This window comes from Camellia sinensis, chromosome 14, assembly GCF_055761805.1.
Source record: "Camellia sinensis isolate YWXY chromosome 14, ASM5576180v1, whole genome shotgun sequence".
In the NCBI taxonomy this organism is placed as follows: domain Eukaryota; kingdom Viridiplantae; phylum Streptophyta; class Magnoliopsida; order Ericales; family Theaceae; genus Camellia; species Camellia sinensis.
In genome coordinates this window covers 60,410,404-60,471,351 of record NC_138974.1, presented here as the reverse complement: position 1 = coordinate 60,471,351, position 60,948 = coordinate 60,410,404, and the positions used below count along the sequence as shown (strand labels likewise).

At 41.8% G+C, this 60,948-nt stretch overlaps 3 protein-coding genes and 1 long non-coding RNA gene across 6 annotated transcripts; all 4 read right to left on the bottom strand.

Moving 5' to 3' along the window:
• Nucleotides 1-4,096: 4,096 nt before the first annotated feature.
• Nucleotides 4,097-7,271, bottom strand: LOC114256467 (putative WRKY transcription factor 26). Its single transcript, XM_028196117.2, has 5 exons — nt 6,747-7,271; nt 6,127-6,306; nt 5,454-6,034; nt 5,182-5,343; nt 4,097-4,890 (listed from the first exon to the last, which is right to left on the bottom strand). Exons 1-5 carry the CDS (start codon nt 7,050-7,052, stop codon nt 4,446-4,448), a joined length of 1,674 nt encoding a protein of 557 aa, XP_028051918.2. The 5' UTR covers nt 7,053-7,271; the 3' UTR covers nt 4,097-4,445.
• Nucleotides 7,272-9,730: 2,459 nt separating this feature from the next.
• On the bottom strand, nt 9,731-17,034 carry LOC114256466 (F-box/LRR-repeat protein 3). 3 transcript variants are annotated; one of them, XM_082905474.1, is made up of 9 exons: nt 15,419-17,034; nt 14,054-14,179; nt 13,397-13,501; nt 12,909-13,302; nt 12,703-12,832; nt 11,734-12,028; nt 11,400-11,651; nt 10,336-10,450; nt 9,731-10,226 (listed from the first exon to the last, which is right to left on the bottom strand). In XM_082905474.1, the coding sequence occupies exons 1-8, from the start codon at nt 16,073-16,075 to the stop codon at nt 10,406-10,408; spliced, it is 2,004 nt and encodes a 667-aa protein (XP_082761600.1). In that variant the 5' UTR covers nt 16,076-17,034; the 3' UTR covers nt 9,731-10,226; nt 10,336-10,405. The 3 variants fall into 3 exon arrangements, with proteins under 3 accessions (XP_082761600.1, XP_082761599.1, XP_028051917.2); XM_082905473.1 differs by having other exon boundaries at nt 9,731-10,247; nt 15,419-16,329; XM_028196116.2 differs by lacking the exon at nt 9,731-10,226 and having other exon boundaries at nt 10,377-10,532; nt 15,419-16,329.
• Nucleotides 17,035-20,790: 3,756 nt separating this feature from the next.
• Nucleotides 20,791-23,566, bottom strand: LOC145807392 (uncharacterized). The gene is made up of 2 exons (XR_014350453.1): nt 22,395-23,566; nt 20,791-21,639 (listed from the first exon to the last, which is right to left on the bottom strand). It is a non-coding gene; the product is annotated as an uncharacterized LOC145807392 (long non-coding RNA).
• A 23,281-nt stretch (nt 23,567-46,847) lies between these two features.
• LOC145807020 (uncharacterized) lies at nt 46,848-48,357 on the bottom strand. The gene is made up of 4 exons (XM_082904918.1): nt 47,770-48,357; nt 47,589-47,687; nt 47,092-47,380; nt 46,848-46,852 (listed from the first exon to the last, which is right to left on the bottom strand). Exons 1-4 carry the CDS (start codon nt 48,172-48,174, stop codon nt 46,848-46,850), a joined length of 798 nt encoding a protein of 265 aa, XP_082761044.1. The 5' UTR covers nt 48,175-48,357.
• Between the last annotated feature and the right edge of the window lie 12,591 nt (nt 48,358-60,948).

Below are 60,948 nucleotides of genomic sequence, written 5' to 3'. Positions count from 1 at the left end.
AATCCTTATTATCATATTTAAAATATTTTATAGATAATTTTATTTTTATAAATATTTTTTGAAGGCTTAGCAACTTGATGTTGTGAACATTTATATTTTAAAGTGTGAAAGTGCACATTGACATATGAATGTTCACATTGATAGTGTGAATATTCACATCACGAAACATTCACACTGTCAATGTGAATATTATTATTAGAAGTATTTTGATAATTATGTCATTCATAAAACTTATTGAAAAGTTAAAAAATAATTTAAATTAAATATAATATAAGGCATCGTTTGGGAACGTGTTATTTTAATAATTTTTTGACTTTTTATGAAAAGATATCCAGAAAAATAGAGAAAGTGATGCGATAATTTATAATGACTTTTTAACTTTTTAATTAAAATGTATAGTTGACAAATGAAACCTAAGTAAGTAAAAAAGAAAAAGAAAAAGAAAAAGAAAAAGAAAAAAGTTTTTTTGATAAATCTCCTTTCTAAGAGTTTTATTCCATCTAACCCATATCCTTTTTGACTATTTCATTAGGTCCTATTTGAGGTAAGAAAACTAAAATACCCTAAATTTTTCATGCCCCCACTAATGTTGATATTTAATATTGATTGTCATTATATCTTCACACTAAAAAAATGCATTAACTACACAGTACTATATAATGTTGATATATATTACACAAAAAAAATTAAACATAATTCTTTATTGATTGTCATTATGTTTTGGTAGTTTCCATGCATCATTGATTGTCATTATGTTTTGGTAGTTCATATACATCCAAATATTGACTGTACATGATGATGTGAATGTTCACATTAGATGACATGAATGTGAATGTTCACATCAGATGATGTTGTGCTAAAAGTGATGTTAAAATTTACATCAGAATTGCATCATATTATACAACCACAATCCTCAACTTGTGATATGTTTTAGTGTGAACATTCATGTCATCTGATATTAACATTATGAACATAAACATTTGTATTCACATTCATATGTTTTGACGTGAACATTCACGTCATCTGATATAAATATTCACATTCACGTCAGCTGATGTGAACATTCACGTTATCAGGTACAGTTAACATTTGGATGCATGTGAACTATTAAAACATAATGACAATCAATAAAGAATCATATTTAATTTTTGTGTGTAATGTATATCAACATTAAGGCCAAGTTTGGCATGAGACAAAAAAGACAAAAAGTCAAAAAGTCACTATCCTATTTAAGTCACATCATCTTATTTAAGTCATATCACCTCTCTAACACATCACTTCAAACCCAACCCAAACTCAACCCATATTTTATAAAAAGTCAAAAAGTGCACTTATTTAGTCTTCCCAAACTAGGCCTAAATAGTGGTGTGTAATAAAAGGGTATAAGAGTGTAAAAAAATAATGTAAATAAAAAAAAATAACGTTATAAAATAAAGACATAAATACATAAGATTAAGGCCTCGTTTGGGAACAGGCTAATTTAGTAACTTTTTGGCTATTTGGCTAAAATGTGATGTAAAAAAAACTAGTATGTTTGGGATGACTTTTTGGCTTTTTACGAAAAGATATGCAAAAAGTAGAGAGAAAAGGGAATCTTTGACTTTTTGGTATGAGTTGTTGGCTTTTTGATTTTTTGACTAAAATAGCCTCTTGTCAAACGAGGCCTAAGTAAATTATAAATTTCCTTTATCAACTTCTTAGGGTTGAGCACTCCTAAATAATATTTATTAATAAAAACCCAAAAAAAAAAAGAAAAGAATAAATGTCCCTAAAATTTATGGGTCGACGACATTTGACCAACGTGCGCTTGAATATATACTCCCGTCCTCTCCTCGGCCACAATTATTTGACCCGTTCAAACTTACAATACATACGATGTATTAGTGACGATTGCACAATGTAATAGTGACGATTGCTTATGTTACTAATAAATGAATCCTAAAAAATATCTCGTGTCATCTTTTCACACTTCATGCGTTTGCGGCAAAGTTCATTGTTGTCAGTAAAGGTTATTACGAATTTTTTTAACAAAACATTCACATTACCTTGCTCATTATTAATTATTTTTAAATTAGGATTTGGCTTTTTTGAAATTACCATCTCAACTTAAGAGTGCGTTTGAATTTGGTAGTCCTATTTTGAAATCAATTTCAGTAAATTCAAACCGTTCATTTTTTTAAACTCGTTGAGTAGAATATTCATTCAAAGAATAAGATAATTATACATCGATAATTATATGTTTGAATCATATTTGTTTTAAAAAAAATGGACGACAAAAATAATTTCAAGAATAACCTTCTATTTTTACAATACAAATTTGATTCAAACATATAGGTACCAATATTTAATTATCTTAATTTTTTACATGAATATTCTACTCAACAAGTCTTAAAAAATGAACAGTTTAAATCATTAAAATGGAATTGTGGTGGCTCTACGGGTCCCTTAAGTTATCTCATGTTAAAATGTGAACATAAGAGAAGCCTAATCCTTAAACTATGAGCCTTGCTAACAAGTGCTCCTATAACACAAATAAAGAACAACAAAATTGAAGAATACTTTTTATTAAATTCAATGCGCTTTTATTGAAATCAATACATTTTTAAGACAAATATTAACAAATGCCCCCTTAGAGCATCCGCATCAGCCTCTTTAACTAGTCACTTTTTTAGTATTCACTGCATCAAACTCTCTATTCTAAACTCAATCTTATTAAAATATTAATTTCTTATTGTACTTGTTATTCTTCTTTTTTTATTAAATTGATGAGGTGCCACCAAACAATTCTTAAAAAATGAAAAAAAAATAAAAAAAAGGAAAATGCGTGAGAGCTCGAATGCGTAGAGTTCGAATGGTATGGAAAATATTATCTTACCAGTAAGAGAATAAAAAAAAAATCCTAAAACGACGTCGTTTTGGGATTTCGAGCCATTCGAGCTGTTGATATTTCGAGCTATGTAGCGGAGTTGAAAAAAAAAATTGCTGTTGACCGATCAACCGGTTAGGCTAATTTTAGACATTTTTCTTCTTCTGCTACAAGCACTCACAGGACATCCGGTAGGATATCCGAATGGAAGACCGGTTTAAAGATTTTGGCCCAATTTTGCTCCAAAAAATATAATAAAAAATAATGTAACTAATGAATAGTGCCTCTTTATTTTTGTTGAGTGTAGCAAATTTAACAAAAAGTTAATTTACAAAATATTTGTTAAGGCTGATGGATGAAGGATTTGATGCTGATACTCTTTACAATAGCGTCAAAGCTATTGTAAAGAGTTTGATGCGGATGTTCTTATGTACTTTTTACAAAATTTTCAACATCAAACAAAGTCTAGTGTACCCTTGTTAACATTTGCCTTAAGCTATTAGTATCATTTTACATTTGTATTTATAAATTTGTACATAACCCTTTTAATTTTTCTTATTTTTGCAAAACAATTTTTATGACGATGGCATATTAAATATTATTTAATGTTTATTCTATTTTATTTTAAAATAATAAATCTCTATACAGTTGTGCATTATTGTCGCGATGCCTGTCCTCTCAAGGACCGTCAATATTGTCCGCTTTGCCTAGAACCTCACGGTGTTGTTCCTCATCAGGAAAAAAGGCTTATTGATAGGTGGGGGTAACCAGTACACTTATATGGTGAACGTGGAAATCTCTCGCTGGTTGATGTGGGATTGACCTAACACCAATAGTTAAATGTCATTTTAATAGATATTCAATTTTAGAAGGAAAAATCTCAAGACTAATATTGCACCAGACATTGTTATTGGCCCTGTTTGGTAGGGCTTATTTTCGACTTATTTCAGCTTTTAGCTTAATTTAAGCTATTTTGATGTGTTTGATTCAGCTTAATAATACAGCTTATAACTTTTTGTAAGTCAAAAATCAACTTATTCTTTGAGTGAGGGAGGAGAATCTTAATTTATAAGTAAAAAATCAGCTTATGTTCACAGTTATAAGCTATAAGCTGTTAGGTTATAAGTTATAACCACTTTCCCATAACTCTACCAAACGGGGCCATTGTATGTTCAAGATTAGTTTAAATGAACTCTCATGTTAGCTTCATGAACATAATAGACGATTAGATGGAAATAAAGCAACTTTTAGCTATAAAAATCACTAAATACTTTTTTGATACATCCAAAAGGAAAATAAAAAAAATTCAATAGTGTGGTTGCCAAAAATGAATTGAGGCTACGAATGATGGCCTCAAAACAATTGGGACAAAAAAAAAACAAACAAAAAGTCATGGCGCTTCTACAACCATATAATTCCTTTGAATGTACAAAACCAAATCCCTGTAAAAATATACACCAAAAAAACTAACAAAATGACAAATAAACAAATAAATCTGACCTTCTTAACCTTGCTTTTTATTGTATTGAAACCTTAATCCCTTTATAGTAAATCAATCTTCAAAAAACTATTGCAAAATTTAGTATTGCAATGACTCAAAGAACATGTCATCCCTAGGTTCTTCCTTGGTTCTCGAAGAGAACAAATTGTCTCCGAGTTGGGGCTGATTCATGTAAGAGCCCAATGAGTTCCCAAATCCTGGGAATCCAAAGCTCCCGGGACTCTGCAACATCTCTAGTGTGAAGGGTGCTTGGCCTTCAGATGCTTGGAGCCTCGAATTGCGAATTGGATTGGTGGATGAATAGTGGTGGGACATTGCCGAAGGCCTAATGGCTGCGGTTGCATTGTTGGTGGTGGTGTTCGGCAGAGGTCGGTTCGCCGAGTGGCCACCGCTGCCACGTGCTGCGGGAACGTCGTGGTTGTGCTTGCCTTCGTAGGTTGTAATCACCGCTCTTAGGTCGTTGGAAGCTCGCTCAACGTGTTTTCTCACCGGGCATCCTGGAAATGTGCACTTGTAGTAGCTCCTACAAGTTATAAAATGAATCGTAATATTATACAACAATGTAATGTCATGCAAATGGAAAAATTGTACAAGAAATTTATAGGGAATGATGTGAACGATTTTGACGACCTTCATTTCAAGTTAAAATAATTATATTGCAAAAATACAATCAAAGTTTGGCATATAATTTCATATGTGTCAATATTACATTATTTGGATCGAAAAATTTCACATTTTTTCAAGATTGGGCCAAAAAATTACAACCCTAATCATTAAAATATTGCAAAAATACAATCAAAGTTTATATATATACCTTGGATTAGGGTTTCCCTTAACCACCTTCTGTCCATATTTCCTCCATCTATACCCATCATCAAGAATATCAATATCACTTGTTGTTTGAACTACAACTCTAGGTTCTCTCACCGTCCTATTGCCCGGGGCCGATATGCCCTCACTTTCTGCCCCTATTTTCCTGGAAAATGAAAGAGAAAATGAATCAGATCCATACAAAATTACCCAGGAACCAAACAAAACCATAACAAAATCATAACTTTCTGAAACAAATTATGCAATCAAATTTACCATCTTTTGGGATCACGTTCATCTTCATCAATCTCATCTCCTCCTGATCTACTCCTCTGAGAGCTTCGATCAATCTCATCATCTCCGATGGATATTGAAGAATTCTCTGGCGTCGCAACCGAATCCAATTGCCCAGAGCCATGTGAAGCATAGGACTGATCTGGGATTTCGGGATTGTAGTGTTGAATTACTTGAGAAGAAGCTGCTGATGATGATCTCCTAGTAGATTGAGGCTTTGGATGATTATGACTACCCTTATAGACGATCTCAGTGATTTGCCCTTCTATAGACCTCTCAACTTTCTTCTTTGTTGGGCAATTAGGGAATGTGCACTTGTAATAGCTTCGCGGGTTTTCGCTCCCTTTCACTTGTTTCTGCCCATATTTTCGCCAATTGTATCCATCTTCTGATCTTCTCTGCTCTCTCACCGATGATGATTGGTTATATTGATTATACTCGGATTGAAACCCAGGGTTGGTTTGAGAATTGCTTTGAATTGTGGAAATCTCAGGGGAAAAGCTCTGCATCGAAGCGATTTCGGATTTGGTGGCGGGTTCTGGGAAAGCCCATGACTGGTTTTCCTGATCATTTGAACAAAGTTAAGGGTTTTAGAGCGAATTATGATTAAAAAACAAAAGAAAAAAGAAATGGGATTGAATTTATATAAACTTACAGCTGGAATTTGAGACTGAAAACTTGTAGTGGATGATGTTGGAGGCCTTGTTTGGGTCTGGAAAGAGAAATCGTAGTAGTTCTTTTGTTCTTGCTTGATACTCTGTTGGTGGTTGTTGGAATTGCTCTTCCAGTTGAAGCCCTGAGCTGGGAAAGTTCCAGTAGTTGGAGATGGTAGAATCTGCATATACATATGCAAGAAAGAAAAGAAAATAAGATAAAATTCAGTTACACCAAACACAAAGAGAACAGAGAATAAATTCAAACACATAGGCAGAAGATATGGGTTATGGATTCATCCAGATGCCCTGTTTGGTTAGCAAAAAAACAGGGAAAAATAATAGTAAAGAGTAAAATATCAAAGTGGATAAAAAAAATTTCTTTTTTCTTTTTTTGGGTTTCCGGGTTGTGTTTGAATATTGGATTTGAGTCGAATTTTGTGGAGGGAAAAGAAAAAGGAAGTGTCTTTTTTCGCTCACTCAAATCAAGATACAAACACAGGCAGAAACTAAAGCAGAAGAAATCAAAAGACTTGATGCTCTTTCCCCTGTTTTCTTAACAAGCAAACAGAACCCAGAAAATGAAAAGCAAAGAGAAATGATTTTGAAAAGGTGTACATACGTTGGAAGTGGAGAGGAGAACTGGGGAGTCCAAGAGCTCGGCGAGGCTCAAGCCAGGAGGGATGGCGAAGTAGGAAGAAGGAGAGAAAGCAGGGGGAGAGATGGGGAGAGAAGGCGGTGGAATTGACTTGAATTTGGGGACACCAGACCCATTTCGATCAGCAATTCGATCGGAGAGACCGCGATTGACGGTGGCAGTGGAGGACATGAATGGGTTAGAGAAAGAGAAGTTGGAAGTGGGTGTTATAGGTGGTAGTTTGGGGTAGGAGTTAGCGGAGGTGTCTAAACTCCCAGAAGAAGATGCCATTTCAAAGAAAAGAGAGATGGGGTTCAGAGGTAATATATATGGTGCTGGTGGGGGTGTAGGAAGAGAAAGAGAGAAGTGAAAATGTAACAAGTATTGAACAAGGATCTCTCTCTCTCTCTCTCTCTCTCCTTCTCCTTCTCTTTCTCTTTCTCTTTCTCTACTTGTTTTGTGTGGGAAAAGGGGGGGGTTCTGAGAAGGTGAAGAGATGTTTGACCATTGGGGTGGGATTGGAAAATTGTATAAACATGTTTGTTTCGTAGTGTGATTGGTCAAAGTTCATGGGTTTGACTGGCTGGCTTGACACATGGAGGAGATGCCGGCTTCTATTGGGACTACGCGTTATCTCACTCTCCTGGGCCCCTCTCCCACCGTATTGTCATTTTTTTTTCACCTTTTTCTATTCATTTGATTTTAATTTTCAATAATTTTAATGTATTTTATTAGGTAAATGTAAATGTTTTGATGAAATGATTAATTTAATTAATCCTCATCCTAACTCATCGAACACTATTTCCAATATAAGTTGAATTGAGTGTATTAATTGTTGAAGTGTAATTTCCATTTGGATGTCACTTATTATTATTATTTTAAATAGATAATTGAAACAGTTAAACTAAATCTTAAATTAATATCAGATTGAACAATAAATACTAGATGTGATGGTATTTTTTCTATCTAAACCTGTCGGTTCAAACTTTTGTGAGCCAATTGAGTTAATCCACAGATTAACTCATTCTCCCGCCAATTCACATGAGTTACTTTGAATCGTTAAAAATATCCATGGAAGATTGATTATACATGTATTTTGAAGATTGGTTATACAATATTTGAAAAAAAATAACATATAAGATTTCATTTTACCTTTTTCGAAAAAAAAAAACTTTCAATTATAATATTTTTTTTATATCGTTTAATCAAATCTGACTCGATGCCATACCACTAGATAAGCTATCTTAGTTTTAAACAAGAAGATCATAAACACAACAACAATGATTTCGAACTATAAATAAGGAATTCTAAATTAACTACTAATGAGGTGAAAATTGACAAAAAAAAAAAAAAAAAAAAACAAGAGATAATATATACTGTTCCACTGCCATATCATTAATAATGACTCTGATTAAAACTCCAAGCGTTTTTGTAAACAAAATCTCAGGCAATGAGAATTTTATATTATAAAAAAGAAATAAATTAAACTAGGGTTGGTACGATTTGTACGGCATTATTATTATTTTTTATGTGTTTGATAAGTGGTTGCCTGCCTAACACGTGCCTGCTTCTCCCTCCCAATATCTCAGAGGCTCAGCCGCCGCCAGCTCCACGCCACCCACCGATAACGTTCTGCCAGGCTCCCCTCCCTCAGGGCAAATTCTTTCATGAATTTTAATTCAAAATTATTTGAGAGTGCTAATTTAAGAATTCTGACCAGTGGATTCTATCTATTAATGTGATATTTTGGTTTGATTTGATTTGATTTTTTTTTTTTTTTTTTTTTTTTCTTCTTTACTACTACTTCAGTAGAGTTAAAGTTCATTGTTTAGAGCGCTCTATCATGGTCCATTTTAATTATGTTGCATGTCTTTTTAATTTCATTAATTATTTTGTATAATATATGAAAAAAATAAAATTTAGTGGGCAATAAAATTATATATAATAATTTATTTTAATTCACACATGTATTATTATGAAAGTCCCAAGCACACGTAACATTAAAAACTCCAAAACTAATCAAATTATTTAAACTCAATTCAATTTGGATTCGGTTGTTGAAAATTTATTTAAGTTTAATTTATTATGAAAGTAAATTAAATTTTAACATATTTTAAAAGTTGTTAATTTTATTTGATTTTTAGAAACCTTTTTTTAATTTTTTTTTTAAAAAATACTGAAAACTAATATAATGAAAAATAATAATAAATAAAAAATACTCATCATTTTTGTATAATTTTACTCTTTTTTTTATAATAAAAATAAATTTTCCAAATTTCTTTTATGGTATTTTATTTTTGTCAAATCAATTTTTATTTTTTCACAAAAAAATTTAAGAAAATTGATTCTAAAATTAAAACCAAATAGAGCCATTACAGTTTAGAAATGAAATTTGAACAACCTACTTGAGTTGATATGTGTTTAACTCATTAAAATTTCATTTGCAATTGTCTTATTATGTAAACAAGTTAAACTGAATATATTTTGAAACTCATTTTAAGTTTTCAAACCAAACTTCAATAATATATTACTTGGCTTAATTTCATTCGTTTACAACCCTATATAAGATAAAAGGGTTACCTGATACACAAAATATCTATAATTTTACTAGGAGCTTCATGAGTTGTAATCACTAGAATAAGAGGGTTGGTCGGATTAATTTGTCCAAAATTCGTATCAAATTTAACCCCAAAGATTTGAACTTGTTCATTTGAGTTATTTTAAATGCCCAACTCATTTTAACCCATCAGAACTCATACATTTGGCACCTCTAATCTGTCAAACTTACTAATTTCAAACTACACACTTCATCTTACCAATGCTTCGTCATGTTCACACAGAAAATGAACTGATAAACTAATAATAAGGAATGAGCTGATAAAAAAACAGGCATGACCCTGAATACCAAATTAATTCCTTCATCATAAAAGATAAAACAATGAAAAAACACATGGAACAAGACGAAATCATGTCCGTCAATTACACAATAATCATAGAAAATAGAAATTTCTACAAAGTTTTAACAGACTTTGGCATTAAAAAATCTTTCAGAAACTAAAAATTATGGAAAATTTTAAATCAAGATGCACTCAGTTTGACTATCAAGATTTTGCCACATAATATGCAGGAGGTTTTCTTTTGCTTCCCCTCCAAGAAGAGGCTTAAATACAAATGGAAAGTCTTTTTCAATTCTTTTGTTTTCTATGTCATACTACTTTTTTTATTCCAACAGATATATCCATGAAGATTGCAAGCAGTCAAGGTCAAACTTTGAACAGACTCACTAGGCTTATCACATAGTATGCAAATCCTTCAATGAGCTTGGGAGAGGCCTTGATGCTATCACCATATCAGGAAGTCCAAATGTAACTCTTCCCCTGCTTGGGCTCGAATGAGGATTGGATCCACTACGCCCAGTCAGCTGTGGAGCCCAAGCCCATACTCTTTCCACTAACATATTTTTGACTGTCAATGCAAAACAGAAAACTGGGTAGCTGATAAAAATGTCAATTGTAGTCCAATGAAACAACAACTAAAGGCACCAAACACAGTTTCTTTACCATCCATTCCTCACCTTGTCATGGCCATGAGTCCATACTCTCTCATCTATGGTGCTTTGGGAATAGGAATAAGGGGTTCACAATTTATCGTCTGAAATACAAATTCCATCCCTTTGGATCTATTTCAAACTGTCAACCACAACAATCATCTGATAACTTCAGTATCTTTAAAATCACAAGGTGAGGAAGAAAATTCACTACACTAGAACACCTGAAAACAAATTTTAATGGGACGTGTTGTAAGTGGTCGATTGGGGTTGGCTTTTTTGTGGCTTTAGAGTTAAAAAATAATGCGTCTAGGAAATTGCGAAGAAAGTTGCTTTTTTGTGAGGAAGAAAGTTGGTGACATTTAACTTTTTTAGCTGATGGCAAGCCAGCTTAGTGACTTTTAGGCTTTTTTACCCCACAATTGACTTTTTTGGAAGTTGCCAAACAGCCCCTAAATTGTATGCATTTACTGCTTTATTTTTGTCACAAGATTCCAGTAAGCCACAAGCTCACTTTGTTTTAGTTTACGATCCAACAGGATGGGGAGTACGTCTAGTTCTTTGGGATTATAATTCAGTAGCTATAAGAAGTGCACGTCATATGATCCATGTTTGGTCATGATGGAACTAATAAGCAAGTACTCTAATGAAAAATTTAATTTCTAGTAGGGTCAGATTTAAGTCTGATCATTTTAAAATTTTGCAATGTTTGGAGGGAAAAATATCAATTTAACCTGGAAGCATAACTACATTGATCACAAAGAAATACATAATTGTGATTATGAATGGTTGAAAGGTGTTGAAAGATAACGTGCTCAAGAAGAAGGCTACCAGTTTCAGTTAACCCTAGTGCCCTCCTTCCTAATTCATAGGAAATTAGGAACGAAGAACAAAAATAAAAAACACACGGAATCTTGCAACAGCATATCAATGTTACAACTGCCATAAGAATAAAAGTTAGAAGTGTGTGTATGTATATATCCCATGTCTTCCCAGAAAGAAGAGGGAAGCATGTTTGTGTCATGAGACATCAAATTATATGAACAGCAAGCAACCCATAATTTGAGGTACAAGAAATCGAAAATAACTACCTGAAATGCTTTGTCCCTCCACTGAAACACACAACCACGAGCTTCCATGTGATCAAGGAGAGATTGAGGAAGTGATGCTTTGAAGGATGTGTGGAGCTTCACTTTTGTTAGTGTTCCACACGCCAACATGGCAGCTGCAAGGCCATTTGGAGTCAAACCAGCTACATGCAATATAGTCATGTTCTGTAAGCTGCTGATGCTGGCTAGCGCTAGAAGCCCGACATCTGTTACTGAACAATATGACAAGTTTATCTGCAAAGATACCATAAATTCTTGTGGTTAGTTTGCATCATTCTGCAATGATCCAAATGAGAAGAAAAGAAAGTAAGAGTACCTGTTTAAGATTTTGGGAATATTGATTAAGTGGAAGCATGCCAGCATCATTTATATGGAAGCACTTTTTTATGTCTAGCACGGTAAGCTGCCTACATCCCACAGCTATGGCTGATAAACCCTCGGAAGATACACAAGGACATCCTCGAATTTCAACTGCCTTCAACTTTGAACATTTTGACACAGAAATTAACGAAATGTCTGTAACTTTGTCGCAGTAGGCCATGTTAATCATCTCCAGGGCAGGACAACCATGACCAATTGCGGTCATGCCCACATCGGTTATTCTCATAGACCTAGATAGGAGGACGACAATCAGAAACTTGTGGCAATTAGGTCAGACTTGAGCTAGGGTTATGATGAAAACCATTCAACAAGTCACACTACCCATTTTATTACAAGTTCTTTAACAATAACATAATCTACTGAAAGTCTTGGAAGGTTGGAATGAGAGATTAAATGTGCTTTTTTTGTTGTTTTGTGAGTCTACGGTCCTTTCTAGATACTATGGGGAACTCCCTCCCTTGATGAAGCATTACTAACGCAATACCCTGTCCATGTACTAGTCAGCTCCTACAGTTTCACACTTTCAATCCAGGAATCTTACCGCGGCCTAATTATGTTCCTAGCATAAAATCTGTACAACTAGTATTGGGTGGCATGACAAAGAGGGAAATTAATCCATAAATATGTAAATGCCACATCACATTAATTTGCATATGTTAATGTTGTAGGTATTATAATCCATTTGTGTACAACAAGAACTTGAGTGCATAAAATAGAAAGACCATGGAAAAGAGGTATTGTCTTTATAGCTTCAAAAAGTAACATGAATCCATCTTCTTTTTCCACTTCTAATACAAAGATTGTGGGGCAGTGCTCCTCAAATCAAAGGAAAAAGGCAGAAGTTTGCACTTCCAAATGAAAATTATAAAATACAAGTATGTAAATCATGTTAACATTCACAAACCTGTACAAATCAAGCTCTCTAAGCTTTGGACAACACATTCCAACATGTGAAAGTCCATCATCAGTTATATTTAGACAAATTCCTAGTTTTAAGGTAGACAGTTTGGAAGATCTTGAGAGTGACTTCAGACCTGCAGAAATGGAGAAGCATAAATCATGTAAAAAGCTTTGTTGTTTATACAATGCAGCATAGGTTCAAGGTAAAACCTTCATCATCGATTTCGTTATCTGTGACGTCCAGTTCCTCCAACAATTGGCAACGCTGTCCAATTAGCACAAAAGCATCTTTTGAAACCATGGTACATGACTCCATTCTGAGAGATGTGAGGGAGGAGCATGAATTTGTTATACTGTCTATAGAGACACGAGTTATCTTGCGACAACATGTGATATCTAACTTATGCAATTCTCTGTGTTTTTGCACAATGGAGGAGAGACCTTCATCTGTCACTCCCGAGCACTTACATAATCTCAGCTCCTTCAAGGATGCACACCAATTTGCCATGGCTTTCATGCCAGCACATGTGACCAGGCAACCATCTAATTTGATAGATTGCAAGGCTGAAAAATTTTGCAGACCTTTCGCCAGATCAACAGTGACCTAAACCACAAGGTCCCCCACTAAAAATGTCAAAAATGGACCAATAAAAGATGTTTCAAATTACCAAGTGATTACCATAGAATTTTACACTTACAGCAGAGCCATATGCTATGATAAGCTGGCGTAGGCTTCCAGCACCATTTGTTAGAGAAGACAAACCCACGTGACTGACATTCTGACAGTTCGATGTATTAATAACCTGGAAAAGATAAGAGTGGGAAAACTATCAATTGGAAAGCAAGACTAATACAAGTAGGTGAACCATTTTATTGTTTTAGTAAAAGAAACTCAGAAACTATTGCCAACTTCTATTGATTGGAGTAACCATAGTAGTATAAAATGTTTATTCGATGTACATCCCCTGCAAATGCATTTGTGCATGTGAGATAGAGAAAGACAGAGGTGTATTTTTAGTTTGGCCCCGTTGGGCAATGGGATGTGTTTAGTTTGAAACTGCCTATGTGGCCCTTGAAATGATTTAAGGTGTGTTTGGCTACATCTAACATCTTTAAAGCAGTTTGATGTGCTAGAGTTTATTTATTTACTAAAAGAACTTTCAAACAAAGCAGTAACTATGGCTCTTCAACATAAAAGATGATAAAGAAGTCCTTATCAAGTTTACCAACCAAGCAGTAACAAAACATTTTACAACAATCTCGTCTCCACAAAACTTTTAACTCAAAAGCACTTCATTAGAAGCCACCACACCAATTGGGGTCTTATTCATTTTCACAAAAAGGAAAAGAAGTACCTCTAGCGACTTGCAACTTTGCTTTAGGGTTGCAAGGACCTCATCATCAATACCAGGGCATCCCATGAGAACCAATTCTTGGAGATATTGTAACTGCATAATAGGTGGAAGACACTTCTCTGTGATCTGCAGGTGTAAACAGGCAACTTTCAGTTTGACAAGTTCCCCAAGAGTACACATACCAGAACAATAAGTAAACAGAGCTTGCTCTGATTGTCAGATTTAATATGTTTATGGTTAGCAACTAAGATAATTATTGACATAATAAATCAACAGGGAGATAAAACATAATAGACTTCCCTATACAAATAGAGAAACAAATTGATTGATTTATATCAATAAGATATCTATGCCTCAACTCATCAATTTGATTTATAATTTTATTTACTTCTACGGAACCAGGAAACTATGATCGAATGAACATGCACCGGTCTTTTGGATGTCACTATTGTATTATTCAATTATGCACGTGTTGCTAATGTAACCGCAACATTTAAGTTTAGCACTCAATTAGTCAAATCCATATTGAAGTAAAGGCATGCATTAGATAGCTTAAATTGAAAAACTAAATAACAAAAAAGTTTACTTAGCTCTTTTTTTGCCACCAGTGGAATTACAAGAAGATAAAAATAAAAATTACTGTTGGTTTTCCAGGGCCCGTTTTTTTTTTTATTGATGAGCCAACTGTCACCTACCCAAACATGACCTACCCATCAATGATCAAATAACATTGAAGAAATAGGTTCAGAATATGTCCCTTTGTTTTTTTCTTTACTGTTTTTGTGATTCCATCTCATCAACAATTTACCAAAAATTGGAAAATGCAACATAATTTATAACTTGATCAACCTAAATTAGACATAGAAATCTAATACAAGCTGCAGACATAACTTGATCTGACTATCAATCATACAGAAAACTGATAACATCAATCAATTTCAAGGATGGCATTACCCAACTCATCTAAAGGATCCCATGTTTCAATTTCAACATCTAAAATAGCCCAATTTTCGATTTGTACTTCACTCCAAACAATTCACAGACAAATCAACTTTGACATGTGAAACCTCCAATCAGATTGCAACAGATTGTTTATCAAAAAATAAATTAAAAAAACCCAAAACAACATAATGCTGAAATTAATAATTTGGCCTCTACATTATGGTGTGAATCCAACAAATCAAACAGAAAACTACCAGCCTCATTGACAAAAATAGAAAAGGACAAAACTTTGCTGAAAAATGTAGGAAATGAAACAAAACTAAATTACAAATTTAAGATTTCAAGACAACATAAAGTTTTCCTTTTATATTTCATTTGCCTCCGTTTACTCAGCAACCAAACACGGGAGAGAGGGAAAATTACCGGTAAATAAGAGAGATCTAAACAACGAATCTCCTTACACTTGATAGCAATCAAACCCACACCCAAATCACTAACACGCAAACACCACTTCAAGCAGATCAACCTCAGCTTCTTACACCCAACAGCAATACACCCAATCCCTATATCCGATATCAATTTACACCTCGCCAACCGCAACCTCTCCAAGTTCTTCGCCTCCGCAATCGCCGCCGCCGCCGAATCACTCAACTCCGTCCCGTTCGACAAATCAATCTCAATCAAAGCCGAGCAATTCGCAGCCAAACTCGACAACCCGACATTCGTGAAAAATCTGGATCTCGAAAGGTCGATAGATCCCAAAGTCGATCTATAAACAGTCGATATAGAAACGAGCAAATTGTCCTCAACTCGAGGACAGCGAGTGAGGTCAAGATGAGTTATAGACGGGTATCGATTCAGTGTCCTCAAGAGGAGCTCAGTGCGAAGGGGTTTCAGGGTCTTGCGGTGCCGAGATTCGATGGAGTGGAACGATTTGCGGACTAGTGAGAAGGATTTTTTGTCGAGTGGGTCGTCGTTGAGGTGGTCGAGGATTAAGAATATGATTTCTTCAGTTAGGGTTTCAAAGGGGTTGGAGAGAGCTTGTTGTTGCTGATTCTGCATGGTCTTATGGTCTTTCATGGATGTTCTGGTGTATACATATAAATGTATGTATTTATCAGGTTAGGGGATGCCAAGAAAGAAAGGGAATGCAGCAGAAATTAGGGTTTTGTTTGAGAGTTGATGTGGTGAAGAAGAAGAAGAAGAAGATGAAGATGACGAAGAATGTGAAAAGAGTGCTCTGAAGATTCGGTTTAACAGAAAACAGAAAAGGGTGGCGCAAAAGTTTCCGGTGTAGAAGATCAGAATGGGATATTATGGTACTACCTCAAGGAAGATATTTTGGAAGAAATTAACCTAATATAAAAGGCAAGGTAGTTAAAAATAATTTTTTAATTTTTAATTCATTTTAAATTATATTATTTGTTATATTTTTTATATATTTTTTTAAAAAATAAAAAAATAAATTTTTAATTATCTTTTTAAAATAATTCAAAATTGCTCACATAAAATAATAAAAAACTATATTCAAACATAAAACAATGCTATGTTTGAAAATAAAAATTATTTTTTTTTGAATGTTTTGTTTTAAAGTAAAAATGTTAGTATTAGTGAGTCATATTATTTTGTACAAAATATATACACATAAATTTTATGAATAGAAGAAAAATATGTATAAGAGAGGAGAATATATATTCATATCTCATATAATATATAATGTTGAGATTAGAATATAAGTATGTGTGAGTGTATTTTTTTCACTTTTCCACGAAAACACATGTTAACACCAAGTATTGCCGGTTCACCGTTCGTCATCGACGACTAATCTTGCCAAACCCCTTGCTTCGTTTGGAAAGTTGAATTAATTTTAAAGTTTTTTGATTTTTTAATTATTTTAGTATAGATTAAAAAATTTGTTTGAGTTGTTTTTTAAAATTTTTATGAGAAAAAAAGATTATGATTTAAATATGATATTTTTTTATTATTAATTTTTAATTTATTTTATTTTTTTATAACTAATTTAATCAAAAAAAAAAAAATTCTCAACCCAACCCAACCCAATTATCAAAAAATCATCCCAAGACCGCCACCTCCTCTCTTTCTCTCACTACCACCATTCTCACCATCCTTTATTTTCAAAACAGTACAAACAAATACATGTATGTATATATATAATAAATAGAATAAGGGAGGAGCAGAGAGATAAATGAAGGAACCCCCTAGATATATATACATTCGAGTCCCCCTCTTTCTTCTTTTTCTTCTTCACTTTTTTACCTTAGCAAATGGGCAATGCTTGAGATCATCAATCTGCATTTTTAAAATAGAAAATTCAACTCTAACCAATAATGTTTAACCAAATATAAAAACTCATCTCACAATTTGAACACACATACTCTATACTAACTATTGATAAAAAAAATTAGCTTATACATCTATATATAAAATTGGTTTTAAATCAATCAATAAAAATTAAAACCCAAAAAACAAATAATCAAAATGAGAAACAATCTTGCGAGTTCGGCAGATTGTGATTCGTATCTTGGTAATGTATAAAATGTATGGAAACAAATAATCATCGTTCTCTTCAAACCCTTTGCACATAATAAAACATCATTTGACAAATTTTAAAAAAAAAATTCAAGACTTTATACACACTTGAAAACGACAGTACAATTGAAGGGTCTTCCATTAGATCCGACAGTGCAAGTGCGGCGGAGAGGTGGTGAGCAAGACTTCCTTGTCGTCTTGAACTCTTTGTGTGGCTTCACATCATTGAGGTGATGAAGAGTAAAGTCGATCTGGACAGCAGAGGATGAGTGTGTAAAGTAAGGCCGAGAGAGAGAGAGAGAGAGAGAGACACTTTAGAGAGAGAGTTCGATTAGCGTAGATCTCTTTTCTGTAGAGAGTGGGTGGGTGTGTTTTGAAGTGAGGTGAGACAGATCAGGATGGCCGGGAAGTTGAGGTAGAGTGAAAAAGAAGGGTATCATCTCTACCATCCATCTTTAAGCAGAAATGAATCTTAACCATTCAAATGTCCTAGTAGAACAATTGTTTCTAGGATAAATTCAAAAACATTCTTCCCTTATTATATATATATATATATATATATATAGATATAAATAAATTAGTTCTTGGATGATCATCTTGATTAGAAGATTTGAGGGGGGGGAATAATAATCAGTGTGTTTGGTTTCAGTTTTTAAAAGTTAAGTTTTTATTTTTCGTATTTTTTTGTTTTTAGTAAATATTTTTAAAATTTTAAGCACTTTTTTTTTTTTTTTACTTTTTAAGATACACTTTACTTAGATGTATCTAAAAAATAAAATATTTGTGAAAAAAAATTTCAAAAAAATAATAAATATGCAAAATACAAAAAATATACTGAATTTTTATTTATTTATTTATTTTTGTATTTTTAACATTTAGTGAATTTTGTAATTTTTTTTTCACGAAAATTATACTTTTTTAAGTGTATTTATATTAAATGTGTCTAAAATTTTTAAAAATTACTTCAAATATTTAAAAATTTTAGTAAAAATAAAAAAATATAAAAATAAGAAAGTATAATTTTCTAAAAAGTATTTTTAGAAAATCCAAACCAAGCAAAGTGAATAATTTTTAATTATGATAGGGAGGAGGAGTTAAATGATAATAAGAGGTGAAAAAGAAAATAAGGGGTGAGTGGCAACCTGGTAAGGGCATGGGGTTTAAGCCCCTAGGTCCTGGGTTCAACAATGTGGGTTTAATTCTTTCCCGTTGTGCAATAATAATCAAATGCAGTTATGGCAGGTAGCGTATTAGATGGTGGCGTCAATGAACTAAGATTTGAAAAATGTAGAATGAATGGGATTTTTAAATTAGAATGAATGTACATTTTAAAAATAATAATATTAATTTTAAAGTGTACTTAATATATAAGATTTTTTTTTTTATTTTCTCGTCAAAATGTTAAGGGTGTGTTTGGTAACGTTTACGTTTTCAGTTTATATTTACAAAAATTTTATAAACTGGTTTTTGTTTATTTTTTGTTTATTTTTTGAAAAACATAAACTACAAACGCGTTTGGTAATTGACAAAATGTTTACAAAATTTAAAAAATATAAAAAAGAGTGAAAAATGGCAAGTGGCGGCGAAAGACGGTAGGTGGTGGGTAGATGTTGGTGGTGGGTGGTGGTTGGTGGTGGGTGGGTGGGTGGGTGACGGTGGCGGGTGGTGGGTGATAGTGAGTGGGCGGTGGCGGTGGCGGTGGCGGGTGGTGGAAAGTGGTGACGGTGGGTGGTGGGTACCTGGTGGTAGTGGGTGACGGTGGCGGGTGGTAGCGAGTGGGTGGTGGTGGTGGCAGGTGGTGGGTGGTGGTGGCAGGTGGGTGGCGGATGGCGGGTGGTAGTGGGTGGGGGCAGGTAGGTGGCGGGTGTTGGTAGTGGGTGTGTGGGTGGGTGACGGTGGTGGGTGGTGGCGAGTGGGTGGTGGGTGGTGGTGGGTGGTGGCGGGTGGGTGGTGGGTGGTGGGTGGTGATGGTGGTTGGGTGGGTGACGGTGGCGGGTAGTGGGTGGTGGATGGTAGCGAGTGGGTAGTGGTGGGGGTGGTGGCAGTGGCGGCGGTGGGTGGTAGATGGTGGTGGCAAGTGGGTGGCGGATGGCGGGTGGTGGCGGGTAGGTGGTGAGTGGTGGTGGTGGTGGGTGGGTGAGTGGGTGACGGTGGCGGGTGGTAGGTGGTAGCGAGTGGGTGGTGGTGGTGGGTGGGTGGGTGGGTGCCAGGTGGCTGGTAGTGGCAGGTGGTGGATGGTGGTGACAGGTGGGTAGTGAGTGGTGATGGCAAGTAGGTGGCGGGTGGTGGTGGCGGCGGACGGTGGATGGTAGTGGCGGGTGGTGGGTGGTGGATGGCAGGTGGGTGGTGGTGGTGGTGGTGGTGGTGGTAGTGGTAGTGGCAAGGGGTGGGTGGTGGTGGCGGGTGGTGGGTGCTGGTGGCAAGTGGGTGGTGAGTGGTGGTGGCAGGTGGCAGGTGGTGGTGGTGGTGGTGGTGGAGAGTGGATGGTGGTGGCGGAAGACGGTAGTGGAAAATGGTGGCGGGTGGTGGCTAGTGTTGGGTGGTTAAAAAAAAAAAACTGAAAACTCAAAATGGAAACACATTTTTTGTGTTTTCATTTTTTGACCAAATTTATAAACTGAGACCACTGATTTATAAATCAAAAATTTTACCAAACAAGTTTTTATTTGAGTTTTTTAAATTTTTATAAATATAAACAGAAAACTGAAAACGTAAGTGTTACCAAACGACACCTAAATGTTAAATAATAAAAAATTAAATTACAACAAAATGTGTTCATCGTGCAAATTCTGAATCACACGGCACCCTAAGGCTGACCAAGACCAAGCCAGGGTGGCAGTCTCAAATGGGGACAGACAGGCGACACATGGGACAGACAACAGAGAAATTCTTAAAGTGCGTGCGTCCACTCTTTTCTTTTTGTCCAACCTCTCACATTCACCCCACCCTCCATGGATGTGGAAAACAATGCCCCAATGAAATATTTAAACGACTTTAAGACCCTTCAATTACACTCACTGGCTAACCCTCGGATTAAGACTTTTTAAATATTAACACCTATCACTGAGTTCAAGTGGTACTCGGAGCACATTTTTCTGATATTGTATAGGGTGAAATTACACTTTACCCCTTAACTATGAGTAATTGTCACTTTCTCTTCTCAATTAAAACTTATTACATTTAGCACCCTAATTTTCTTATTTCATTCTCAATCTTTTATTAACATTTTAATATAAAAAGAGAAAAGACAAATGACATGTAAACTATATACATCAATCTCAATCTTCTATTAACATGCAAAAAAACACAAGTGACATATATTATGTTTTATTCTGATAACAAAAGTGACATTTATGGTATTAAAGGGTGCCTCTCTCTAGTGAGGATCAATCTGTTGATTTTCCTTGTTTTCGTCCTTCGATCTTGCTGTTTTGAGGGAAGGGGGACCTGTTGTAGGTCATTTCTCTGCCGGCTGTGCCTTTAACCAGTTTCGATCTTAATTTTACTCTCTGGAGGTTTCTGATTGACTTTTTCCTTCCCCTCACTCACTGACTCATTATCTCCTCTGGTTGTTCTGTCGACTTGGTCTGTTTTTTGTCATTTCTTGGTTTTTTTCTGGCAGGTTTGTGAGGTTAGGAGCTTCTTGAAAAGGCAATTTTCGGCGTTAGGGGTGATTTCTGGTGCCTTTCTACGGTATTTCTCTAGCTGATCTGTAGATCTGTGGGGTTCTACATTTTTTCTTTTTGGGTTTTGGTGGTTTTTCCTGGTGTTGGAGTTAAGTGCTTTTCTGGCACTAGGTTAGGAGGTGCTGGTGGTGTCTTTTTGGTGATCCTTTGGTTATTTCTTTCTTGGTTTCTGGTGGGTTTGTCTGGTTCGTATTGTTTCCTCACTCCTCTGCCATTACGTTTTTTGGTGTTTTTGTGGTGATTATTTTGCTCCTCATATTGAAGAAGGGGTTTCTTTTCAAACCCAAGAGGGCCTCAAAAAATCGCATTTCTTGGAAGAAGAACGGTAAAGGTATTATTATGGAGGAGGAAGATAGGCAAGATGACTTGAAAAACTCTCTGCCATTTGATAAATTCCCACATTTGAACCTGAGAGGCTAATTTTTGGTAAAAATTGGGCCGAGCTATGAGATGGGCTTTGTGGCCCAAAGTGCCAAAAACTTGGTGAAAATGCCGCAATATTACTCCGGCCCAGGGAAGGTCGCAATGTTACTCCGGCCCAGGGAAGGCCGCAGTGTTACTCCGGCCCAGGAGAGGCAAGACTACTTCGGCCTAAGGGAGATAAAGTTACTTCGGCACAGTGACTGTAAAAGATACTTCGGTCCGAAAGCAACTTGGAGTTATACCGGTATTGGGGTTAGACCGGCCGAAAGTCGTTGGTTCGGTCCAAGATCGTACCATGGGTTCTACATGGAAAGCTGAGATAAGAAAGGGAAAACACAAGGACCGAACTAAGGATGAGTTCGGTTTATTCAGTGGCTGTGCATAGCCAAGCTTATTTCGGTCATATAGTAGTTCGGCCAAAGTAAAAACCATCCCACTTGGTTTAAGCAGTGGGGGAGGGTGTAAAAGGATAAGCATTATCCTTTGGAGTATGAATCCTAGGAGGACTCTGCATGGAGAAGTACAAGTCCTACTAGGATTGTGCCACGGGAAACTTATAAAAGCATAAAACTTTGTCTATTTGTCAAGCTTACTGACTTAGGCATCGGAGAGGTTTCCGGCACACACCCGCCGGCTAGCTCACGTTTGTGTTTTCAGGTGATAAAGCGACGTCGTACGGAGGAGCGTGGACTTGGTCAACAGGATTATACGAGGAGAATTATTTCCTCCCCGTACAGAACCCATTGAAGATTGCTCTCATTAAGGATATTATGGATGATGAGGATTTTCAATTTGTTTGTGGTTCAGCTTTGCCACATTGGAAGAGTTCCGTGGGTATGGATGATGAAGTTGGACCACTAGACATCCTACCAATGGTGGGTCGCAACATGTCTGACTCCTTTCTATTTAGTGTCGTTTTTGGCCCGAGTGGTCCATCCGTTCGTCTAGGTCAGATTGTTGTGATAGTGGGACAGATGGAGGTGGTGAAAGCAAGCCTGCGGTAGGCTATATTAACAAATCATGAGGACGTCAGTTTCAAGGGGGTAAGGTGTATGGTGGTACTTTCAAAAGGGAGATTTAGCGTCGCCACAAGGTGCGTCTTGGCAAGAATTTTCTCCTCAATTGTACATTGCGGCAAAATCTACAATCAGTTGGTTCTTTTCACTTTCTACACCGACCAAGTTTTTCGATTGTTGAACTCCTGCCACAAGGACATTCCAACCCAGATATGCAAGTTGAGGTTGAGGATGAGGAGGCTTCATTTCCTGAAGTTCAGATGCCAACACCCGTTTCACTCGTTTTAGATGAAGTTTTGCCACCAATTTAGTCTTTTCCTCTTTCTCAAGATTATGAAAAGCAACTACCACCACTAGGTCTTGACTCACCTTTGCTTCCTAATCCTTTACTTGATTCCATTATGGTTTTTCATGTAGGAGGTTCTAAACGAATCAGAGCTCCAAGAACGGGTAGCTTGAAGTCTGATGCAACCAACTCTGTCCATTTCTGTAGAATTGGAAAAGTTAAGGTTTTGAGACTTGGCAGATCAAGTTGGGCTCCTAGATCCTGTAGCACACATTCAAGAGAATTGCACTGGGGCTTATTGCTGGGAAACGTAAGAGAGAGTTGAGAATTGAAGCCTGCTTCAACGACCCCAATCTTTTTAGACCACCTCAACGCCGAGCAATCTGATCCAGGAGCTGGGGGCTTGTCTTTGGGCTTTGTTGGTTGCCTATCTCATTTGGTTCTGTTTTTGTTTGTTACGTCTGATTGTCTATTGAATAGTGTTGGTTTGTAATCCTTGTTCTATTTTCTTATTTTAATATATATGCTGGTTTTACCATTTTCTCAACAAAAGTGACATTTATATATGTACAGTTTGAGTCATTCTTTCGTTATCTGTTTTTATAAAGAATGTTAGTAAGAAGTTAACAAAAAAAGTTGAGACTAAGGGGTTGTTTGTTTGTCATAACTTAAAAAAATTAAAAATTCACTATCCTATTTAAGTCATATCATCTTATTTAAGTCACATCACCTTTCTATCATATCACCTTTTTATCACATCACTTCAAATCTAACCCATATCCAACTAATATTTCATGAAAAGTTAAAAAGTACACTTATTTAGATCATCCCAAACCCAACCCATCTCATACTTTTTGACCTTTTACGAAAAAATGTGAAACATGAGTTGGGTTTGAAGTGATATGGTAGAAAGGTGATGTGATTTAAATAAGATGATTGTAACCTAAATAGGATAATGTGTGCTATTTTAGCACATGCCAAACAACCACTAAAATAAATAAAAAGATTAAACAAATTTTAGTTAAAGAAATAGACTGATAGTGACCATAATTAAGGGGTAAAAGTATAATTTGCCTTGCATATATATGATTACTCTCAATCCAAGCCTTGACATTATTAGCAAATTGTAACGTGAAGGATTGATTTCTAATTCCAAAATCTAATACAAGCCCAAATTAAACATGCTCAATTTTGATTTTACAAAAGGGAGAGGCTTCTATGTGGGCTGAGGCGTATTGTTGGGCCCGTGAGGCCCACTATAGATCTTGTTTCAATGATTTGAATCGTTACATATGCAAAACTCGTCGAATATTTTATACTTTCAAAAAATTACGTTTATTGAATATCAGTAATCCCTTGATCGGAACACATTTTTATTAACAATTTATTTTTATAATCATATTTACCATTGACCAAAATGTGTTTCAATCCGATCAACGTAATTTTTTGTAGGCATAAAATACTTGACGAACTCTACACATTGAATGATTCGAATTATCAAAACAGGACCCATGATAAACCCCACGAATCCAACAGTATACTCCAATCCACTATATAAACTAGAGAGAATGGAGAGAAGCCTCTCCCTTAACGAAAAATGATAACTACCTTATAATATAATGGGTAAATTACGCTATATCTCCTGAGATTTATATTTAATACATATCACCCCTGACGTTTAAGAAATTATATTAACCCTTGTCATTGTAATTATTTAGACATAATAAAAATATTAAACTTATACATTTTCACTTTTTTTACTTTATTTCCTCTATTTTTTTGTCCCTTTACTTTGCTTTATTTATTTATTTATTTTTAATATAATTTCCTCTATTTTTTTTACTAAAAGTTATTGCCTTTCATTTGTAAAAATAAAACTATTAACTACAAGAATAAATGTAATTTTCAAAACGTCAAGTCATAAAATATAATTAGATCAAAGGATGTCAGGGTAATTTATACTAGGGTCATGCTTAAGTGTGCAACCCCCTTAAGGTTGCACACCATATGCAACCCAATTGTTAGCCGTTAGATTACAATAATTGATCAAGACCATTGAATTGTTTAATCGTGAAAAAGTTGAAACCGGGGCAACCGGTTAATGCTTGTATTTGCATGATTGCATCCCACTCACTCTCTGTATTTCGTCTCTATCTCTCTCTGTTCTCCTCTCTGTGTAAGGTTGAGTCAGTGTAACCGTTGATTTCCATTAACAGGGAGAAGCCCCTGTTGGGTTCGTTCCATTGACGAAGCTCTGTAGGGAACAGTGTAACGGGCGATTTCCAACAACAACGTAACTAGAAGGCTGTGTTGGTTCCATTGCTGAAGTGAAGCCCTTCTCTCGAACTAGATATGAGGTATGGAGCTGTGTCCCTCTCTCTGTCTCTCTCTCTGTCTCTCTGGCCCGTTCACTTCAGTTATTTTCCCTCAACTAAACCCCCATCCTAACTTCAACCGCTCTACGCTTCGCTCCAACGGAAACCCCTCCATTGGCAGCTAACCTTTCTGTTTCTGTTTCTCAAGCGAGTGTTTGTGTTTGTGTTTGCACAAACAGGTAAACCGTGTGAAAATGTCATGTTTGTGTTTGTGTTAACAATTTTCGGTCATCAAGTAATTGTTGGTAGTAATGTCATGTGCAGTATGGCCCCAGCGGAAGTTAAAAGGGAAGGTGATGATTATGACATTCCAAATGAAGCAGATGACATCCGTTTGATGAATGAAAGTCGGGCAGAACCTGATCATGGTTGCGAAGCTGGTCCGAGCAATGAAGAAGCAACCAACATGAACGTTGAAGATGGCGGAGCCGATGTGAAAAAAGAAATGGTTGACGATGCTCATTGCAATGACATGGTTGGTGATGTTGAACGTGCTATTCTGGAACAGAAATTTGATTCGGTCGAAGATGGAGAAGATTTCTACAATGCGTATGCTAAAGCCAAGGGATTTAGTATACGAAAATCCAGATTTAACACAAATAAAGAGGGAAAGGTCGTTAGTAGGCTGTGGTTGTGTTCAAGGGAAGGTCAGAGATTACCAAAATACTTGGACCGTGTTGCTGAGAAGAGTAGAGCTCCCAAGGCACTAACAAGAGTAGGTTGTAAAGCCCAATTTCGCATACGGTACGATGCGGATGCTGGTGAAGGGGGAAAGTATGTTGTGACTCACTTCGTCGCAGACCACAACCATGAATTGGCGGAACAACACTGTGTGATGTATCTGAGGTCACATCGCAGTTTAAACAGCGGTGACAAAGCTCAAGCAATGGCTATGCGCAATGTCGGTGTGAAGACTAGCCAAATCATGGACTATATGGTAAATTAGTCTGGGTCTTATGAGAATGTTGGTTTCATCCGCACGGATCTGCACAACCATATTCAAGCCGAACGTAGAGCAGAAGTTGAGGATGGTGATGCGCAGGGTGCGTTGGTTTACCTATGCGCAAAACTTGATGTTGATGCACGTTTTTTTTACAAGTATGATGTGTGTAACGATAACAAGTTGCAAAATCTGTTCTGGGCAGATTCGAAATCGCGGGCCGACTACGCAAAGTTTGGTGATGTGTTGATATTTGACTCAACTTACAGAACCAATGCATACAAGAAACCGTTTGTCATGTTGGCTGGTGTGACTAGCCACTTTAGGACCACGATATTTGCATGTGTTTTGCTAGCTAATGAGACAATTGAGACATACACGTGGGTTTTGGAAACATTTATGGAGGCGATGGGCAATAAAGCACCTGTGTCCGTACTGACAGATGGGGATAAGTCGATGCGAGAGGCAATCAGAAGAGTATTTCCAGATGCAAGACATCGATTATGTAATTGGCATCTTGGGAAAAATGCTGTTTCAAATGTTCACATAAGTGGCTTTGCACATGCTTTCAAGCAGTGCATGGACATGGAAACGGATGAGACAAAGTTTGAGCATGGCTGGACGACAATGGTCGAAGAATTTGGACTTCAAACCAACAGTTGGGTGTTGGAGACATATGAGAAGCGTCATATGTGGGCTGAGGCATATATGCGTGGACATTTCTTTGCTGGGATGAAGAGCACTCAGCGCTCGGAGTGTATGAATGCTTATTTCAATCCCTTCCTCTAACACAAATTGAAGCTATATGAATTTGTTAGGCACTATGATCGGGCTCTTGCAAGGATAAGGTATAACGAGGCTGGAGATGATGCTGAAACAAATAACACTTTTCCGGTATTGATTACTCCATTGCGAGATATAGAGAGACATGGAGCTGAGCTATTCACCCGAAATATATTTAGAATGTTCCGTGATGAAATCTTAGAAGAGGGGAAGTTGAATGTGAAGGATGTGTTCCCTTTGCCGGATGGTCAGAAATGCTACCATATTCATAAGTACAGAGTGAAGGACAGATCATGGATAGTAACACACAGTCCAATGGATGCTGCAATGAGATGTTCTTGCATGAAGTTTGAGTCGTTGGGGCTACCTTGCTGCCACATGATATGTGTTATGAAAGCTGAAAATTTAACGCAAATTCCCCCAACTTGTGTGCTGCATAGATGGACAAGGGCTGCAAGCAAGGATGGCCAGCAATGGCCTCAACCCTCAATTGATAGCACTACAACACAGACGGCCCGGTATGGGATATTGTGTTCTTCCTACAACGAAATGTGTTTCTATGCCTCGCAATCAACGGAAGGTTTCAAGGATGCTAGGGATGCATGTCTTCCGATGACGAGCCGGATGAAGGAGTTATATGAGAGGAATTTGAACGGTGGGAATGGAGACAAAGGGAAACATTCATTCCGTTGACAATTTGGAGTAGAAGATCCTGATGTTGTGAAGACAAAAGGGAACCCAGGACGGGCCTCGTCCAACTGTCGAAGACCAAGAAAATGTGGGAATTGCAAATGCATTGGGCACACAAAGCGAACGTGTCCTAAGGTTCGGTTTAGCCGAACAGTGGGTAATAACTCAGATGCAGATACACCCCACATAACTGACCGTGAGTACAATGCGGAGTCATTGCCCGTTCGCTGCAAAACTGGGTTGGTGGATCCAAGTACACCGCACATTAAGCAACGGCGACTATTTTTTGATGTTTCTCCTGATTCCAAGCAGCCTGTGGGCCAATACGGTAGTGTTGAAGCAGCAGTGTGGAAAAATGATTCGAACACAATTGATGAGGTGAATCAGGTAATTGTATAATTTGTATGATTTACTTATTCCCTTAGCTATTGAAAACACATGGAAATAATGTATGTAGTTTTCATTTTGCATGGATTGCTGTACGTAACGTGTAAATAATTGGTTATGTACAATGCCAGGAAATGGCACAACATTACTTATGTACAAGGCCACGAGTTGTAAATTTCCCATATTGTTTAGAGTGATGTTGTCATTTGTGTTTGCAGTGACTTGTCATTTTCAAAACTAACTGAAGGTGAGGTGAGATATATATGGGTTATCTGTGTGTTGTTTTGGGTGGGAAATTGGCTTATGTCTGTATTCCAAGATTCCTATTGCGGGTTGCTTGTTTCTGTTCCATATTTGGTTGGATCTAACTGAAGGGTTTTTTGCGGTGTGGTTTATCAACTAACGATGTGTTTCGCTTCGTATTGATTTGTTGTGAAATTATTTAATGTTTACTATGGAAGTATGGGTTTATTGTTAGTAAAATTATGGTGGGCCTATATGGACAGCAACGAAGCAGTAATTTAAAGTTGACAAGTTCAAGAAGAAAATCAAGCAATTGTGGTATTGGTTCAAATGCCTGAAATGGATGAAGACTTCTTTCGATGAACTGATGGTAACAAAGTAGAAAGTAACAAAGTAGAAAGTAGAAAGTAGAAAGTAAGTTGTTGTGTTGTTGTGTTGTTTGTAACAAAGTAGAAAGTAGAAGGGAAAAAACTACACAGAAGTTACAATGTAGAAAGTAAGTTGCCACCTGTCGAAGTGCATATAATTGAAGTTACCACTTGTGCCCAGGTCCTTTTAGCCTTTCCTCGACAAATAGACTCCCAATTCGTTCATGTTTCCTCTTGGAGGGTGGCCACTAAATCCATGAGCACTGCCAGTAACTGCTCCAGCGTGTAAGTCAGGTGGCATGCAAGATTCAATGATAGTTGAATGGAGCAGCTGTTGGGAGGATGTGGGAAAAATAGGTGCAAAGAGGAATTTTTAATCTAATATCCAATCAGAATGTAGGTGAAAATATGAGTGAACTTTTTTTAAAAAAAAAGTAGTTCCCATTTTTTTGATTATAAACCCGAGATGTATATTTTGTTTTTGATATAAATAAGTTGTGTATTTTCGTTACGTAAAATGTAGGACAACAATTGTGTTTAAGTTATTACAATACAGAAAAAGGTTATTTCAAACGTATTTTCAAGTTTACCGACATTGAATATATTTTGATTAAATTACAGGGAAAATTCAATATTTGGCAGAGTTTGATGATTCGTAGTCAGGGGCAGTAACTGTGAGTGGCCAAGTGTTGCGGTTCATTGACCCAGTTTGCAAGGACTGTGGTTGTGTTTAGTGGACAATATTCTGTCGATTTTTGTCTCATAATGATGAGGGACATGCCCCACAATGGTGAAAAGGAAGGTCGACAGGGAAGAGTCAATATTTGGCAGAGTGGACTTGAAGATTCGAAGTCGGGGCAGTTACAGTGGCAGTTATGGTGTAGACGTGTGGGATCATGTAATGATGGGCCACAAAAACAGTATACGGATATCAATACTAAACCTCCACTTCTATCTGTCGAGCTCCCTTTTCTTGTGTTTATTTCATGGCCACCAACTGTTTTAAACTTCTGTCGACAGAGCAAGGCTCCTGCTTTGTCTCATGCTTCCTCCTGAAAGTGTGCCCGCTAACTCCGTGACTGGTGGTAAAAACTTCCCCTATCACTTCTAGGTGACCCACATGCAGAGAGCCCACTTTCAGGTCGTGGACATTCCTTCAGACTTGGCCACATGCCCTCGATTAAGTGGACCATCTGTCGACAGAGACTGGCAAAACTTGGTGCAAACAATGGCCCCCATGTTCAAGTTAAATATTGCGGAAGTGATTGAGACCCCCCCAATCACCACCACCCCCCCCCCACACACACACGTGGGGGCTGCTGTTTGGAGAAGGAAAAAAAATAAGAAATTGAAAAAAAAAAAAAAAAGTGGCCAATCAGAGAGAGAGGGGGTCATGGGGGTCCAAGTCATATGATATTTAACTTCAACAAGGGGGCCTGTAGACACCCCATTTTTGACCAACCTTAAGACTCAGACGTCACCGATTGAGCGCTTGGTGATGTTGCATAATGTGCTCGTTCAGAAGTTTCAGAGTCGCGGCCGTGAGCCCTACCTCCGGACTTTCGAACCCTTTTCTGTGCCTTGTCTCGGTTTGCGAACCAGACTCGGTTTTCTCCGTTTCTTTTCCTGAGGGGAGGGAGAGGTCCCGTAGACCATCTCTCAATGTCCGTGGGCTACGTTTGGTGGCCGTAGGCCATTTTTCCCATTTCGGAGTCCGGTTCCCGGTTTTCGGAGCCGTCAGGCCGTGTGCCTCGGTTCGGGACCGCTTAACCACCTCCTATTGCTCTGATTTTTGGCATACATCTTATTTTCTCCCTTTTGAGGGACACTGGGGGCTGAGAAACCCACTTTGAGGTCGAATACCATTTTCGGTGCTTAACAGCCCATTTTCGGGACCCCGAACTGCGTGTTTTGGCCCCGGAACATTCGTTTTACAACGGTTTTCGTTCATTTTTGGCAGGTACCTCTGTTTTATCTCGAGGAAGGTCACTGAAGGGTGGGAGGCCAGCAATTGTTGCAGCAACCAGTTATTTCTCTTCCGGAGCCTCCCGGCGCCCGTTTTTCGCACTTCCGGGCTAATGTTGAATACCTTAGAGCTAGTGTTGCCAACTTTCAACCACATATCTGTGATCTACACATCTGGGAGGCCACTAAAAGTTGGTGGCCGGCCATTAAGGTCACCTGACCCTTTTGACCCCTTTATTCCGGGCTAATGTTGAACCCCTTGGACCTTTTTTCTCGAACTTTCGACCACATATCTGTGATGTACACACCTGGGAGGCCCCTAAAAGTTCATGGCCGGCCAGTAATTCAACTTGACCCTTTTGACCCCCTCTTTCCGGGCCAATGTTGAACCCCTTAGACCAACTTTCTTGGAATTTTAACCACATGGTTGTGTTGTACACACATAGGGGTACCTCCCCAATACCTGGCCGGCCAAAGAATATGGTTGACCCTTTTGACCCCTAGCCGGCCGGCTAGGGGGTGTGGCCGGCCGGCCACCTCCAGCAAAAGTATGAGGCCGGCCAGTTTCCTTGCACTGTACCCTTTCCAGCTGTGGGGCAATATCCCCCAGATATTTTCTGTATCCGGGGGATATTTTGGGAGAGAGTTATGCTCTCCAATTCCCCCCCCTTTTACACCCCTTTCTTGACCTTATAACCAGCTGAGGGTCTTCTTCTTGAGGGTTAGAAAAATTCCTCTCCAAGCACAAACCCTAAACTCCATTGTCATCCTTCTCAATTCTCCAAAAAACCCTAACTTCTTAACCTTCATTCCTTCTACACCACCAAGCTCTACCACCACCATCCCATTTCTAGCAGCAAGGGAGGATTCTTGAAGGCTAAAGAAGCTGCAAATCAACCCAAGAAGCAACAAAATCTCGAATCTTCAAGGGTAAGTTACACTTTTACCCTTTTGACCCTTTTTCTTGTTCCATTTCTAAGCCCCTCTTGCTTTTGGTTTCAAGCTCCGGCCCTAACTGAAAAGGGCCATTTTTTGAGCTCATCTTCACTTCTCATTAAGGGCTCAACCCTGTTTGAGCCCTCCATAGTACACTTGCTTCATTGACCATCTTGTATGTCATAGTTTTGCATGCTATTTTTGACCCATGAGCAATTTATTTTCGAGCATGTTGTAAACTGATATAGGGCTTATTTTGAGCCCCTCTTCAACATTGGAGAAGGGCTCAACATTGTTTGGTGTCTCCATGTGTCACTTGTAGTTCAATCCCTTATTTGGCCCCATTTTTGCATAAGTTGATAGCCCTCTTGGCTTCTGTTTTTGGACCTTGGTCCGAACTGAAAGTGGCCTTGTTTTGGCCTATACTTCATGTTTCATTCACACTTTTTTCCTGTTTGGTGATTATTTTATATACTTCATGTTATAGCACCTTTTGGGCCTTGTTTTGCATCCCATTTTTAGCATATTTGTATACTGATTTTGAGGCTGCCATATACTGTAAATGTTCATATTTTTGGTCCATCTTCAGTGTTGTAGAAGGAAATTTTTCAGTTTGGGTTTAGCTTATACCACTTGCTTCATTACCCCTATCTTGGCCCCTATTCTTGTATGCTATTTTTGCCATACCTATATTTGCTGTTTGGCCTTGTTTATAACTGGAAAAGTGCTTATCTTGGGGCTGTCTAGCTTCCGTCTTTGCATTGCATGTCCATGTTGTGCATGTTTAGCATGGCCATAGGCCATTTCGGGTGCCTAATGTTGCATTTCGGGACATTTCCTTGCATTTCATGTCATTTCGCTTCATTTCGGGACTGTTTTCCCCCATATTTTGTTGCTGAAATTTCATTAGCATGCTTGCATATCATTTTTGCCATCTTGCCATGTCATTTTAGCATCGCCTCGGTTTGCGTGCCCGTGTGCACGCATTTCGAGGCACTCCATTTTTATCCGACGGCATCCGATGTGAGTGTGGCTGAGGCTCACTCATGTTGGTATAAGCCCATTTGTCATTTCCATGTCATTTTAGCATCGCCTCGGTTTGCGTGCCCGTGTGCACGCATTTCGAGGCACTCCATTTTTATCCGACGGCATCCGATGTGAGTGTGGCTGAGGCTCACTCATGTTGGTATAAGCCCATTTGTCATTTCCATGTCATTTTAGCATCGCCTCGGTTTGCGTGCCCGTGTGCACGCATTTCGAGGCACTCTATTTTTATCCGACGGCATCCGATGTGAGTGTGGCTGAGGCTCACTCATGTTGGTATAAGCCCATTTGTCATTTCCATGTCATTTTAGCATCGCCTCGGTTTGCGTGCCCGTGTGCACGCATTTCGAGGCACTCCATTTTTATCCAACGGCATCCGATGTGAGTGTGGCTGAGGCTCACTCATGTTGGTATAAGCCCACTTGCCATCTTGCCATGTCATTTTAGCATCGCCTCGGTTTGCGTACCCGTGTGCACGTACTTCGAGGCATCTCATTTTCATCATTTTAGCATCGCCTCGGTTTGCATGCTCGTGTGCACGTACTTCGTGGCATCTCATTTTCATTGTATCTGTTATCGCCTCGATTTGCGTGCCCGTGTGCACGTACTTCGAGGCATCTCATTTTCATCATTTTAGCATCGCCTCGGTTTGCATGCCCGTGTGCACGTACTTCGAGGCATCTCATTGTCATTGTATCTGTCATCGCCTCGGTTTGCATGCCTGTGTGCACGTACTTCGAGGCATCTCACTTTCATTGTATCTGTCATCGCCTCGATTTGCGTGCCCGTGTGCACGTACTTCGAGGCATCTCATTTTTATCATTTTGTCATCGCCTCGGTTTACGTGCCCATGTGCACGTACTTCGAGACATCTCATTTTCATCATTCTGTCATCGCCTCGGTTTACGTGCCCGTGTGCACGTACTTCGAGGCATCTCATTTTCATCATTCTGTCATCGCCTCGGTTTGCGTGCCCGTGTGCACGTACTTCGAGGCATCTCACTTTCATTGTATCTGTCATCGCCTCGGTTCACGTGCCCGTGTGCACGTATTTCGAGGCATCTCATTTCCATTGCATTCCGTCTTTTTCTCGGTTCGCGTGCCCGAGTGCACGTATTTCGAGGCATATCATTCCATAGCATTGTGTATGTTAAGATTGTATATTAGTTGCATTTCATGCATATCATGCATATTGCATCATGTCCGGAATAGGAGTTAGCCCGGGGCACGGGAAACGAGGTACATTTCGTACTCCGAGTGACGGAATGTGTCTCGATTCCCCAGTCACCGACACTCCGGATTACCCATGATGGAGTTAGGTTTTAGCTGTAGTTTCATGTGCATTCATCCTATATTGAGTTGTGCATTTCGACTCCTCGGCCATCATGCCTCGGTATGCGTGATTGGTGGCACGAGGATCGAGACGTGCATATATCTGTGCAGATACATTGCTATGCCCCTTTCCTGCTCTCTGTTGCAGCAAAACGAAGAATCAGCAATTTTTCTGGGCTCAGCACGCATTTCAAGAACAGGTGTAAACAGAGGCTAATTGGGGCATTCCGGTGGATTTCCGCGCGAGACAACCCGGACATGCATCATCCATCAGAAGCAAGACAGTCCCTGGCTTGCACGCCAGTTTTATTTGCTTTCTTAGTTAACTCATTAATTAATTAGAAATCTGTAATATTCTTTTATTCGGGACTGTAATATTTGGACTGTATTATTTATTCGGACCCTCTGCGCGAGGGCAATGCTGTAATAAGTGTGGGTGAGTGTGATGTATGTCTTCCAACCCCACGTCTTTCTCCCTTTTATTTATCCGCTTTTGATGGTTAGATTAGGGCATGTTTAAATTAGCATACAGTATGACAGCATGTTTGCATCATTCATCTGTATTGCATGCACCGGGCTCGGGGTATCATACTAACTGCATTGTATTTTCAATTCCAAGTTGAATACATGATAGTTGTAGCATTCCATATGCCATGTTTAGAATAGCCGAGCCTGCTATAGTTGCATTTTGCATGTGTTGCATTAGGCATTTCTGTATACTTAGGATTCATGCATGATTTCTAATAAGTATCTATTTTGGCTTGGAGTACCCGGTGAGTTTTATGCTTTAGCATCCTTGCATGTGTGTGAGTGAATGCCATGATAGCATGCTTACCATGAGGCTATGTGCTTATCTGATATAACTGCCTGAATGCCTGTGGGTGAAGGTTGGGTTGCTTAAATTGGAATAAATCATCAAAATGTTTCAAAGCCTACCTGCGGGCAGCAAACCCTTTTCAAAAACAAACAAGAAGTGTTTTGTTCCAATCTAGGCGACCTGGTCTATACTTATATGCTGTGCGCATCACATAGTAACCTAGGCTAATAAACCTGAATAAGAACTCGCAATGTTTTCAAAAATCGATATCATGGTTAGTAGAGGCCGGTCTATGACCGGGCGAGCGGGGGTGCTCACGAAGTGACCTTCCCCAATCGTACCCAAGTTCCCGAGCCGAAGCAGCTTTGGTGATGACGGACACGTGGCCTTTTGGCACCGAGTCAGGGTTTCCTAAATTTCCCAAAATAAAATATTTAGGTGGCGACTCTGTATCTGGCAAAGCAGTCCATGTTTGGCACTACTTTTTCAAAAATCAGTTTTTTCTCAAAACGATTTGCCAGATTTGGACTCTTTGGTTCAGATTAAGAACCGTGACAACATTTGAGAGTCCGAGCTGTAGCGAGGTCCCCCGCGGGTTTGTTACAGTTTCTGGCGACTCTGCTGGGGATTTAGAGAACTTGACTCGAACTCATGATATCTGTTTTTTACTACACTTGTGTGTTTCTTTGCATTGCATTTGCATTGGTGCGCCTAGGACACCGTGTTTGCCATCTGCTATTCCTGAACGGTTTGCCGGAGGCTTGTCTTGTCAAGGCATGACCATAAGGCTGACCGGTTGTGGGCTCTGCCAGTATGGGAACACAAACCCCGGTTTTACCGGGGCACCCTCTTTGACTATTCGACCTAGTGCATATTCGGATCCATAGTGACCATTCCAAATTAGGACAGGTTGCTTACCCGTTTATAGGTTGTTTGAAGCCGCTGCGTGCGTAGTGAAACCCTAGCTCCTGACAAGATAGGACAGGGAAACCCTACCCCAACATAGGGGTGTTTTGGCTCTCACTTATCTGTTATGTGCTTTAGAGTGCGTCTCTACAGGAATGCATGTATCAGTATATGAGTTTGGGCATCAGGCCTGCGGGCATCAGTTCAGAATTGTCAGCATCAGGCCTGCGGGCATCAGATCAGTATACGAATTTGAGTATCAAGTCTGCGGGCATCAGTTCAGAATTGTCAGTATCAAGCCTGCGGGCATCAGTTCAGTACATAAGTTTGGGTATCAGGCCTGCAGGCATCAGCCAGTATTTGAGGATCAGTTATCTGCGGATATCAGATTCTGTGTTAGGGGACAGTGATACAGGGATAATAACCAGTGTTTGAGGACAGTATGTTATTCAGCTTTTTGACTGTGTCCGACTGTGTGTCTTGCATTTTATTTTAAAGCTGTTATGCTGTCCGTTTATCTGTTTATTTATTTCCTTTTCGCTTTATTTATCTTTTGCCAGGGTCAGTTTTAGCACGATTGCTTCCGACCCAACAGGCATTCCCCAAGCACCTTGGACACGAGGTCGTCGACTCCATCGATCTGAGGATCTAATCGACGGACAGCCAGTGTTCCATTCTCTACCCCCTGTTACAAGAAGGAAGCAGAGAAAACGCAGTACATCTGAACAGAGAGCACTTGAACAGTGGTATCCTTCATCAGTGGACAATTGGATTGAGGTCCCCATTGAGACAGATCTACCGGTAGTTCAGACAAATCGAAACAATATGACGGCACCGACAGGAGTTGAGGATATGATACGCCAGATGCAGGAAACCATGCGGGCTATGCAACAAGATGCCGTCCGCCGAGATGAACTCGCTAAGCAGCAAGCTGAAATTATGACTCAGCAGGCTGAACTGATTACTAGACTGCAACAACAGAGTACAGCATCTGCTTCACACCAGATTCCTCCTCCGGCAGGACCCCCATTACCTGAGAAGGCTCCTGTTATTCAGGACGTCCCTCCCAACACCCAGAATACTGTACCGGCTGTCCAAATTCTGCAAGAAGACACAAGTCTTCTAACGGGGCCTGTCCCGCCCCCAATTCCACCACAACTGTCCAAGGTCCACACATCCAATCACCCGGACTCTCCATCCGAGGTCGAGGTTGATCAAACAGCTCTGAAATTGAGCAAACTGGAGAAGCTTTTCAAAAAATCCCAAGGGGCCAAGGCTATGCCGGATATCGGAGATGGATATACCGAGGAGGCCGTAACACTCCCCGATAGGTTCAAAATGCCACAAATCGACCGTTTTGACGGAACCGGCGACCCCATGGTCCATATCCGACTGTTTGTGGATGTCTTGCGGCCAATGGGCCTTACACGACCATAGAAGCTCTCATTATTCGGCCGAACCCTGTCGGGTGTGGCCTCCCATTGGTACGCAAGATTGCAAGATGAGGTGAAGAAGAATTGGGATGAGATGGCTGAGGCCTTTGTCACGCAATATTCATACAACACTCAAATCGAGATCACAACCCGTGATCTTGAAACGACAAGGCAAGAGCCTAAGGAATCTTTCTCGGACTTTGTGATCCGATGGAGGGCAAAGGCGTCAACGATGACTCTAAGGCCCACTGACAAAGATCAAATTCGGATGATTGTGCGCAATCTCCACCCCAAGTTAATGCAGAGGATGATCGTAGTCCCCTTCCCCACTTTTGCGGACTTACATGATATGGGGGTCCAAATAGAAGATGCTATGAAACAAGGGCTGTTTGACCAGGACAGAGAACAATCGAGGAGGACCTTCAACCGCAACAACAACGCGGGCCCGAGTGGCGCTGCAAACACGAGAGCCTCGGAAGTTGGTATGGTCACCACCACTCCCCCTCCCCCTCCAAGGCCCATGACTGCCACACCATTCTCCGGCGCGTCCGGAAGTAACTCACAAAACAACCGATTCCAACCTCGGGGCCAAAGAACCTTCACCCAACTATACATGCCCCTGTCCAAGGTTCTAGGAATATTGATCAGGAAAAATCATTTAAAACCCCTGGAACCAAAGCCATTACCAAATCCACTCCCTCCCTCTTATGACCCGTCAAAGTACTGCGCATACCACCAACAACACGGTCATGATACCGACCGTTGTTACAGATTACGTCATGAGGTCCAAGATCTTATTGACAAATAGGTGATCGCGCCTCCTGATAAACCTAATGTCACAACCAACCCTCTCCCACCACATAACCAACCTCCCCCTCCCAACAGAATTAACTTCATCCAGACTGGGGTCGTGTCTTACGATCCTAGTATCTATATTACACCCACCCACCTACCCAAGCCGGAGGTGCTCCTCCCCGATTGCACTGACCTTTTGTGCATGGTGGACATCTCCAAAACCCAACCAGAACCGATGGTAGTGACCGTCGAAGACAGGGCAGGGCAGATTTTGGGGGAGAATGAATCTGCCGAATCTAAGACTGGGCAAAATTTTGCTGAGGGGGCTTATGATCCAAGCAAGTACATCCTATCAACGAGCCGAATTGGGCTAAGTGTAGAATTTCCCAAGACAGGAGAACTATGCATGATCCGAGGGGATGGATCTGGGCTATGGGCAGATGAGCCAACAACCGTAGAGGAGGACTTTGCTAATCTGCAACTTCTCGATGACCAGGAACTGGGGGAGGCGTCAATTAATTGGTATGATTATGAGGGATCAGAGGAGGCCACTGGATGGCTTGAAGATCAACCGGATGCAGTGGGGGAAGCCCAACCAGAACAGAGCCCGGCAGGGGCAGAAATATCAGTTGTGGCCGGAACGGCCGAAAATCAAGTTGTATCACCGGAGAGCGCTGGTGTTAAGAATTCCGCTCAGGACATGGGCATTACGGATGTGGGAACTGTTGAACAAACAACTGTACTGACGCAGTTGGAACAAGGAAAGTTTGAGGAAGCTGAGAGAGCCAGAAAGGCGAAGGGCCCTGAGGGGACCGAAAGTGCTGTGTGCACAAAGACAGACAATGCTGCGAGCGTTTGGACAGAGAGCACTGAGAGTGCGAGTAGACTGGAGCCGGACAGATGTCTGTTGGCTGCCAGCGGAATGTGGTGGGAAGATGACGATTTGTGTCTTGCCCACACCGATGAAGACTGGGGAAATGGCCAGCCAGATGATACTTGGTATCTAGACGAAGTGGACCACATGACAAGAAGTGGGCGGTACTTCAAGCCCCCACACCTAGACCAACCCGAGGCATCCGGGAAAGACAGAGAAGTGGAGAGACAGAAGGAGAAGCAGATTGAGGATGAAGCTGTGCTGAAACAGTTAAAGAAAATACAGGCAGACATCTCCATCTGGGGACTGCTAATGGCATCACGAGTGCACAGAGAGGCTGTCCTATCTGCCATGGACAAGTCGAAACTTTCCATAGACACCACGCCTGAACAGCTGGTTGGGCTGGTTTTTCCGGGAGGAGGTTCCCCGGCATTAACTTTTTCGGACAAGGAGCTACCGCCTGAGGGCACAAATCATAACAGACCTCTCTATATCTCTGTGGAATGTAGAGATAAGTGGATACCGGTGGTACTTGTTGATACCGGGTCTGCAATTAACGTCTGCCCAACCAGAACGACATATGCAATCGGGTTAAAACCCGCGGACTTCATCCCAACCACCCAAGTGATCAGGGCATATGACAATACCAGCAGAGAAGTGATGGGGACTGTTAAAATTCAAACTAAGGTTGGTCCAGGACAACACAGCATCAAATTTCATATCTTGGACGTTCCCGCAACCTTTAACTTACTTTTAGGGCGACCGTGGTTGCACCAGGTCAAAGCAGTCTCTTCCACTCTACATCAAATGCTGAAATACCCTCACGGGAAGGGGGTAGCGATCGTTTTTGGGAATTCATCAATCCATCCGCCGCCGGAAGTGTCTACACCTGTCTTGGAGATCGAGCACGGCACGGAGGATGTGTTTTTGTCGGGGTTCACTTTGGCCGAGGCTCAAGTGGTGCAGAATGTCATGGCTGTGAATGAGGGCATGTATGTCAGTGCTCAATCTATCTACCTCATGAACAAGCTAAAACATACCCCTGGAATGGGATTAGGGAGAAGTGGCCGGAAAGGCGTCTCAGTGTTGGCCGAAGTGCCACACAACCCTCACACCTTTGGACTGGGTTATCTGCCCACCAAAGAGGACTGGTTGAGGAAAGGAAAAGAAATGGCCGGAAGAGCCAAGGCAAAGAGGGCTGGGAAGCCATTTGACTTAATACACAGGCCCATCTGGGGTACCCTAAACGGACGTTTCGTCCGGGAGGGGGAAGATTTTTCATTCTGTGGCTTCCCGGAGCCATGGCAAAACGCGGAGGGGAAACGCGTGCCTGGTTTTGAAATCTTCTTCGACATACAATTATTTGGGGATGATGTTGCCGAAGCGCAGACAGACCCACCAACTGAGGTTGAGCAATGTGAAACAGTGGATCCTGAGAGTACAGAGCTGGAAATGGGGGTAGCACTGGCGAGTCTACTATCAGATCCTCCGATCGACCAAGAGTACTTGGGGGATAACTCTTCGGTTTCTGTGATTGGAGATGAAATAGCTGCGGGCTTTCCAGAGCCGATCTTGGATGCATCTATCGCACCTTCTCTCATCTGGCAGTATGAAGAAGGCTTTTTATCTAGCAGTTCCGGGTCAGGTAGTGAGCCGGAATCTGATTCTACCGAATCTTGTGAGTCAGAATCAGATTCCAGCTCGACTGAGTCTGAGTCCGGTATTCTTGGGGGTGATAACCCAGATGCCACAGTCCTGTCTAGGTCGTCTTTTTCATTTTCTTTTGAGTCTGTTGTAACAGAGGAATCTGACGGCTTGGAAGTATTTAATGAGATTGATACGGATGTGGTTTCTGAGTATTTTTCTGTGCCTTTGATTTATTGCTTAAATCAGGATTTTCAAAATTTTGATGAAAACAACGAGGAAGAAATTCCCCCAGTTTTGCAACGATTAATTAATCAAGAGCAGGAAAGATTTGTTAAACCTTTAATGGATGAAATCACTACTGTGAATGTTGGTACTGAGAAGGACCCGCGGCTGGTCCAGATCGGGTCCACGTTGTCTTCAGAGGAGCGCGAGCGCTTAGTCGCTTTATTAAAAAATTTCAAAGAAGTTTTCGCGTGGTCCTATGAAGACATGCCTGGAATCGATCCTGAGATTGTACAGCACCGGATTCCTCTTGATCCAGAGGCCCGCCCTGTCAAATAGAAGCTCAGAAGGATCCGCCCGGACTGGGCCCTCAAGATTAAAGAAGAGGTCACCAAGCAAATTGACGCAGGATTCCTGCTAGTATCTGAATATCCAACTTGGTTGGCCAACATTGTTCCGGTGCCAAAGAAGGACAGCAGAATTCGGGTCTGTGTAGACTTCAGAGATTTGAACAAGGCCAGTCCGAAGGACGACTTCCCCTTGCCACACATCGATGAATTGGTGGATTTCACGGCAGGACACGCCTTACTTTCGTTTATGGATGGTTTCTCAGGCTATAATCAGATAGTAATGGCACCCGAAGACCGGGAGAAGACTGCGTTCACTACCCCGTGGGGGACATATTGTTATAGAGTGATGCCATTCGGGCTGAAGAATGCTGGAGCTACGTATCAACGGGCAGCAACTACAATATTGCATGATATGATCCACAAGGAGGTTGAGGTGTATGTGGACGACATGATTGTCAAGTCCAAAGATAGAGAGGGCCACTACACCGCCTTACAAAAATTCTTTCAAAGGATCAAGGAGTTTCGGCTGCGACTGAATCCCCAGAAATGCACGTTTGGTGTTACAGCAGGGAAGATGTTAGGATTTCTGATCACACAAAGGGGCATCGAGGTCGACCCTTCCAAAATCAAGGCCATCTTAGAAATGCCACCACCAAGGACTGAAAAGGAGGTGCGAGGCTTTCTGGGTAAAGTGCAATTCATAAGACGGTTTATTTCTAAATTAACCTTGACTTGTGAACCACTTTTTGGTCTCCTGAAGAAAGGAAAGAAATTCCAATGGGACGGCCGATGTCAAGCAGCTTTTGAGCAAATCAAAGAATATCTACAGAACCCACCTGTGTTGTCACCGCCAGAACCGGGGAGACCGTTGATACTGTACCTTTCGGTAACTGAGACTACCATGGGCTGCATGCTCGCGCAGGAGTCAGAAGACAAAGTGGAAAGAGCCATTTACTATCTGAGCAAAAAGATGCTGGATTACGAGACCCGCTATACACCGCTGGAGAAGGCTTGTTTGGCCTTGGTATGGGCAACCAGGAAGCTGCGGCACTACCTGTTAGCCCACTCAGTAATGTTGGTTTCGCGTTTGGATCCCATCAAATATCTCTTCGAGAAACCAGCACTTACAGATAGGCTGGCTCGCTGGCTGCTGTTGCTCTCCGAATTTGATTTGAAGTATGTAACGCGCAAGTCAGTAAAAGGCAGAGCGGTAGCGGAGTTCCTTGCCGACCACCCGGTTGAGGGGGATGAAGCGGTTGAGTATCTATTCCCAGATGAAGCTATTCTGCACGTCGAAAATGAAACTTGGACAATGTATTTTGACGGAGCGTCAAACCAGTATGGGTATGGGATAGGGGTGTTGCTGATAGCGCCTGATGATTCCCGTATCCCTTTAGCATTCAAGCTCCGGTTCAAGGTTTCCAACAATGAAGCAGAGTATGAGGCATGTATTGCTGGCCTGGAAGCAGCCCTGGAACTAGGGGCAAAACGGTTGGACGTCATTGGGGACTCGAACCTTGTTGTGTCTCAAGCAAAAGGAGATTGGAAGGTCAAGGAGGAAAGGATGATAATCTACCACCAAGCCTTGGATCTGCTAATTCCTCGGTTTGAGAAGCTGAATTTCACCCACCTCGTAAGAGAGAACAACAGGTTTGCAGATTCATTAGCAACTCTATCTTCCATGATAGACATCCCGTCCGGAGTCCGGATGCGTCCAGTCATTATTGATCAGAAGTTCACACCAGCATACAAGTCAATTTCCATCATAGATGAGGTTCAAGATGGCAACCCCTGGTATTACGACATCTGGAACTTCTTAGAAAAGGAGACATATCCACTAGGGGCAAATGCCAAGGATAAGAGGGCTGTCAGAAGAATGGCTGCTCAGTTCAATATCTGCGGAGGAAAGCTGTACAAAAGGGGCCATCTGGGAATGCATAAGCTCTGTGTCGAAGCTGAAGAGTCAAAACGCCTGATGGAAGCCATCCACGGGGGAGAGTGTGGTGCACACATGAATGGAGTAATGCTGGCCAGAAAGATTCTCAGGCAAGGTTACTACTGGTCAACCATGGAGGAGGATTGTATTAGCTTTGTTCGGCGATGCCACAAGTGTCAAATTCATGCAAATCGCATGAACATCCCGCCGTCAAAACTGTATAACATGACTTCGCCATGGCCTTTTTCAGTCTGGGGAATTGATGTGATCGGAGCTGTTACCCCGAAGGGGTCAAACGGGCATGAGTTTATCCTAGTAGCGATAGATTATTTTACAAAGTGGGTCGAGGCCCAATCATACGTAGTGTTGAAGGCGTCGCATGTCGCAAAGTTCATCAGAAACAATATCATCTGTCACTACGGGGTGCCAAACGAAATAATTTCAGATAATGGTTCCCATTTCAAGAAAGAAGTGATAGATTTGTTGGAAAAATACAATGTGGCTTTTCATAAGTCATCTACATACAGGCCGCAGACCAACGGAGTAGTTGAGGCCGCCAACAAGAATGTCAAGCATATACTATAGAAGATGGTGGAAACCTATCGAGATTGGCCAGACAAACTGCCATTTGCTCTGTGGGGCTACAGGACTTCAATCAGAACTTCTACTGGAGCAACTCCATATTCATTGGTCTATGGAATGGAGGCTGTTCTACCCATTGAGATTGAGGTTCCATCGTTACGAGTATTGGCTGAATGCCAGATAGCCGAAGCAGATTGGCAGCAAAGCAGATTCGAAGAACTCATGCTCTTTGATGAAAGAAGACTGAAAGCACTGTACCACATCCAAGGCTATCAACGCAGAATTGCCCGGGCTTTCAACAAGAAGGTTAAGTCCAGGAATCTGAAAGAAGGAGATTTGGTGCTCAAAGACAACCGAGCTCCCATCCACGACCCAAGGGGCAAGTTCAAACCTAATTGGACTGGTCCTTACATCATCAAAGCTATCTGGTCAGGTGGAGCTGTGGTTATGATGGATCTAGATGGTTTGGAGTTCTCACAACCGATCAATATGGACAAGTTGAAGAAATATTATCCTTGAGAGGCTCGCTAGGCCGAAAACCCGAAAGGGCGACCTAGGCAAAATTCAGAGCACAAAAAATTAGAAAATATAAAAATTGAGCTCGCAAGGTTGAAAACCCGCAAAGGGCGGCCTTAGCAAAAGTTAGAGCGCAAAAGGAGAGTGAAAATACTCGAGTGAACCTTAGCCTGAACTACGTAAGGCTTGATTCCCATCTTTGGGATACGTAGGCAACTTCACCTTGAAGTGCAGCCATAAACTCTTCCCCGATCAACTCTGTCCATTTTGATCATCTCAGTCATCTTTATCCATCAGCATTTGTTTCGATCTCCAGTACAGTGCTGTTCAAACTAGGGGCAACTTTCCGTTGCCGCGACGGTGTAAAGTTACTCAGACAAGGGGCAACTTTCCGTTGCTTTAAAGTGCCGCTTTGTTCTTCAGACTAGGGGCAACTTTCCAGTTGCGGGGATCTGGGGTTGTGCGTCTCAGTGACAGATTTTCGGCGTGTCCAATTCTGATCCACATCGAAAATAGTTTTGAAAAGTTTTAATAAAAGTTGACTTTGTTCAAATTAATCTTTTTACGACTAAGACCATTTTTGGACCAAAGCGGAAAAGTTTTCAGTACCGCAACCTTCAATTTCATTGATTTCAAAATAGAGTTCTCCTGCTCTTGCATTACAATCGAGGTTGCTTATTTTAGTACATTCATAAAGAAAACTTGAAAATGCTAAATAAGCAATAAATTTGGGGCATAGTTGAATCAAGTATCTCCGCGTCCCCTCCCGGAGCTGGACGGAGCATCTGTTGCCAAGCTGGGCCCAACCTGCGCCTCCTCATTAAGCCAATCCAAGCACTCATCGGACAAAGTGCAACTGAAAGTGGAAGCAGGGGCCAGAAGCTCTCTAGTCCTCCATGCCGTGGCATATCGGGCAAGCTGTGCACCCCGGATCGGGAAAGCGGCTGGGTACTCAATCCCCTCCGGTGGGCAAGTCTGATCATGGCCAAACTGACGCAGGAACCGGAACGGAAAATAGAATACGCAGTGGGTTAGACCAACCAATTGGATCCCAATCAGCCGAGACATACTATAGCTCATTGCCGGGAGGTTAAGCCAAGGACAACGCCAAGCAATGCCGTCTGCGGACAAATTGCACATCCAATCGAACCACCATCTTTCGTCAAGAGCATTGACTAGGCGCTGCCGAAAGAAGTAGCCTCGAGCTGAATAAGCTGGGCAAGAGTCCACAACCTGCAACTTATCCATTAACCATACCTGGGGGAGGGATGAAAAAAAAATGAGAGATTAAAGAATAGAGAGATGTACGATGAGGGAAAAGTGAGACAAGGGTTTTGTGAGAAAAACCGAGCCTGAGGGCCGAGTGATGTGAGCAAATATATATGTGAGGTCGGGTGGGAAACATTACCTGCAACAGTAGTGGACTCCCAGCAAATCTGGTTGTTTCCCGGCGATGGAAAGCATCTAAACCCATCAATGTCTCGGCCAAGGTCATGGCAATACAGCTCTTTCCTTCTCTCAAACCTTGGGCGACTTCAATCAGGCGAATGCTAGCCCCGCCGAAGCCCGAGGAAAGCAGAAAGTGAGACAACAAACATAAGCAGAGGGCGTGTTGCCGGAAGCCCTGCCAATAATGATTGCTGCGGTCACCAGTGTCGGAAAAACGATGGATCAAGCCGAGGATGTCCAGTTCCCCACTGCAAATCAGAGATCGAGCGTCATGCGCCGTGAGCCCACACATCCGCCCTAAAGCCTGGGCGTGACCAAAACGGAGCTGAGGCAAGATCACTTCAGAGCACTCGGACTCCATTAAAACCTGAAAGTCTTCGAAAGTGGGACACATCTCTTGACCGCCAAAACTAAAAACATGCGTCACTGGATTCCAGAACCTTGCCGCGGCATGGAGAAAAGGAAGCTGTAGCGGAGTACGGCTCGGCGTGAATAGTGCATTCAAGCCGAAACCCCGGAAATTCAACTTTTCCGAGCCATCTAGAGAAGAAATCCAAGATGTGACATTTTCTGCAAGAAACGCCTCCATCTTTGTCTAAAACTAAGATGAAATGAATGTTCCCGAAGTTGAGGCTTTTATAGAAGGAAAAACACTATTCACGGGGACACATGTCAAAAATCTGGCGGCTGCAGGACTGAATGGCCGGCCAGCTACTTTTTCTGGTTGGCCAGCCATTTACTTTTTGCAGAAATGGCTGGCCAGCTACCTCTCTCCACAGAAATGGCCGGCCGGCTCCCAGGGATGGCTGGCAACGCTGCAGTGTATCTCTTTGGCCCTGTTTTACTCTTCGAGCGAGAGTTCCAAACATTTCCATACAACGGGAGAGCCAAAGGCCTTTATCTCCCTCTATTTCGGATGCTTTCCGATGCCCGGATCGTCAGAAATACACTTTGTTGTTGTTGAGTTTTGATTATCGAGTTGTTGTTTTTGCTTATCGAGTTGTCTGTCGAGCGGACGTATTTCGTGTTTTTGAGTCATTGCTCCCTGTTTAAGCAATTTTTGTTAAAATCTTGTTTATTTGCGTTGTTGCATTTTGCTTATCGAGTTGTAAAACTTTCTAAGGTCTTGTTATATCTTAGTAAGTTGAGTTTGTTTAGTTTGTTGCGTCGGTTCACTACCTGACTTGGTGATTACACAATGCGCATTACTATTCAATTTCATTCTCATGCGAAATAAATTGATGCGATATGATGCTAGAAGTTTAAAATACAAACACCTTTTCAAAAGCTATTTCATTTCATCATGCTTTACAACAATTAAAGGCACAAGTTTACAAAATAAAACTGCCTAACAATGTGCAAAGTGCTACAAACTACTAGCAAAAGAAAAATAAAGCAGGAAATAACAGCATCAAAGTCCTCGGGAACGGGAACGAGAAGCACGCCTCGTCCTTTTCTGCGGGACAATCTCCGCACCACCATCTGAGTCGGAGCTGTCATCCTCAGGATTCCCCTCAGCCTCGCCTCTATTTCCTGAGCCAAAACCGGACCCCCCCTCCTCAGCAGATGTCTCGAACTGACGGTCGGTAGCCTCCTCCTCCTCCTCCTCCTCCTCATCAGGCTCCACCTCCACAACATGAGCCCTGCGTCTGCGGACGGGCCCTCCTCGAGCTCCTCGAAAAGGCCTAGATGGCCCGGCTCCTCGGGAAGGCCGAGATGACCCCTCCCCCTGATAAGGCCCGGATGGCCCAGCTCCCTGATAAGGCCCAGACGGCCCAGCTCCCCAATAAGGCCCAGGTGGCCTGGTCTGTGGCTGACCGGACCATGAAGGCATCTGAAAACAAAGAGTTCAATTCAAATACATCAGTCCAAATATGTACATCAGATGCGGATACAAGCAAAAGCTACATAAAGTGGGTGCATGTAAATACAGTGTACAAGTGGGGTGTGTGTCAGATGTGCTCTACACAAGTAGTCTATCGATGCAGTAGAAATCAGCATGTCATCAGAAGTATGATAAATACCAGAAAACTGAAGGGTACCTGAATGCCCGCGACAGACAACTGTGCCTCCCTGCGCAGGACCATGCCCTCGAGTGTGGCTACCAGCCCAACCACCTCCTCTATGTACCCTCGCGATGGCTGCAAAAATGAGCTCATAATCATCAATGAACAAATGAGTGTCTAAACATCTGAAATGATGAATGACAAAAGTGGAGCATACCGGCGGTGAGTCCGGATCAATGGCGTATCGATCACTGGGCATCGGAGGCTCTAGTGGAATCGGAATCGGAGAGCTAGTCCCATACTGCCACGCCATCAACTCAGTAGGCATATCTGGCCATCCGAGATGAGGATGAATCGACGGAGTCGGAGGAAACGGTCTACTCCCACCTCTAGATGTGCCAGCCCTGCTAGAAGAAGGGATGTCTGTAGCTCGAGCCTGAGCCTGATCCGAGGATGACATACCGGCAGGTCTCATCATCGGAATACGAGCTTCTGTCAATGGAGGCATCAAATATATGTGACGATAGGTGGCGTAGTCCCCCTCCGCAACATATAGCAAAGCATCGCTGCCCAGCATGGCGCCGACTACCTCTGAGTAAGAGAGCCTGTCAGCAGTCCGCATACTAGCTGGAGGTACGGCGGGAACATCCTGAGAAAGATACCCCCGTACCTGGCGCAGAAAGCGCTCCCCCAGGAACCAGACTCTGCCAACTGGCCCTTCGAGCAGGACCCTATACCGGGAGATGCCTGACGCTCCGGTATATTGAAGTAGGAGATCATCACCCAGGGGTGCCCAAGGCTGCCAAGTAATCTGCGGATGATAAATGTATAAACCAATCAGAAAACGAGGATATACAGAGCAAGTCAAAGATGAAAATGAAAAGAACTGAAAGTTCTGAGGTACCTCTGAATGTCGCACGGTGTCGAAGTACTGCCGCAGGCGAACCAGGGTCTCTCGAGGCCTCGCCCGGTGCGGGCCCTCAAATATCAATGAATATGGGGTCACGGGAATCCCCACCACCTCCAGCTCTGGGGCTAACGATGGGAAGTATACATAAGCCCATAGCTGAGAAAAGCAGTGCAGAATGTAAGTACGAAATGCTGAGAGCAAAATGCAGATTGTAAAAGTGCGCTGTATGTGCAATGTACAAGTAATGAAGAGCAGAAATGTAAATCAAGGGGACAGAAAATACCTCCCAAGCTCTCCAGTAGCCGCCAAGCAAATCACCCCGCCCGCGGGAGGTCGCGCTCATATAAAAATAAAGGGTAGCCAGGCCAGCGCCGCCCCAGTCATATCGATGGACCTGTGATAGGTCGACTAGAGCGCTCAGCAAATATAGCCCAATGGTGTTCCCTCTGTCGGCGAACAGGGTAGTCCCGAAGAGGAACATAAGGAAACCACGGGCATACTGCTCTGTCTCCTCGGGAGTCTCGGGCACCAACTCAGCCCGCCGGAAATGGGAGGAGAACCAAGTATATCGGACTCTCCCAGAGACCCTGTCAACAGGTGGGCGAGCCCCCAACAAATACATCCAGGCGGCCTCCCACTCGCCCATATCCTTATCATAGGGGATGGGCCAACCTCCGACATCAAGGCCGGTCAATACGTCAAAGTCAAAAGGGGTCATGGTCATGTCCCCGGTAGCAGAGAAATGAAAGGAATTGGTGGTGTCCCACCATCTCTCTACCAAAGCTGCCATCAATGTCCTCCTGGCAGGACAGCGTGACAACCCGACGCAAAAGGGCCCGAACCCTGCCGCATCTATCAAATCCCGGACGCCCTCCGGCAGCTCAGCATACCAATCCCGTGCCATGGTGGAGCCATACCCTCGCACACTGCGGGAACCACCCTGCATTCAAAATGAATACATGTGTGCCAATGAAATGAATGGGCTGTGTGCCAATGAAATGAATGGGCTGCGTGTTCAGAAAATTTGAATTTTGGGCTGCGTGTTCAACTTTCAGTTTAATTGTGGGCTGCGTGTTCAGAAAATTTGAATTTTGGGCTGCGTGTTCAACTTTCAGTTTAATTGTGGGCTGCGTGTTCACTATCTATCTGGGCTGCGTGTTCAGAGAATTTGAATTTTGGGCTGCGTGTTCAACTTTCAGTTTAATTGTGGGCTGCGTGTTCACTATCTATCTGGGCTGCGTGTTCAGAAAATTTGAATTTTGGGCTGCGTGTTCAACTTTCAGTTTAATTGTGGGCTGCGTGTTCACTATCTACCTGGGCTGCGTGTTCAGAAAATTTGAATTTTGGGCTGCGTGTTCAACTTTCAGTTTAATTGTGGGCTGCGTGTTCAGAAAATTTAAATTTTGGGCTGCGTGTTCAACTTTCAGTTTAATTGTGGGCTGCGTGTTCACTATCTATCTGGGCTGCGTGTTCAGAGAATTTGAATTTTGGGCTGCGTGTTCAACTTTCAGTTTAATTGTGGGCTGCGTGTTCACTATCTATCTGGGCTGCGTGTTCAGAAAATTTGAATTTTGGGCTGCGTGTTCAACTTTCAGTTTAATTGTGGGCTGCGTGTTCACTATCTACCTGGGCTGCGTGTTCAGAGAATTTGAATTTTGGGCTGCGTGTTCAACTTTCAGTTTAATTGTGGGCTGCGTGTTCACTATCTATCTGGGCTGCGTGTTCAGAGAATTTGAATTTTGGGCTGCGTGTTCAACTTTCAGTTTAATTGTGGGCTGCGTGTTCACTATCTATCTGGGCTGCGTGTTCAGAAAATTTGAATTTTGGGCTGCGTGTTCAACTTTCAGTTTAATTGTGGGCTGCGTGTTCACTATCTACCTGGGCTGCGTGTTCAGAAAATTTGAATTTTGGGCTGCGTGTTCAACTTTCAGTTTAGTTGTGGGCTGCGTGTTCACTATCTATCTGGGCTGCGTGTTCAGAAAATTTGAATTTTGGGCTGCGTGTTCAACTTTCAGTTTAATTGTGGGCTGCGTGTTCACTATCTACCTGGGCTGCGTGTTCAGAGAATTTGAATTTTGGGTTGCGTGTTCAACTTTCAGTTTAATTGTGGGCTGCGTGTTCACTATCTATCTGGGCTGCGTGTTCAGAAAATTTGAATTTTGGGCTGCGTGTTCAACTTTCAGTTTAATTGTGGGCTGCGTGTTCACTATCTATCTGGGCTGCGTGTTCAGAAAATTTAAAGTGTGGGCTGTGTGTTCACTTTCGAATTCGGGCTATGTGTTCAACAAATCAGTGTTTGAACCGTGTATTCTAATGTGAGCTGTGTGTTCCCAATTAATCAATGAGCCGAGTGTTCAGAAATTCAAGTGTGGGAACTACAATGTTCAAGATGTAAGCAAAGTACAATATCACAAGCTAAATGTTTAAGCATGGCAAGGGTACGAAATGTAAAATACAGAAGATGAGGTAAATACCTCTCGGGCCTCGTGAGAGAGATGCTGCTCCGGCTCTCTGAGAAGCAGATCCCCAGGTGCTCTCTCGTCAAAGCTGGTGAAGTGGCGAAAGACAGCACGTGGAAGAACGTGTACTGGTGGACGATACCTCCCGGGAATGAAAGGTCGAGTCCTCGGGGGTAAGGTCATGGGATCGAAGTCATCACCGGCACCTGGAAAGCCTCCACCGTGAGAAGAATTACCCGCCATGTTCAAGAATCTGCAAAAGAGGAGCAAAAATGAGCAAAATGAGCAAAAATGAAAAAAGTCAACAAAAGTCAACTCCCGAGAAAATATTCCAAATATTGAGATAAACTTACCTCAAGTGGTGAAAATGCGAAAAGAAGCTCCGAAGTCGGAATTTAATCGCTCCAAAAGTGCTTAAAACTGAGTGTTTTTACGAAAACAATTTGCGCGGGGCGTTGGAAAACGCGCGTGAAACTCGGATCTGGAGAGAAAAGCGTTGAAAGAAGCAAGAATTGAAGTGAGGTTCGGCTGCCATTTATAGGCCTCAAGCCTTGGATTGAAAGAGCATCAAAAAGGAGGCAAAAAGACCAAAATGCCCCCGGGAAAAGGGCATGGCCGGCCGGCCCCTATTTCTAGCTGGCCAGCCATCTGCTTTTTGCAGAAATGGCCGGCCAGCCATTAGCTTTTGTGGAAAACGGTTGGACACCCCCCTTTGGGAAGATAAACGGCCGGCCATGCTCTCCACATGCTCACCTAGCTCTCTGCAAATTTTGAGGAAGATCGGAGTTCCCGGGACCTGAAAAAGTTCAAGAAAAGTACACTTCCGGTCGCGAAATTGCTCCGTCGAGACTTCGGTTTCAAATTCTGACATGTGTCTCATCATCATTCATTGAAATCAAAGTGTATCCTTTTTGAATGAGTTGTAACCTTTCAAAGAAGCAGATCGGAGGTCGTGATCGAGTTACCTTTGCCGAAACACGTTTTTCCGAACTCATTGTTTCACGGCAAATGAACACCCTGATTCATACTCATTTTGTACTATCATGCACATATCTTGCATTCTCATGGGCATACTCACATTGTCATGTACATTTCTTGATATTGGCATACCTCTGTGTTTGAGCATGCGTTGTCGCGCATTTTCTATTCTTGCATTGCGATGCATACCCTCATCGACGCTGCGTGCGTCAAACTTTCGGAATCACGTTAAATATTTGTTGTTAGCATATTGTACTTGTTGCAATTTCTCTCTTTTGCAGGCACGATATTGTATGTACGGTTCAATTGAGACTGGTGCGACCAGACGAATCGCGCAGGTATCGTATCTTCTCCGTGTGAGACGTGGCGGGGATTGAGTAATCCTCCGCATTCTTAACTGCATGAAATGTAGTTGTTGCTTTGCATTCTTGCTTAAAATTGTTGCATCTATTTGCGAATACTTGCTTCATTACAGCTTGCTGCATTTGCACGATCATTGGGTTACCTTCGGCTTCTTGCATATCATTTGCATTTTGCCCCCTGCCTGCGGGCATGCCTGCGGGCACATCTTTTTCTATCTTGTATGTTTGTCTGAGTCTTCGGCCTTGTCAAAAATAGGCCGTCTCTGGGCTTTGACATTCACTCCCGTCACTTGTGACTTCCGAGTTCTGTCAAAGAGGGGCAACGGTAGACACCCCATTTTTGACCAACCTTAAGACTCAGACGTCACCGATTGAGCGCTTGGTGATGTTGCATAATGTGCTCGTTCAGAAGTTTCAGAGTCGCGGCCGTGAGCCCTACCTCCAGACTTCCGAACCCTTTTCTGTGCCTTGTCTCGGTTTGCGAACCAGACTCGGTTTTCTCCATTTCTTTTCCTGAGGGGAGGGAGAGGTCCCGTAGACCATCTCTCAATGTCCGTGGGCTACGTTTGGTGGCCGTAGGCCATTTTTCCCATTTCGGAGTCTGGTTCCCGGTTTTCGGAGCCGTCAGGCCGTGTGCCTCGGTTCGGGACCGCTTAACCACCTCCTATTGCTCTGATTTTTGGCATACATCTTATTTTCTCCCTTTTGAGGGACACTGGGGGCTGAGAAACCCACTTTGAGGTCGAATACCATTTTCGGTGCTTAACAGCCCATTTTCGGGACCCCGAACTGCGTGTTTTGGCCCCGGAACATTCGTTTTACAACGGTTTTCGTTCATTTTTGGCAGGTACCTCTGTTTTATCCCGAGGAAGGTCACTGAAGGGTGGGAGGCCAGCAATTGTTGCAGCAACCAGTTATTTCTCTTCCGGAGCCTCCCGGCGCCCGTTTTTCGCACTTCCGGGCTAATGTTGAATACCTTAGAGCTAGTGTTGCCAACTTTCAACCACATATCTGTGATCTACACATCTGGGAGGCCACTAAAAGTTGGTGGCCGGCCATTAAGGTCACCTGACCCTTTTGACCCCTTTATTCCGGGCTAATGTTGAACCCCTTGGACCTTTTTTCTCGAACTTTCGACCACATATCTGTGATGTACACACCTGGGAGGCCCCTAAAAGTTCATGGCCGGCCAGTAATTCAACTTGACCCTTTTGACCCCCTCTTTCCGGGCCAATGTTGAACCCCTTAGACCAACTTTCTTGGAATTTTAACCACATGGTTGTGTTGTACACACATAGGGGTACCTCCCCAATACCTGGCCGGCCAAAGAATATGGTTGACCCTTTTGACCCCTAGCCGGCCGGCTAGGGGGTGTGGCCGGCCGGCCACCTCCAGCAAAAGTATGAGGCCGGCCAGTTTCCTTGCACTGTACCCTTTCCAGCTGTGGGGCAATATCCCCCAGATATTTTCTGTATCCGGGGGATATTTTGGGAGAGAGTTATGCTCTCCAATTCCCCCCCCTTTTACACCCCTTTCTTGACCTTATAACCAGCTGAGGGTCTTCTTCTTGAGGGTTAGAAAAATTCCTCTCCAAGCACAAACCCTAAACTCCATTGTCATCCTTCTCAATTCTCCAAAAAACCCTAACTTCTTAACCTTCATTCCTTCTACACCACCAAGCTCTACCACCACCATCCCATTTCTAGCAGCAAGGGAGGATTCTTGAAGGCTAAAGAAGCTGCAAATCAACCCAAGAAGCAACAAAATCTCGAATCTTCAAGGGTAAGTTACACTTTTACCCTTTTGACCCTTTTTCTTGTTCCATTTCTAAGCCCCTCTTGCTTTTGGTTTCAAGCTCCGGCCCTAACTGAAAAGGGCCATTTTTTGAGCTCATCTTCACTTCTCATTAAGGGCTCAACCCTGTTTGAGCCCTCCATAGTACACTTGCTTCATTGACCATCTTGTATGTCATAGTTTTGCATGCTATTTTTGACCCATGAGCAATTTATTTTCGAGCATGTTGTAAACTGATATAGGGCTTATTTTGAGCCCCTCTTCAACATTGGAGAAGCGCTCAACATTGTTTGGTGTCTCCATGTGTCACTTGTAGTTCAATCCCTTATTTGCCCCCATTTTTGCATAAGTTGATAGCCCTCTTGGCTTCTGTTTTTGGACCTTGGTCCGAACTGAAAGTGGCCTTGTTTTGGCCTATACTTCATGTTTCATTCACACTTTTTTCCTGTTTGGTGATTATTTTATATACTTCATGTTATAGCACCTTTTGGGCCTTGTTTTGCATCCCATTTTTAGCATATTTGTATACTGATTTTGAGGCTGCCATATACTGTAAATGTTCATATTTTTGGTCCATCTTCAGTGTTGTAGAAGGAAAATTTTCAGTTTGGGTTTAGCTTATACCACTTGCTTCATTACCCCTATCTTGGCCCCTATTCTTGTATGCTATTTTTGCCATACCTATATTTGCTGTTTGGCCTTGTTTATAACTGGAAAAGTGCTTATCTTGGGGCTGTCTAGCTTCCGTCTTTGCATTGCATGTCCATGTTGTGCATGTTTAGCATGGCCATAGGCCATTTCGGGTGCCTAATGTTGCATTTCGGGACATTTCCTTGCATTTCATGTCATTTCGCTTCATTTCGGGACTGTTTTCCCCCATATTTTGTTGCTGAAATTTCATTAGCATGCTTGCATATCATTTTTGCCATCTTGCCATGTCATTTTAGCATCGCCTCGGTTTGCGTGCCCGTGTGCACGCATTTCGAGGCACTCCATTTTTATCCGACGGCATCCGATGTGAGTGTGGCTGAGGCTCACTCATGTTGGTATAAGCCCATTTGTCATTTCCATGTCATTTTAGCATCGCCTCGGTTTGCGTGCCCGTGTGCACGCATTTCGAGGCACTCCATTTTTATCCGACGGCATCCGATGTGAGTGTGGCTGAGGCTCACTCATGTTGGTATAAGCCCATTTGTCATTTCCATGTCATTTTAGCATCGCCTCGGTTTGCGTGCCCGTGTGCACGCATTTCGAGGCACTCTATTTTTATCCGACGGCATCCGATGTGAGTGTGGCTGAGGCTCACTCATGTTGGTATAAGCCCATTTGTCATTTCCATGTCATTTTAGCATCGCCTCGGTTTGCGTGCCCGTGTGCACGCATTTCGAGGCACTCCATTTTTATCCAACGGCATCCGATGTGAGTGTGGCTGAGGCTCACTCATGTTGGTATAAGCCCACTTGCCATCTTGCCATGTCATTTTAGCATCGCCTCGGTTTGCGTACCCGTGTGCACGTACTTCGAGGCATCTCATTTTCATCATTTTAGCATCGCCTCGGTTTGCATGCTCGTGTGCACGTACTTCGTGGCATCTCATTTTCATTGTATCTGTTATCGCCTCGATTTGCGTGCCCGTGTGCACGTACTTCGAGGCATCTCATTTTCATCATTTTAGCATCGTCTCGGTTTGCGTGTCCGTGTGCACGTACTTCGAGGCATCTCATTTTCATTGTATCTGCTATCGCCTCGATTTGCGTGCCCGTGTGCACGTACTTCGAGGCATCTCATTTTCATCATTTTAGCATCGCCTCGGTTTGCGTGCCCGTGTGCACGTACTTCGAGGCATCTCATTTTCATTGTATCTGTCATCGCCTCGGTTTGCGTGCCCGTGTGCACGTACTTTGAGGCATCTCACTTTCATTGTATCTGTCATCGCCTCGATTTGCGTGCCCGTGTGCACGTACTTCGAGGCATCTCATTTTCATCATTCTGTCATCGCCTCGGTTTACGTGCCCGTGTGCACGTACTTCGAGGCATCTCATTTTCATCATTCTGTCATCGCCTCGGTTTACGTGCCCGTGTGCACGTACTTCGAGGCATCTCATTTTCATCATTCTGTCATCGCCTCGGTTTACGTGCCCATGTGCACGGACTTCGAGGCATCTCATTTTCATCATTCTGTCATCGCCTCGGTTTGCGTGCCCGTGTGCACGTACTTCGAGGCATCTCACTTTCATTGTATCTGTCATCGCCTCGGTTCACGTGCCCGTGTGCACGTATTTCGAGGCATATCATTCCATAGCATTGTGTATGTTAAGATTGTATATTAGTTGCATTTCATGCATATCATGCATATTGCATCATGTCCGGAATAGGAGTTAGCCCGGGCACGGGAAACGAGGTACATTTCGTACTCCGAGTGACGGAATGTGTCTCGATTCCCCAGTCACCGACACTCCGGATTACCCATGATGGAGTTAGGTTTTAGCTGTAGTTTCATGTGCATTCATCCTATATTGAGTTGTGCATTTCGACTCCTCGGCCATCATGCCTCGGTATGCGTGATTGGTGGCACGAGGATCGAGACGTGCATATATCTGTGCAGATACATTGCTATGCCCCTTTCCTGCTCTCTGTTGCAGCAAAACGAAGAATCAGTAATTTTTCTGGGCTCAGCACGCATTTCAAGAACAGGTGTAAACAGAGGCTAATTGGGGCATTCCGGTGGATTTCCGCGCAAGACAACCCGGACATGCATCATCCATTAGAAGCAAGACAGTCCCTGGCTTGCACGCCAGTTTTATTTGCTTTCTTAGTTAACTCATTAATTAATTAGAAATCTGTAATATTCTTTTATTCGGGACTGTAATATTTGGACTGTATTATTTATTCGGACCCTCTGCGCGAGGGCAATGCTGTAATAAGTGTGGGTGAGTGTGATGTATGTCTTCCAACCCCACGTCTTTCTCCCTTTTATTTATCCGCTTTTGATGGTTAGATTAGGGCATGTTTAAATTAGCATACAGTATGACAGCATGTTTGCATCATTCATCTGTATTGCATGCACCGGGCTCGGCGCATCATACTAACTGCATTGTATTTTCAATTCCAAGTTGAATACATGATAGTTGTAGCATTCCATATGCCATGTTTAGAATAGCCGAGCCTGCTATAGTTGCATTTTGCATGTGTTGCATTAGGCATTTCTGTATACTTAGGATTCATGCATGATTTCTAATAAGTATCTATTTTGGCTTGGAGTACCCGGTGAGTTTTATGCTTTAGCATCCTTGCATGTGTGTGAGTGAATGCCATGATAGCATGCTTACCATGAGGCTATGTGCTTATCTGATATAACTGCCTGAATGCCTGTGGGTGAAGGTTGGGTTGCTTAAATTGGAATAAATCATCAAAATGTTTCAAAGCCTACCTGCGGGCAGCAAACCCTTTTCAAAAACAAACAAGAAGTGTTTTGTTCCAATCTAGGCGACCTGGTCTATACTTATATGCTGTGCGCATCACATAGTAACCTAGGCTAATAAACCGGAATAAGAACTCGCAATGTTTTCAAAAATCGATATCATGGTTAGTAGAGGCCGGTCTATGACCGGGCGAGCGGGGGTGCTCACGAAGTGACCTTCCCCAATCGTACCCAAGTTCCCGAGCCGAAGCAGCTTTGGTGATGACGGACACGTGGCCTTTTGGCACTGAGTCAGGGTTTCCTAAATTTCCCAAAATAAAATATTTAGGTGGCGACTCTGTATCTGGCAAAGCAGTCCATGTTTGGCACTACTTTTTCAAAAATCAGTTTTTTCTCAAAACGATTTGCCAGATTTGGACTCTTTGGTTCAGATTAAGAACCGTGACAACATTTGAGAGTCCGAGCTGTAGCGAGGTCCCCCGCGGGCTTGTTACAGGGCCATTGTTTGGGCCCAAAACAAACATAAAGTACAGCCCAATATAAGAGCTTTTAAATATACTGGCCCCATCATAAGCTATAAAAGACCCACCCTTTCAACTTCAAACCACTTCATTTCCCTCTGATTCGAACTCCCCAGACTGTACTCCTTCTCAACCATTGCCGTTCAAAACTAGAGCACCACAAAACCCTAAGCCATGGCACCGAAAAAATCTCAACCATCTCCATCTGAGGAGAACAATGAAGACCTACTCCGCTTCCCGGACCCTATCAGAGCACTTATCGCTCCTCTAAAATTTGCTGCAACCCTATTGCCCAGCCCAAGCTCTGTCGCTAAGGCTACTCTAGGCCCTACCTTCGCGTCTTACTTCCCAGACGAGCTAGCTCCATACTATCCCCTTGGTAATGGTGAGAACCTTCTTCTCAACCAAGCTGGACTCAAGTGGACTAACTGGAATGTCAGCAAAAACCCACTCAGAGGGTGGAGGTCACCAGACTCTGATTGGCGAAGCTGGGCCAGGAGAATTGAAGGTCACGACGCCGAAGTATGGAAGCACCAGGGCATTGCTGAAGCAATTAGACTGTCGACTAAAATTTATGACGTGGAGAAAGGGCTGATTGCTGCTGCTGCATGCTTTTGGTCGCAGTCTAGTAACTCCCTACTCCTCAATTTTGGTATGATTTCCCCTACCATCTTAGATGTAGCTCACTTGACTGGTCTGCCAATCTTGGGCAATCCAATTCATGCTCTCCTTGAGCCTCCAAAAGTGACATTTACTTTAAACACTGACATGTGCTATACAGATTTTGCCAAAAAATACCAAGGCAAGCGTGGTTCCCCTGTCGATGACAAAGAAAGAACTGCTTTTTACTTACTTTGGCTTTGTGAGTTTCTTTTTTGTGTCCCTGGGTACAAGATCACGAAAGAATACCTCCCCCTTGCCTTGTGTATGCAAGACGGCCAACTTATGGCTTTAGCCCCTTATCTTCTTGCCACCCTTTACAAGGCCCTATTTTCCTTTGTCGACAAGAAGATTTCTGGCAACTGTGGTGGCCCCTTCTGGCTCTTCCAGGCCTGGTTGTATGCCTATTTCCCTGAGGCACGACCCCCACCACCTAACACCTTGAAACCTGTTTGCCACTCCTATGCTGAGCAACTGCTCACTTATAACAGCCATTCAAAACTCACTTTCACAAATCATCTTACCATGTTTTACAACCTTCCTTCGCAGAGACCTTCCAACCTGTACATGCCATTTCAAAACTTTGAATTCTCCTCCAGTAGACTTCGCTTCCTCTTCACAGACCCTTCTGATTTACACAATGAGCAAGTCCAAGAACAAAATGAGAGTTGGAGACACATTCTCACCTGTAGACATGTCTTGGTTGGCTGTTCCATATCCTCCGCCAAGCTATCCAGCTGTAGTTTTGAGACATATTGTCTCAATCAATGGTCCAGGCAATTTGGTCTTTCCCAGGCTATCCCTTATCCTTATTTCCACCCAACCATCCATGAGGAGATTGGGTCCAGAATCCACTTGAAAGATCCTACACAAGCTGAATCCATTCTGACAGAGAACACCAAACTTTTCCAAGATTTTGGCCCCTTCTTCTTCAAACCTGCTTCGGACTGCTCGGCTGCTTTTGACCATTGGTAGGGACTTATGACTGCCATTATTTTCTGCAAGCCACTTGAAAGCTGCCTTAACGATACTTGTATTCATATTCAGGGCCGCATATCCTCGCCTTCCAAGCAATGTTTTAAAAACCGGACCGGTGAGTGAACCGGAAAAATGATCGGGTGGACGGGTCACCGGTTCAACCGTCGGGTTGAACCGGAATCGAACCGTGACGTCATAAATATATTAAAATTATATTTAAATAAAAATATAAGTAATAAAATTATAAATTAAAAATTTTAATAATCTTAAATATTTCTCTTAATACTTTTTTTATTAAAAAATATATTTAAAAATATTATTAATTTTAATTTTGGAAGAAGAAATCAAATATTCAATATTCCCTCCATATGATTTTAATTCAAGTAATTTGATTGAAAGAAGAGCAAAAATTTTGGAGGGATATCAAAATTTTAAGTTTCCCTCCAATAAATTTGATTGAATCCCACATAGATTTCTTGAGTTTTTTTGAGAGAATTTTTTTCTTATAAATAGATACAAGCTTTCACAATAATTTCAAGCTTAAGGCTACAGGTATCCTTCCTTCATATACTTCATATCCCTGACTGTGTCATGCAATTTGTTTTGTTTTTTTCTCTACAACACTAACTTGTTTAACCCTTGACAACCAAAATTGTGCCTGCTGCTGAACCATTGGTTAGGGACCAACGTAAAGGCAAGGATCCAATGGATGCAACTACTCAGACAAACACCCCCTCAGTTCCGAAATTAATGGCAGACTCTTTCGCAGCCGCGCAGACACAAGCACAGAGAGGAGCTACCACCCGTACCCCTGCTGAGACAGAGGTCACGGCGAAGAAGAGAGAAGAGCCTTCCACTGCTCCTGCTCTAAGCACAGACCTAAGTGAGTGGGATATCCCTCTTAGCCAAATGGTTGGCGAAACAACATCAAATCCTTCAGGGCAGCTCTACCAAGTAAGCCTTCACTTTACATATTTACAGCATCTGAATTTGCATTCACGCCCGACTGATCACTTACTTTTGTGCAGAGAAAAAGAAGGAGATTACTCCTTGCTGCTGCTGATGATGACGATGCTTCCACTTCTCCTCAACACATTCATCAAATTCCTAGTCCAATCAGTAATGTACCCACAGAACCCACTGTACAACCAACTCCACCACCACCTGAAGCATCGCAACAAACTTCCTTACAACCTGCTTCACAGTCTTCGCCACAGCAATCCACACAGTCTGCATCACAACATCCTTCCACTTCTCCTCAACACATTGTCCCTTCTGTCTCTAGCCCTCAACCATCACCATCCAACCCCTCC

Bases quoted from the DNA above. Each gene is read 5' to 3' on its own strand.
- LOC114256467 (XM_028196117.2), bottom strand. From the start codon at position 7,052: ATGGCATCTTCTTCTGGGAGTTTAGACACCTCCGCTAACTCCTACCCC. The intron at 5,344-5,453 runs GTAAATTTGATT...TTCATTTTCCAG, and splicing joins GAACGTGATCCCAAAAGATG to GAAAATAGGGGCAGAAAGTG. The intron at 4,891-5,181 runs GTATATATATAA...TATAACTTGTAG, and splicing joins AAGGGAAACCCTAATCCAAG to GAGCTACTACAAGTGCACAT.
- LOC114256466 (XM_082905474.1), bottom strand. From the start codon at position 16,075: ATGAAAGACCATAAGACCATGCAGAATCAGCAACAACAAGCTCTCTCC. The intron at 14,180-15,418 runs GTAATTTTCCCT...TTACACCTGCAG, and splicing joins TAGATCTCTCTTATTTACCG to ATCACAGAGAAGTGTCTTCC. The intron at 12,833-12,908 runs GTTTTACCTTGA...CCATTTCTGCAG, and splicing joins TAACGAAATCGATGATGAAG to GTCTGAAGTCACTCTCAAGA.
- LOC145807020 (XM_082904918.1), bottom strand. From the start codon at position 48,174: ATGCGGACTGCTGACAGGCTCTCTTACTCAGAGGTAGTCGGCGCCATG. The intron at 47,688-47,769 runs GTATGCTCCACT...TCATTTTTGCAG, and splicing joins TTGATCCGGACTCACCGCCG to CCATCGCGAGGGTACATAGA. The intron at 47,381-47,588 runs GTACCCTTCAGT...CTTTGTTTTCAG, and splicing joins TGTCTGTCGCGGGCATTCAG to ATGCCTTCATGGTCCGGTCA.